Source organism: Myotis lucifugus, unplaced genomic scaffold (assembly GCF_000147115.1).
Source record: "Myotis lucifugus unplaced genomic scaffold, Myoluc2.0 scaffold_26, whole genome shotgun sequence".
NCBI lineage: Eukaryota > Metazoa > Chordata > Mammalia > Chiroptera > Vespertilionidae > Myotis > Myotis lucifugus.
In genome coordinates this window covers 2,224,481-2,286,814 of record NW_005871074.1, presented here as the reverse complement: position 1 = coordinate 2,286,814, position 62,334 = coordinate 2,224,481, and the positions used below count along the sequence as shown (strand labels likewise).

Genomic DNA, 62,334 nt, shown 5'->3' with positions numbered 1-62,334 from the left:
GCGGCGGCCGTGAGACCAGAGACGCGCGGCGGTGGCGACCAGACAACACCCAGAAGTGCGCGACGCAGTACTTTCGCCGGCCGCTCGCACTCGCGCGGGGGACGCGGGGGGCGCGGGGGGCGCGCGGGCCGGGGACTAGCGGGCCGACCCCTTCCTTCCCGGCTCGGTCCTCGGCAGATCGCCGCCCCCGGAGGCTCTCCCCGCAGCCCGTTTCCGGGGCGGGCGCGGTGCTCCTCGGGTGGCGGAAGCCCCGTGCCGAGGCTCCTCGCGGGAACCCCGCAATGTTCCTTCTTGGAGGAGGAGGAGGAGGGAGCCTCGACGCGTGGGAGGCATGGTGTGATGTCCCTGGGAGAGAATTTGCGATCTTCCAAGCGCACCCATGTCTCCTCCCAGCCTGTAATAAGGGAGCAGTCAGGCTGGTTTGCACTCGGCTCCTTGGGTTCCGACACCGAACCAGGGTTCTGCGGGACCCATCTCCTGAGACATGAGCAGCGGGACGCGGTGAAGGGCGGATTTAGTACCAACTCGACCTCTTGGGAGTCTGTGAGAATCGCTGTGTTGTTTTTTGTTTGTTTGTTTGGACTAACAGGGCTAGAAAAGAGAAAGCGGCAGAGGTACAAATACATTTATTTAAGTCATCGTAGAAACGTATTGACCATTTACTGTGTTGGGAGCAGGGCTAGGGGTTGAGGTCAGCAAAACTAGGCACGGTTTCTGCCCTCCAGGAGCTTAAAGTTTTGTGGGAGAGACAGACACAAAAAAGCGTGAAATTTCGACAATGATACGTGCCAGGAAGATGGGTCAATTGTCCTAGGAAAGCCTTTCGATTTAGATCAGTCAGTAGATTTCCCAGAGGAAGGGACAATGGAGGAAGGAACAGGTGTGTAACTAGGGAAGAGGGAAAAGCATTCATTCCGAGGGGGTTGTGTTGGTGGAGGTGACGAGCGTGGCCAGCAAACTGGGAGCTTGGAGCTTGGTCCGCTGGAGAAGAGAGAAAGAAGATCAGTGGGGTTGCCGGGAGTTGGGGTGGGCAGTATGGTTTAGTGGTTCTCAACCTTGGCTGCACATTAGAATCACCTGGGAATCTTTTTAAAATCCTGATTTCTGGGCCTCTCCGGAAATTCTGTTTCTTTGTTACTAATGTTGTGGCCTCACCCCATAACAAAGAAGCAGAATCTTCGGAGGATGAGGCCCAGAAATCAGGATTTTAAAAAGATTCCCAGGTGATTCTAATGTGCAGCCACGGCTGAGAACCACTGGTTTACAGCAAGGTCCTGGAGAAGGAGGCTCCGCCCCCTCAAAGCAGTGAGAATCTTTTTGAAGGTTTTTAAAAAGCTACAAGTGGAGGTGGGTGACCTAGCAAGATTTGAATTTAAATCTTTTCAGTCATCATGAGAAGGCTAACCCCTATTTTTGTAAAACTACTGTTTAAAATTCTCTGCTATTACATGATCCCGTATTCTGTGAGTCAACTCTGTTATTTTTAGGCGGCCCCTTACTGGGTAAATTAACTTTGCTTTCTAGCTGCTTGAACAATAGGGAAGATAAACTTGGCTGTCTGACCTTGTAGGCTAGTTATCTAACGTAAGGTCCGGAAAAACCCTTATTTGGGAGACAAAGGGGAGGGGGGAAAGATACAAATAGGGAAAGCTTCCTCCATGTTTTTGTTCTGAAATTTGGGAAACATCTCCCTCTGGGCCCGCTGGTGTAATAAACAGTGTATCTCCATTTCTCTGGGCGTTGCTTGGTTTTTCTCCGGTCTTCTGTAAGCATCATTTTTTCTGTAACAATCAGACCAAGATAAAGTGGCATATAAGACCTTGTTGAGTGTACGGTTAGAAGAGGTGTTTCCAACATGCTTTAAAATGAGAGCTACTGGGGACTAAAGTACCCTGCTTCCCTCCACTACTTTCCGGGTTGAATACTTTCAAAATAAAAAATTTAAAACAGGTCTCTTCTTGAGGCTCAATGCCCCAAATAAACCTAAAGGTGTCCCGTGGAGGAGAATTTTTTTTCTGTTCAAGTTAGCACAAAAAGTTCTGTCATCTTCTGCACCATGAAAAAAGAGTTTCCATTTAAGGGTGGTGGTAGCAAAACCACAAGGCACACTTGAACATACGTTGTGGAAATGGTACTGTTTAGACAATTTGTGAACCACTAGCTTTGTTTTCTAAACTGAAGCCGACATATGCTCACCAACCATCTTGAAAGGGGTAGGTAGAATTCCTAGAGAAGTAAATGACTCCATCCTAAATACTCAACCACTAACACCTTTTGTTTTGTTCCACAGTATTCCGTCCTTGAAAGCAGGGAAGGTTGAGAGAACATAGCAGAGAGACAGCTGATCAGTGGTGGGGTATTGGGAAGTGATAGGTTCTCATCTCATAGGCTCATGGCTTGGCTCATGGAGAAAGGTCACATTTTAGGAAGCCTTTTGGAGCTTCCAAAAGCCCTGGTGGCCGAGTTAAATGCTAGTTTCCCAGTTTCCTCTTGTGAATATAATGGGTTGGGCATTACAGACATTTATCCTTGATGACCTTTATGGGCAACTGGGATTGTTCTTTAGGTTAGGCAGTGGTTCTCAACCTTCCTAATGCAGTGACCCTTCAATACAGTTCCTCATGTTGTGGTGACCCCCAACCATAAAATTATTTTCGTTGCTACTTCATAACTGTAATTTTGCTACTGTTATGAATTGTAATGTAAATATCTGATATGCAGGATTTATTTTTAGTTACAAATTGAACAATTAAAGCATAGTGATTAATCACAAAAACAATATGCGTTTTATATGCGTTATATATGTGTTTTCTGATGGTCTTAGGCGACCCCTGTGAAAGGGTCGTTCGACTCCCAAAGGGGTCTCGACCCACAGGTTGAGAACCGCTGGGTTAGAGGGCTCTTTTGCTTCCATAGTTACTGAATCCTAAGAATTTGTGTTCCTTTGACTTTTGCATGAGATCCACAGAGACCCTAAGGACTATTTTTGGTCTACAGATGTTGTCTAGAGTTACTTGAGACTTTAAAAACAGTATGTTCAAATGTTGTATTTCAAAGACCACCTATAACAGAATTCTTTGGGATGTTTCCTAAACATGCAAACTTCTGGGTCCCGCTCCAGACATTCTGAATCAGAACTTTTGTGAACAGAGCCTAGAATCTGAAATTTTAACAAGCACCCCAAAGATTTCCTATGCAAACTAAAGCTTGAAAATAATTGTCTGAAAGGGCAGAATGTCAGGAGTTTTCTTCATCAGTTTGCCAAGTGAATCTTTTTTTTTTGCCAAGTGAATCTTAAACAGTAATGTTATATCCTTTAAATGTTCTCTACATATTATATAATAATCTTTCATAGTTGCAAAACTTTTCTTTCAGATGGCTTGTTGTCCTCCAAAGTTAATTCACAAAGATGGGGATGAGGGTGAGAGAGAGAGCTATTGTTTATTGAGCAGCTGCTATATGCCTGTTGTTTTAAATCTGATTTAATCCTACAATTTTGTTAATTTGGAACTTACTCTTTTTTAAGTTAAATATATTTGTATTGATTTTTAGAGAGAGAGGAAGGGAGAGGGAGAGAGAGATAGAAACATTGATGACAGAGAAATATTGATTGGCTGACTTCTGCATAGCCCCCACCAAGGGATTGAGCTTGCAACCTGGGCATGTGCCCTGACCAGGGATTGAACCAGCAACCTCTTGGTACACAGGACAATGCTCAGCCACTAAGCCATACCAGCTGGATGGAATTACTCTTACAGATCAAGTCAGAGAAACCCCAGAGAAGAGTTTAGTTGTAGTATTTTTTTTTTTAGTTTAAAAAAACCCTCTTTATTATGGAAAAATTTTAAATATATAAAAGGTAGTCTAAATAGTACAATGAATTTCCATGTTCCATTAGCTACCCTAAATAGTTAACACGTTGTTAATGTTGTTTTATCTATATTCCCCATCAACTTCTCATCTACGATATTATTTCGCCCATATTATTTTGAAGGAAATTCCAGATATAATTTTTAATTTTTAATAATTCAGTATTTCTAAAAGGATTCTTAAAAATAACATAGTCAAAGTACATATAGCCCACTTGAAAAATGATTCTTTAATATAATTATTCTAGATTCTTTAATATAATTGTATTCTTTAATATAACATTTGTGCACTTGAGGGGGGTCCCTCAGCCTGCCACTGCAGCTGTGCTCACCAGCTGTGAGCCTGGCTTTTGGCTGAGCTGTGTTCCCCCTGTTGGAGCACGCTGACCACCAGGGGGCAGCTCCTGCATTGAGTGTCTGCCCCCTGGTGGTCAGTGCACGGCTTAGCAACCAGTTGCTCCACCATTTGGTTGATTTGCATATTAGCCTTTTATTATATAGGATTGCCTAGTTTTGTGTCCCTATGCCACGTTAATATAAGATCCATGAGTACAGGGACCTTGGCTGTATCCTCCATGCCTAAAACAGTAGCTGACACATAGTAGGCATTCACTCTATATATGTTGAATGAATGAGAGAAACCTAGGCCTGTCAGACCTCAAAGATGTTGCCTCTGTACTCTTAGAACTGTTTTCTCTGTCCTGTTCTTTAGTTAGGTAATAGTTTCTCTTCCTGATAGTTTGTGAATTCTTACTGCCACCACGCACAACCGAATATATAAAGGCTCTGAACCGCTGAAAGCGGACTATAGTTCCATGCTACCTTTCGCTCGAATTCTCTCTGTAGCAAACAGTAATAGAATACGAATCATGAGCCAGGAGCTATGCTAGATGCTGAAGACCTAAAGTTGAATAAGGCACAATAACTTCCCTGGGGACGGTTATTGAGATTTTGGAAATACATAACTCGACTGCACACTTGGATTTTGCATTGCGAAGGTTTCACTCCGACCACTGCACCTAAGCGAGCTCCTTGGCCCCACCCACAGCGTTGCATCACCCGTTTGGCTCCGCCCCCAACGACGGGCCCTGCCCCTGTCACACTAAGGGGCGGGGCCAGCAGCGTTCACCCAGGCTCCCACGCGCGCAGCAGCGGCAGTGACGTGTGGCAGGCGCGGACCTTCGCAGCGGCTGGGGCTCTGGGGCAGACACCTTCCCTTCTCCGCGGCTGGAGTTCCCGGCGTCACTGAGCATCTGCGCGCGGATTTCCACAGTCTCGGTTCCGGTCCGCGAGTGCCTGGTAGCCGCGCACCACCTTCGCCCAGCGCCATGGCCGCGGCCGGTGGGCCCGGAGCGGACAGACGCAGCCCTCTTCTCGGCCTCCTTTTGCTTCTGATCGCAGGCCCTGCCCTGGGCTGGAACGACCCTAGTGAGTACTGTCTTCATCGCCCCTTGCTGCCTGCCATCTGGAGCCTGCTCTGGGAGGCCCCGCGGGCGACCATTTTCGTTCCCTTGAGCTTTTCTGCCGTAGTTCCTCATTTTCATCCCTTTCACTATTCATCGGTGCCTTTTCTCTTCCCAGACCTCCGCCGGGAGAGCGGGGACTGTTGGGGAGTTGGTGGGACGGAACGACTCTGTATTCTTAACGTCCCCTTCCTTCCTTCCCTGGACTCCTAGAAATTGTCCAGCGTCACTTCTCGGGCAACGGCCCACATCCGGGTGTCTGGCGGGGAAAGCTCGAGGCTCACCTGCGCTTCTGGCTTTGTTGTCATGACTACCGGATGTCGCTGGCTGTTGTCATGGCTGCCTGTTGCTAGGGCTGGCAGTTTCCTTGACACCGTCAGCGTCGGAGTCACACTTAAGGGACAGGGCAGCAAGCCTGTAGGTAGGTTAGCAGATCATATATTTGAGCTTAACTCGTGCTTCTTGTTGTGACCATTACAGTGAAGCACATGGCGTGACGCTAGCTCTTCTGTTTTTCACCATATTCTGGAATTGAAGAAGTATTTTCATCTTATAATTTTTGTGTGTGTGATGGAACATGATGTGATTTTTAGGGAAAAGGTTCTTTTATATTACTATGTTATTAGACTTCTCTAACGAATTTTTGTGGGACCAATAATATTACTTGTTATTAATATATGTACGTGTGTATGTATATCACATACATACAGATTTCCACTTAATAAATGATGTGCGCTGTTAAATTGGAATTAAAGTATGACGTTTAAACGTTTAAAATTCCATTTTTGCTCTACGGAGTAAAGATGTTAAGGCCTGGTGGGAAGTGTACCAATATTGCATTTGTGATTTGGTGATAGGAAATGCCTATGTTTTTTAACTTAAGCAGCAGATTTTCTACCCCCCTCCTACTTTCCATCTTTTTGCTCTGTTTTCTAGGAAATTTTCTTATCTTTAACTTTTAATAGTTCTATTGAGTTTTTCATCTCAGCTGCCCTGATTTGAATTTCCAAGAGCTCTTGTTTTGTTCTCTGAGTGTTCTTTTATAGTAACTTTGAGGATATCATAGCTTTAAAAATTTTTTAAAAAGTTTTCTTCTCTCAGTATAGTCTCTCTTAACTCCAAAGTGTTTTTGTGGTGGTTGTATTCCATGTTAGGGGCTTTCCTCATAATTTTTAGTAATTCTTGGCTGTCTGCTCTAAATCAAGGGTGCAAACCAAAAAGCTGATTGGAAGCTATTAGTGTATGATTACTGCTTTTGAACTTTGAACTTTACTGTGGGGTGACCTGGTGACTATAGGGATGCTTGGGTAGTTCTTCGTTTGGGAACTCCTGATGTTAGTATATTTAAATATTTCTTTTTTGGTTAGGTTACAAAGGGAATAGACTTTCAGTCACTCACTCAGAGGGCCAGGGAATGGTTGCTAGTGTTTTGTGAACCAGGTGGGGAGAGGTTCATGCTTTCAGCTTTCAGAGTCATGCAGTTACTGGAATCCCTTTTATGTTTTTGTACCTATGCCCTCTATTGTGCCCAACATCCCCTAGTACAGAGCTCTAGGGTTTTACCCTCTCCAGACATTTTCCTGGGTGGAGAAGGGGCAGTGGCAGCAGCACAGAGTTGGGGAGAGGTTCTGGGATGTAGCTTCTTTTCAGGAAGCTTTGACCTGCCAATTCCTGTTTTATTATTATTTTTATTTTTAGGGCTTCTATTATTTATACCAGATTGGTTTTCAGTTTTCTGCCTTCCTGGTCTGGCATTTGGCTTTTATGTCCGTCTACTCACCTACCATTATACCTCCTGTAGGCTTGCACCTTTCCAAATTCCTTTGCCATCTCCTTTTCTGTTTTACATGACGTCATTCGTTCACATCATCAAAACAATCAATTTATTATAGTTTTAGTGGAATTTGGGTGGTAGAAAATTCTGATAATTTGACATGTTGAATATAGGAAATTAGGTGCTAACAAAATGGTAGAGAGTGATGCCTGCCACATACAGCAATGAAAAGTGGGTTGCTCACATGAAGCCTCTTGACATCCACGGAGTTAATTATGGGGTACTGGAGCGCTGTCAGGAAACCCAGAGCCCCCACAACTGCTTGCTCGCCGAAGGACCCACACAGCACAGTCTGCTTGCCACACCTGCCTGGAGTTTCTGTTTTGGAAATAACAGCTGCAAGAGTGTTTGGAATCCTCTTAATTTTGCAAGGAGGCTGTCAGTTTGAGGGTAAAATGGATATTGAATGAACCAGTCCACAGTCATCTTCCATCATAATCCAAGGGTGATAAGTAGGAAGACTATTTTCCAATAACACTTTAAAATTCATTTATGTACATGAATACCAGACATAATTTCCTCGTCTTGATTTTTTATTCTTAACCCTTTGAGTGCCAACCAATATCCTAGGAACTATGCTAAAATTGCCAAGGCATTTTTGCTGATTTTACAGCAGTTTAGGAAAAAAATTATGAATCGCAAGTAAATGAAGTTACATATTCAAAAACTTAAGGAAACCTTTACTACATTTGTTTTCATCTTTGACATATATTGTTTGCGGATTGTATTATAAAATACTAGTAGAAAAAAAATTGCGATAGCGCTCCCGGCACTTTTGGCGAAAGACAGGAGGAGTGCGCGCGATCGCGCTCCCTGGCACTCTAGGGTTTAAGCTTCTTTGTCAATGTGATTTTTTTTTTTTTTTTTTTAAATTGTAGCTTGCGTTATTCTTTTTTTTTTTTAAATATATTTTATTGATTTTTTACAGAGAGGAAGGGAGAGAGATAGAGAGCTAGAAACATCGATGAGAGAGAAACATCGATCAGCTGCCTCCTGCACATCTCCCACTGGGGATGTGCCCACAACCCAGGTACATGCCCTTGACCGGAATCGAACCCGGGACCCCTCAGTCCGCAGGCCGACGCTCTATCCACTGAGCCAAACCGGTTTCGGCAGTCAATGTGATTTTTAATTTGTAAAACAGTTTAAATGTTTTGACTTTTAAAGTTGTGAAATATTTTAAATATTTAAACATGTACACAATGAACACCCATATATACCCACCACCCATTTTTATTGAATCTTCACATTTTATCATTTTGGCAGCAAATCTCCCACCCCCAAAGTAATAAAACATTAGGGATAGAGAGCTAGTTAAAGCCTCTTCTCTCCGTCTCTCCTCAGAGATACTCATCTGAATTTGGAGTTTAATTATTCTTGTTTGTGTTCCCATACTGTCATAGTATGTACATTATATACATTATTATGTAAACATTAACAGTATGTAGTACTGTTTTGCTTGTTTTCAAGGTTTATGTAATTCTGTCATACTAAACATTCTGCAACTTGCATTTTGCATAAATGTTGTTACTATTTCTAGTCTGATTCATGAGTTCCAGTTCACTCATTTTAACTACTGTAGAATATTTCCATGGTATGAATAAGGCAAAATTTTATTAAGCCATTCACCTGTTAGCATTTAAGTCTTTAATTGTGCTTCAGGAACATTGATGTATATTTTTTGCTATTTTAATTATCCGTTGATGTTGTTGTACCATAGTATATTTCAGCATATAAGCAGTTTAAAGGTGTGACCACCTGAATTTTGTGCAAGAAGCCTGAACGCTATTGGTATGGCTTTGGGAGAGTGTTTCCTCTTCTCTTTCTTAGTCATCCTCAAACAGCGAGAAAGACCCTTACTTTTCAGAGTATTTAATATGACAAGAGTTTTATTTAATTAACTGTCTAAGTTTTGCAAGGTATTTACTATATGGTTATCTGTGTTCTTACGATTTCAGACAGAATATTGTTGCGGGATATACAAGCTCTTACCCTCCACTATGATCGCTATACCACCTCCCGTAGGTTGAATCCGATTCCACAGCTGAGATGTATTGGAGGCACAGCTGGATGTGATACTTATACTCCAAAAGTTATACAGTGCCAGAACAAAGGCTGGGATGGTTACGATGTACAGGTAATATTCATTACATTGATGTCTGTCTAAATGGGATTTTTATTTAATAAAGTGTTTATCGGGACATTATTCAGTATTTTGGAGAAGCATATATAGAAAATCTCAGTTTAACCTAAAATATATAGACATAAATCAGTCATTTATTCTCTGGAAGAAAAATGCTCCAAAAGAAATAAACTGATTTTAAAGCCTGGAAATATTCAAGACGTTAGTAAATTTTCTTTCACATACTTGGGGGGAGTAGAGGATTTCTCCTGGGTGTCATTTTTATGTCATTTCCTCAGGAATACCAACCTGCCCTTAAGAAGTAAAGTTAAGATGATAAGGAATTGTAGGTTGTAAATGGGGTATATGTGTCCCTTTTGTGCTTCACACACTTGATTCTAAAGTTGTTTTAGAACTGAGGGTGGCTGCTCCTGCACAAAAGCATTTCCATGGGCTTCATTTGTTGTCTTTGGGACTGGCATTTTGTACTTAGGTTGGGCCATCTTTTTGAAGTTCCAAAATTTATTCTTTAGAAATTTATTGAATGAATTCAGTTTAAATCAATACTAATATATTTCTACTTTGTATTCTGCCTGCTTTCAAAAGAATTTAAGATAGTTGGTTATTTGCAAGAAACTTGTGTTGACAATTGCCACTTCCATCAGCATGATAATTATGCATGGTCTGTGAACCAGGGGGTCGCAGTTCAATTCTCAGTCAGGGCATGTTGCCTTGGTTGCGGGCTTGATCCCCAATGTGGGGCATGAGGGAGGTGGCTGATCAGTGATTCGCTCATCATTGATGTTTCTGTCTCTTTCTCCCTCTCCCTTCCTTTCTGAAATCAATGAAAATATATTGGGGGAGAAAAAACCCACAAGAACAAAACCCCCAAAAAAACCTAGTGGTCTGTGCAGTTCAGAGGGAGTTCATATTTACTAGGTAATACTTATTTCACAACATTTTTTCCTATTATTGCTAACTGAATCACAGAATTGTCAGGTTAGAGCAGAGTCCCACTTTCATTTTGCATTTACAGTCAATTGGATAAAAAGATACTAATGGAGAAGTCATTCATTAAACATATATGAAATTGATTAGAAAAAATTATGTTTAATGAATGACTTTTCCATCTTATAAATAAGATGGTGCCATAAGCCTCAAGACACTCTCTTCCTAGTAGAAGAGATAAGACAAGCACTCAAATTACATGTAGATGCCAACAAAGTGTTACAAAGTCATGTCATTTATAACATTGAAGGGATTGGGGAAGACTTAAAGAAGGTATGTGCTGCATTAGGAAGGAAGGGTAAGATTTTTTAGAGCTAAAGAGATAGAGAAGGGAATAGCATGAGCAAAGAAGTGCAGTGTAGGGGATATCTTACATTAACATAAGTATAGCAGCAGGAGAGAGCCTTTTTCAGTTCCAAAAATGTAAATATAATTAGAGCTATTTTTAATATACACTATTAAGAAAGTGACAATTAACATGAAATACCAATAGAGATTTTGCTTGTCTTATTTACCTAAATTAGCAAGTTTATAAATCTTCCTTCAAATAAAATTATTTAAAAAATAATGAAGCAACAATAAAGACAACAAAATAGAAAAATTGTATTATTCAAATTAAAAACTTTTGGTCTTCAAAGGAGACCATTAAGAAAGTGAAAAGACAACCTACACAATGGGAGAAAGCTTTTGCAAATATATCTGATAGGGGACTTATATCTAGAATATAGAAAGAATTATTACAACTCAATAAAGAAGACAACCAAATTTAAAAGTGGGCAAAACATCTGACTAGACATTAAAAAAATTTTTTATCTTTATTCTTGAAAGTCCCCCTTTCCCCCCATTGACCCTTTCTAGCCCACCCCCTGCCCCAGGCCTTCACCACACTACTGTCTGTGTCCATGGATTATGCATGTCCTATATAATAATCCTATATAATAAAAGGTAATATGCAAATTGACCCAGAATGACTGGTCACTATGATGCACACTGACCACCATGGGGCAGGTGCTCAATGCAGGAGCTGCCACTCAGCCAGAAGCCAGCTCATGGCTGGCCACTTCAGCGGTGGTGGTGAGAGCCTCTCCCACCTCCGTGGTGCTAAGGATGTCCAGCTAATGGCTTAGGTGCGCAGGGGGCGGTTCTGAGTTGTTAGTTGGACATCCCTTGAGGGCTTCCGGGCTGCCAGAGGGAAGTCTGACTGTCAGCTTAGGCCTGATTTCCTGGGGAGCGGGCCTAAGCCAGCAGGTGGACTTCCCCCAAGGGGTCCCAGACTGTGAGAGGGCACAGGCTGGCCTGAGGGACCCTGGCCTCCCAAGTGCACAAATTTTTGTGCACCGGGCCTCTAGTATGCATGTAAGTTCTTTGCTTAATCTCTTCCCACTCACCTACCAACCCATCCCTGCCTTCCTTCTGTGATTCCACAGTCTGTTCCATGCTTCTGTGTCTCTGAATCTATTTTGTTCATCAGTTTATTTTGTTTAGACTCCACATATGAGTGAGACCATGTGATACTAGTCTTTCTCTGACTGACTTATTTCGCTTAGCATAATACTCTCCAGGTCCTCCCGTGATATCTCAAAGAGTAAGAGATCCTTCTTTTTTACAGCTGCATAGTATTCCATGGTATAAATGTACCACATCTTTTTTATCTACTCATCTACTGAAGGGCACTTGGGCTATTTTCAGATCTTAGCTACTGTAAATAGGGCTGCTATGAACATAGGGGTGTATATATTCTTTCCGATTAGTATTTTGGGTTTTTTAGCATATATTCCTAGCAATGGGATCACTGGAAACAAGATATTTCTTCAAAGAAGATATGCAAATGACCAACAAGCTCATGAAAAAATGTTCAGCATCATTAGCTATCAGGGAAAAACAAGTCAAAACCACAATAAGCCCTGACTGGTTTGGCTCAGTGGATAGAGCGTCAGCCTGTGGACTGAAGGGTCCTAGGTTTGATTCCGGTCAAGGGCATGTACCTTGGTTGCAGGCACATCCCTGGTGGGAAGTGTGCAGGAGGCAGCTGATCAATGTTTCTCTCTCATCAATGTTTCTAACTCCCTATCTCCCTTTCTCTCTGTAAAAAATCAATAAAATGTATTAAAAAGAAACACAATAAGATGCCAGTTAATACCCAATAGATATCACATACCCAATAGGCTATCATATAAAAAATAGATAATAATAAATGTTGGTGAAGATGTGGAGAAACTCTCATACATTTCTGTTAGGAATGTAAAATGGTGCAGCCTATTTGGAGAATTGTCTGGCAGTTCCTCAAAAGGCTAAACGTATAGTTACCATATGCCCCAATCATTCCACTCTTAAGAATATACCCGAGAATTGAAAACATGTCCACACAAAAGCTTGTATATAAATATTTTTAGCAGCATCATTCATAATAGCCAAAAAATAGAAACAACTCAAATGTCCATTATTGATGAATGAATAAACATAATAGGGTATATCCATACAATGGAATATTATTTAGCCATAGAAAGGAATGAAATACTGATACTTGCTGCAACATGAACCTTGAAAAACATTATGCTAAGTGAAAGAAGTCAGTCACTGAAGACCACCTGTTGTATGGTTCCATTTATATGAAATGTCCAGAATAGGGAAATCCATAGAGACAGATTGGTGATTGCCTAGATCAGGGAGATTAGCAGGGGAAGTAGGGAGTGACTGCTAATAGATATGAGATTTCTTTTTGTGGTAATGAAAACATTCTAAAATTGATTGTGGTGATGGTTTTAGTATATTCAACTCTGTGAATACACTAAAAAACTATTGGAATGGATGATATATGGTATATGAATTATCTATATATGTAAAAGGCTGAGCGACCATCCTACCATCCTACTGGCTGGTAGGTATGACACGCACTGACCACCAGGGGGCAGACACTCAACGCAGGAGCTACAGAGCTGTGGTGACTTGGCAGCAGCGGTTCTCGGGTGATGCACCCTGGAACTGGAGAGGAGGGAGCCCGATCCCCGCAGGCCAGGCTGAGGGACCCCACCTGCCAGAGGGACCCTGCTCACTCCGCAGATGCCCTTTGAGCCCTGGCGCCGCCCCAGGTGCAGCTGGCTGGGAAGGGACCGAGGGAGGTTGGCTCCAGGGAGTATCCGGACCGTCTCTCACCCAGTCCTGCCGGCCACCTTCTAATTAATTTCCTTTCAATGTGCATGAATCCGTGCACTGGGCCTCTAGTATCTCAATAAAGCTATTATAAAAAAATTAAAGAGTGTACCTGAAGTTTGAGAGATCATTTGTCTTTCTCTTACAGAAAAACTTACAGATAGGCAATAGAACCAATCAGATCTATTTTAGCTTGTGTCTCTTTAAATGTTGTTAAAAAGAGGCATGTTACTTATTTAGCTCAAAATAAAGTTATAGAATTTAAATTAAACTTGGGCTATTTTTTAAGGTGGAAAATTTTGAGACTAATGTGGATTCTTTTTGCATTTTTTGAGATATTTTTTAAAAAAACGTAAGAGAATTACTTATAGGATGGGACTCTGGAACATTAGTGAATTGTTTTAAAAAAATTTGTGTCAAAAGTTTTCTCAGAAGGTTATATACTATCTCTAATACTGTATGTAACTACCATAGCTTCATATATGATGCTGATTTTTGAGCCTCATCATTTAAAACCTATTTTAAAAGCATCTTGAACAATAGTGGTAAAAAGTTCAAATTTAGAAAATTTGCTTCAAATTTGTAAATTAGGGAATACTTAATATGTACAAAATAAGTCCTTACATCTATATGTAAAGATGAAGGAATAATAATAAAATGAACACTTAGGTACCCACCACCTAACTTAAGAGGTAGAATATTAACATCACCAGCATCTTCAAGGCCTCTAGCTTGCCCTCCTCCCAACGCAGAAATATTTATTGTCCTGAACTTTATCATTTTTTGCTTCATTTTGCAGTTTTATGGCAGTTAGATAACCCAAATGATAATATATTAAGTGAAAAAAAAAACCTCTTGGTTCTAATAACTTATTTCTGCTTTTCTTCACAGTGGGAATGTAAGACTGATTTAGATGTTGCATACAAATTTGGAAAAACTGTGGTGAGCTGTGAAGGCTATGAATCCTCTGAAGACCAGTATGTACTAAGAGGCTCCTGTGGCTTGGAGTATGACTTAGATTACACGGAACTTGGCCTGAAGAAATTGAGAGAGTCTGGCAAAAACAATGGCTTTAACCCGTTCTCTGATTATTATAAAAGTAATTCCAGTGGCATCAGTGGACTGATTACCATCGTGGTGCTACTTGCTATTGCCTTTGGAGTTTATAAGTTGTTCCTTGGTGGTGGTCAAGATTCTCCTCCACCGTATTCTGAGTCTCCTCCGTATTCTCCCGGTTTTCAGGGATTCACCAACTCAGCAGGACCCCCTCCCCCGGGCTTTAAGCCAGGGTTCACAGGTATGTTTGCTGAGGCAATGGCACTAAGTAGGGTTCGTGTGAGGTATGAATCCTGTGCAGTTTGTGAAATAGAAAATGGTTGCCACAGGGAAACCAAGCAGATTTGTCTTTTCATTTTATTTTTTACTTTCAACTTCTTTTATCTTTTTTGTTCCGTTTCTCTATAAGGATATTTGTGATTATTATTTTAAGGATGCATGATTAAATTATAAATCATCTTAATCAGAAAAACTTGATCAGATTTGGTAATAAGCATTTACCTTTTTTTTTTAATCCTCACCGGAGGGTGTTTTTCCATTGATTTTTAGAGAGAGTGGAAGAGAGGTGGAAAGACAGAAATATCAATGTGAGAGAAACACATTGATTGGTTGCCTCCTGCACGTGCCCTAACCAGGACCTGGGCTAGAGAGGAGCCTGCTAGAGACGCACCCTTGATGGGAATAGAACCTGGGACCCTTCGGTCCGCAGGCTGATACTCTATCCACTGAGCCAAACCGGCTAGGGCTTTTTACCTTGAACTTTTGTCCCACACCATACGTAAAAATTTATTCAGGTATTATAGATCTCAATATAAAAGGTAAAACAATTAAGTTTCTAGATAAAAATGTAGGAAAAAAATATATACATATATATATATATATATATATATATATTATTTTTTTGTAGGAAAATATTTGTCATGATCTTGGGATAGGCAAAAATATCTTAGAACACAAAAAATACCATCCATGAAAGAAAAGATGGATAAATTAGACTATTTAAAATAAGAGTGCAAGCTACATACTTGGGGAAAATATTTATAGGACACATATCCAACAAAAGGTGCATATCTAGAATATATAAAGAACTACAAATCTAAGAAAAGATAGACAATTCACTTTTAACAATGGACAGGATTTGAACAGATGCTTTATAATAAAGAGGATATCCGGATATCCAGATATCCAATAAAAGTATGAAAAGGTGTTTAGCATTATTAATCTGGAGAATGCAGATTAAAAGCATAGTGAATTCATTATTAACCACCATAATGGCTAACATTATATGCTAAGTAGTCAACTGAGGGTAGTCAGCTAGAACTTGTTGGTAGGAGTTAGAATGGTAAAACACATTGGAAAACTCAGTATCTCCTAAATGTACACCTACTCTATGACCCAGTAGTTCCATTCCTTGATACATACTAAGAGAAATGCATGTATACATACACAAAATATCATGCACAAGAATGTTCATAGCAGTTTTATGCACAGTAGCCGAACACTGGAAATGAGATGTCCATTAATATTAGAATGAGACAAATTGTGCTTTCTTTCAATGGAATACCACATATTATTTTTTAAAAGCCCAAAACCTGATATATACAGTAATAGGATTGACTCTCATAGATGTGATTTACCAGACCAAAAGAGTACCTACCATATGATTCCATTTATCAAGAGTGCAAGTATGGCTAAAACTAAAGTTTGGTGAAAGAAGTCAGAGAAAGGCTTATCTCTGATGTGGGTGGGTGTCTATTGGGAATGGTCATGAGGTGGAAGCTTTCTGTGTGGTAGAAATGTTTTATTGATGTGAGTAGTGGTTACACACACAGGTACATATGTATAAATTTATTAAGTTTCACACGTTTGATTTGCATACTTTATGTATATTACACATTAGTTTAAAAAAAGTTCCTCTGAGCAGAAGAACTTTTGGTTCCTTTAAGACCTGACTTTCCAACTGATACAAATATCTGGCTGTCTCCACTTGGGTTCCTCCATTAGACACTCAAGCATAGCTGTCTCCTGGAGCTTTTAGAAATGTTCATGATGCAGAAGGGAAGTAACTCTGATAAGCGGGAGTCATTTTCTAATAGCTCATCTTAAGCAGGGCAAATGTGACCTTATAGGAAGACCCCTCATCCTAAAATAAATCATTAGTGATAAACCCATATTTTACTAAAACACTTTTTGAATTCAACTTGTTTATAAGTTGAGGCCTGAGTACTAGTAAAAAATAGTACTACAGAGGATGTGGCGAAGGCTTGGGGGGAGAGGGCGGAGGCTGAGTGGAGTGGGACATGGGGACATCTGTAACAGTGTCAACAATAAAAAATAGTACAGATGAAATAATTGAAATATCCCATTATCTTTGGTTCTATAGGCTATGTTTTGTTTAAATGAGGATACTTAATTAATAATTTTTATTTCTAGGAACGCCTGGTGCAACTTACGGTTTTGGCAGTGCTTTCACAGGACAACAAGGAAATGCAAATTCGGGACCAGGTTTCTGGACTGGCTTGGGAACTGGAGGAATATTAGGATATTTGTTTGGTAGCAATAGGTAGGCTTTGCATTTATCTCACTTGGTCTTTAATTCAAAATTTCTTTAGAGAGTTCTTTGTTTTGCTTATAGTTTGACTGGATTTGATAAGGAAAATAAATTATAATGAATTACCCTTATTAAATCAGGTTCTTTGGTGATGGGGAAAGGTATACTATATGTGCCGTGATCAATATTGTGTGTGTTATTTTCTTTCATTGTATTTCTTCTTCCTATGTCATTCTGATTAGATAACATGAGATAGGAAAAAGACTTTACTTGACATCTGAGAAAATAGGCAGGAAAGAAAAATATTTGGGGAACAGAATTCTGGTTTGGTAGGAGAATGATAGAAGTAAGGCTGGAAGAAACTTAGGGTCAGATTTTGGAATGTCTTCAATATTATTGGTAGTTTAAGTTTAGATTTTATTCAAGTTTGAATTCAGAAAGAAAGCTGTTTCTCCCTTTCATTTTCTTCTTCCATGGCAATGACCATAACAATATCAGAAATATGAAACAGTATTTAATTCATGTTAATCCTAATATACCAGAATATTGAAGAAAAAACACAATAAAGATTTTTATCTGATAGTGTAGGGATAGGAAGGTATTTAAAAATTAAAGGCACAAGAAAAATACTTGATACACTTTTATGTCTTTACAGGGCAACAACAACACCCTTTTCAGACTCATGGTACCGCCCATCTTATCCCTCATATTTCGGCACAGGAAATAGCCGTGCTTCCTCCCCGCATTGTGGAGACTCCGGTAACTATTCAGCATGTTCAAGTTCACAGACAAAAACCAGAACAGCATCAGGTAAGAGCAAAAATATGGAAGTTCAGAAGATGATTAACTATATATTTAGCACTCATGGTTTTATTTGGTATGCACACCAGAAATACTAATAGCACAATTAACTGAGATTAAAATATAATTCAAATTCATCCTTTTCTTGCACTTCTAAACATTCTTTAAAAATCAAACAAGGATTTGATTTAAATTTCTGCCACTAACCAAGGATTTAACTGAAACCTTCCTGGACATTGGTGTCCATATTTGCTTAATTCTGTGATATCTAGGGATCCTTTAAGTCAGTGGTTCTCAACCTTCTGGCTCTTTAAATAGTTTCTCATGTTGTGACCCAACCATAAAATTATTTTTTTGTTGCGACTTCATAACTGTAATGTTGCTACTGTTATGAATCATAATGTAAATATCTGATATGCAGGATGGTCTTAGGCGACCCCTGTGAAAGGGTCGTTCAACTGCCAAAGGGGTTACAACCCACAGGTTGAGAACCGCTGCTTTAAGTTCTAAAAGGGAATTTTCTAGGTAGAAATTTGAACTTTTAAAGTTTAGTAAAACTCAGTAAAAATTGAACCGTATTTTAAGTAATTGTCAAGATTTTGATTATAATGTTACAGTTACTAAGAGGACATTTTGCAAAATGCAAAGATTCTTAAAAACAACTATTTGGAGTAAACATTTGGCTAATTAGCAGAGAATGGGAGGTGGTAAGTAATGAGGCAATAATGGGATGCTGTGTATTGAGTGTCTTCTTCAGCAGGGGGAAGTTATAGAACAATGATTAATTCTTGAAATTGGTAGAATATATTTAAATAGGTTTTGAAATGTAACAGTGGAATTCTCCTAATGCTGCTGTGAATATAAATTAATACAATCACTTTGAAAAACTGTTTGGCATTACCTAATTGAACCCAAGACTCAGCAGTTTCATTCTCAGATATATAGTAACAGAAATGCATATGCTTGTATACCAAAAGATAAGTACAGGAATATTCATAGCATCCCTATTCATAATAGCCTCTTACTGGATTACCCATCAGCAATAAAATGGGCGAATAAATTGAGTTATTGATACTATGGACAACTGTGCAACAGTGAGAATGAATACATAGTTGTATCCAATAATGTGGATACATTTGCCAAATAGAAAGAAACTAGGCACAAAAGAATATATACGATAGGATTACAACATTCATATTTATAAATATACATGTTTAAAAACAAGCAAAACTAACCTATGGTGTTGGATGCTAACTGTAGCTAATAAAAGAGAAAATGCAAATTGACCATACCTCTGCTACACTCACAAGCCATGCCCACCAGCCAATCAGGAGCGAGTATGCAAATAAACCCAATCAAGATGGCGGCAGCCACGGAGCTGGAGTGAACAGGAGGCTTGGGTTGCTCCTGGCGATGGAGGAAGCCAAGCTTCCCGCCTGCCCTGGCTGTCTGTGTGCTCCGCTCAAGGCTACAAAGTTTCAATTATAGAAGATAAATAAATACCAGATACCTGCTTCTAGCTGCTGGGGCCTCCGCTCAAGGAGGGTCTGGGAGCCTGGGTTGCCTGGGGCTGTGGTCAGCCTGCAAACAGATATCAGCCCCTCACCCAGGCAGGCCAGTCACCCCATTGGGGACCCCCACCCTGAAGGGGGTCTGGTCTGCCGGCAAACAGCCATTAGCCCCTCACCCAGGCTGGCCAGGCACCCTAGCAGGGACCCCCACCCTGAAGGGAGTGTGGCCAGCTTGAAAACAGCCCTCAGCCCCTCACCCAGGCTGGGCACGCCCCTCCAGCTGGGACCCTCACCCCATGGGGGCGTGGCCAGCCTGGAAACTACCACAGGCCCCTCGCCAAGGCTGCCCCACACCCCAAGAGAACCTCCACCCTGATCCAGGACACCCTTCAGGGCAAACCAGCCGGCCTCCATCCGTGCCCCAGGCCTCTATCTATACTAATAAAAGGGTAATATGATAATTAGACTGGGAGACCTTCCAGGAGACCTTCTGGACGTTCTTCTGGACAAAGCTATGGTGGCGGGGCCGAGGTAGAGGCGGTTAGAGGCCAAGAGGGGAGGGCAGTAGTGGGTGATCAGGCTGGTGGGGGGCGAGGCCGTTGGGGGTAAGCAGACCAGCAGGGGGCCAGTTGGGGGCAAGCAGGCCATCAGTGGGGGTCAGTTGGAGGTGATCAGGACAGCGGGGAGGGGGGGGACAGTTGGGGATGAGCAGGCTGGCAGGCAGAGTGATTAGGGGCAATCAGACCAGCAGGCAGGCAGAGTGATTAGGGGCAATCAGACCGGCAGGCAGGCAGGTGAGCGGTTAGGAGCCAGCAGTCCCTGATTGCAAGAGGGATGTCCGACTGCCGGTTTAGGTCTGATCCCTGTAAACCGGCAGTAGGACATCCTTTGAGGGGGTCCCAGATTGGAGAGGGTGCAGACCGGGCTGAGGAACACCCCCTCCCCCGTGCATGAATTCTGTGCACCGGGCCACTAGTACCTTATAATTGGGAGGATATATAAAAATGTAACTACATAGGACATGACAAAAGAAAACTCATTCTCAGTGGAAACAAAAATTATAAAAACCATAAATATCAACTAATATGTATGGGATTTATATGAAGAAAATCGTAAAACGTTACCAAATAACTGAAAGGAAACCTGAAAAAAATCAAGAGACTTTTCAGGTGGGAACACTGTCATTTTGTAACCCTTTAGCACGTGTGCATGTGTGGCCATTGGAAAGTCCGAAACTCTCCCCACATTATTTTTATTTACCCCTGGAGTTGTGAGAGGTGGTAGGACATAGCTTGGGCTCCATTGGTTTTCCTGCTTTTCGGCTTAGACTTTGAGTATTGCCTGAACCACATTGGCCCCAACGTAGACTACATCTTTGGTTTACTGGACTAAAAGTTATTTGCTGCAAGCAACTTGAGTAGACTTGATGATGAATGGATGATGGGGAGGGCTGTTTTGGGGAGGAGCTGCACTTTGTTGTGCATAGCCCTGTTCCATCAGGGCTCACATTCTCTCCTTCTCGCATGTCTCTTTTATTCACTTGCTAACAATAAAATGTATCATGTTGTAATTTTATAAGCAATTCTAGTGCATTAAAAAAAATAATATAAATTTTACTCTTTTCATTTAGGATACGGCGGTACCAAAAGACGATAAGAAAGTAAAAAGTTGAAGTCAAACACTGGACGCAAAATTTCTGATTTTTCATCACTTTCTCTTAAAAAGTGCTACCAGCCAATAACTGGGAAAGGGAATATTAAAACATTCTGTGGTGTTTTGTCTTGTGTAGCTTTTTGTATTTTATCATTTAGTGAAACTAAAGTTGATAATGTGACAAAATACTTATGTAGAAAATTGTGTTAGTGTAACATGCAGATGTTTATTATAGTTTTTGAAAGTGATGATTACTGTAGAATGCTAAAAATGTATTGTTTAATTTCTAAAGACTGTGATGCCATGAGAAGCATTAAGAATGAAGGCTTTCTCGGCGTCATGTCTTCGGTGCCGACGGTTGTCAGTCCGCCGGTTCTATCCTCAAGCGCCGGGACACGGAAGAAAAAAAAAAAAAAAAAAATGAAGGCTTTATACCCGTGGTCGGCAAACTGCGGCTCACGAGCCACATGTGGCTCTTTGGCCCCTTGAGTGTGGCTTTTCCACAAAATACCACGTGTGGGCGCATGTACAGTGTGATTGAAACTTTGTGGCCCATGCGCAGAAGTTGGTTTTCGGCCTGGACGAGTCTATTTTGAAGAAGTACTGTTGATATTTGGCTCTGTTGACTAATGAGTTTGTCGATCACTGCTTTATACCAATAGACACTGAGTAATTAAAATTTCAATCTGGTTTTTGTTCATGGTTCATAACCTCATAGAAACAATAATATATTTGGTATTCAGTATTTGGTGTTTGCTCTTCTTCAAACATTTAAATCAAGCTTTGAACTACTATCCTAACTTGTGGGATTTGAACTATTGTAGTTACTTGTGGGAGTTGATCACTTTGAGCTCAGGAGCTTTGAATCCTTCCATGGTGGTGGGGTTTTGTTGAGAATTACCTTTGTTAGGAAAAGGTAGGAAACAAATAAGTATCTACTAGAAGTTTGTTGTGAATGATTGTGTGCTGATAAAGATTCTTGAAATCTCCTTATTCATTTCTCAAGAAGTAAAGTTCAAATGCTTTAACCAAGGTCTTTAATAGCCAGAGCATGCAATTCTGTGTGGAACCTCAAATATTGCTGTAGCAGTTTCAGTCTTACATTAAAGTGACAAAAATAAAAACAAGGGGTTTTATTCTTACTCTTTTTACCTGCTTTGGACACAAACTGATGTTACCTTTTTACCATTTCCCCCAAAAATGGTTCATGCAGAAGTTCTAGCCCCCTAAACAGTAATTTCCCATGGAAATCTAGCCTTAGTTACCAGTCATTTGGTGAATGTTCTCAAACAAGTAATTTGGAAATTGTGTGGAAGGAAGCCTGTGCTAAAAATTGCTTTACAAAAAAGAAAAAATTAAATCTCCTAGCTTCCAAAGGTTGCACAGTCTGTCTTAGTTAAGCTGTAACCTTAAAGTTTCACTTTTACTTTTTAGGAACCATTTAGAAACAAACTTTTATTTAGATTTTAAAATGTGATTTAGGGAGTAGTTGGGAGGGTACTGTGAATAGAGCTATCCTTTTTTCATCAGTAAAACTTGGTAGAAATTTTTATCTGTTACAGAGGAAACAATTTTTCCTCAGGTTGCAATAAATCCTTATCCTGTTTTTTTTTTTTTTTTAGTGGTGTAATAAAAGAAAATCCATTTTATTGCCTTTCCCCCCCTATTTGCTTATTGCTTACTTTTTTTGCTACAGGAATTGATAATCTTGCATTGAATAGGTTTTACTTGGAGAGCAAAGTGAAAAATTTCGTTAATTTAGAACTGCTGTAGATTGGGCTGATAATAGTGATCTGTGCGTTAAATTTGCTGTTCTCAAAACACTCTGCTCAGATTTCTATTTTTGAATACGTTATTGTAAATCACTGGGATCAAGGAAAATAATGAGTGAATATAGAGTTAACTAAATTGGTGGCTCGGACTCCTCTCAGGAATCCTAGAGTGTCCGTTGAGGCTCTTTCAGAGTCGGCCTGGAAGGAAGAGAAGGAAAGAAGCTGAGTGTGTAGGGCTTAAGATCCTCTCCTCCCCCCACCCCCATATGTTTACATTTCCTTGTTTATGGAAAAGATTCTGAGGTATTCCCTTCAAAATCTAAGATAGTTTGACTGGGTCCCATTAGGAGTTGATGGCCCTGGGAAGTCCTTCAGTTGGGAGCTCGGTGTGCCTGGGAGGGCATGAAAAGGAGGAAGTAGGGAGGTGAAAGGGAGCTAAGATAAACTTTACAGTTTTACAAGGATTCAGCAGATCTTTTTGGATGTTAGGGTGAGATTTTTTATTTTTTAGCCAGTTATGTTACTCTAGTTCTGGGTGTGCTTCCCTCTGCAGCTCCTTGATCTCTACCATTCTGACCCCTGTCCTCCAAGACTGGCTTAAGTTTCTTTAAAAATATATATACAGTGTATTGATTTCAGAGAGAAAGGGACAGTGAGAGAGAGATAGAAACATCAATGATGAGGTTCCACCTACTTTGTTTCAAGTTAACCCTCTCAAATTCAAACATCTGGAGTTCCCATCTCCTTCAGGGCAAGTTCCTGGATCTCTTTGAGTGACAGAGCAGCAAGCTTCTTGAAACCCACTCCATAGATGTGCTTATGGATGTTGATGGTATGTTCTCTGGTCATTACCTCGTGGATGGCACAAAGGCCCTACTTCTCTCTACTGTTATTTGCTAGAGCCATTATGCCAGGCCCAAACTGGGAAGGAAGTAGAGACATTACATTTACTATTATTATTTTAAAACGTATTTTTATTCATATCAGATGAAGGAAGAGGGAGAGAGAGAGAAACATCAATGATGAGAATCATTGACCGGCTGCCTTCTGCACACCCCCACTGAGTATTAAGACCACAGCACTGGTATGTGACGTTGACCTGAATCGAACCCCGGACCATTTAGTCCACAGGCTGGTGCTCTATCCACTGAGACAAATCAGCCAGGGCCAGATTTTACTTTTAATTTCAGTTTCTTCCTCAGCAAAAATGGGATTAAAGGGTGTTGAGAAATTCAATGGGATGATCACCAAGGAGCTAATCAGATTATACATTTAACCAAGGTTAATCCCTCCCAGCCTGCAGGAATGAGAGGAGATCCCACCAACCAGATTTCTGAACTTCCTCCTATCCCCACCCTGGCCCACATGTCCCGCCTCCAGGGAGGAACCTATGGGGAGTGAGGTCTTAAAGAGATTCACCCTCCTAGCGGTATATATAGGCCAGGCTCACATTACTAAGCATTTCACTGGTAGGAGACTGGCTTCAGAGACTCTTCTTGGAGGCGCGCTTCAGGGACTCACTCAAAGGAGCAGGCCCCAGCTACCAGGGTGAGCTTGGGTCATCGGCCGGCCGCCCTCGACTTCGCGGAGAGATACCCTTGGGGCCCGGCCCGGGCTGCCAGTCACTGCGCCACTGGTCCCTACCGAGGGTCCTGTGGGGCCGAAGCCACCATGGCGGCCGCATTGGACCTGGACCTGGAGACGGAGGAAAGCAGCGAGGGCGAGCCAGAGTTCAGCCTGCGGACGCGTGTCCCCTCGCCAACTTGAGGATGGCTGCCCTGGAGCCCATGTGGTACTGTGAGGAGGTGGAGCTGACCGAGACCAGTGTGAAGCCCGGCCCCGAGCGCCTGGGGCCCCACTGCTTTGAGCTGCTGCGTGTGCTGGGCACGGGGGGCTATGGCAAGGTGTTCCAGGTGCGAAAGGTGCAGGGCACCAACGTGGGCAAAATATATGCCATGAAGGTCCTGAGGAAGGACGAGCTTGTGCGCAGCGCCAAGGACGTGGCGCACACACAGGCTGAACGGCGCATTCTGGGGTCGGTGAAGCACCCCTTCATTGTGGAGCTGGCCTATGCCTTCCAGACCAGGGGCAAACTCTACCTGGTCCTCGAGTGCCTCAGTGGCGGCGATCTCTTCACACACTTGCAGCGAAAGGGCATCTTGCTGGAAGACACGGCCTGTTTCTACCTGGCAGAGATCACACTGGCCCTGGGCCACCTCCACTCCCAAGGCATCATCTACCGGGACCTCAAACCCAAGAACATCATGCTGGACAGCCAGGGCCACATCAAACTGACGGACTTCGGACTCGGCAAGGAGTCCATTCACCAGGGTGCTGTCACCCACACCTTCTGTGGCACCACTGAGTACATGGCCCCTGAGATTGTGGTGCGCCGCGGCCACAACCGGGCGGTGGACTGGTGGAGCCTGGGCGTCCTCATGTACGAGATGCTCACTGGCTCGCCACCCTTCACTGCAGAGAATCGGAAGAAAACCATGGACAAGATCATCAAAGGGAAGCTGAGGCTGCCCCTTTACCTCACCCCGGATGCCCGGGACCTCGTCAAAAAGTTTCTGAAGCGGAATCCCCGCCGAAGGATCGGGGGTGGCCCAGGGGACGCTGCCGACGTACAGAGGCACCCCTTTTTCCGGCACATTCATTGGGATGATCTCCTGGCCCGCCGCGTGGACCCCCCTTTCAGGCCCTGTCTGCAATCAGAAGAGGACGTGAGCCAGTTTGACACCCGCTTCACGCGGCAGGCACCAGTGGACAGTCCGGATGACACGGCCCTCAGTGAGAGCGCCAACCAGGCCTTCCTCGGCTTCACGTACGAGGCGCCCTCCGTCCTGGACAGCCTCAAGGAGGGTTTCTCCTTCTAGCGCAAGCTGCGCTCCCCCAGGCGCCTCACCAGCAGCCCCCTGAAGTTCTCACCCTTTGAGGGGTTCCGGCCCAGTCCTGGCCCAGCAGAGCCCATGGAGCCCCCTCTACGTCCTCTCCTGCCAGCACCCCTGGCACCACCGCCACCACCACCCTGGAGCAATGTCCCCCTCCCCATCCGACCCCCCCACTCAGGGAAAAGGAAGTCCAAGAGTGGCCATGGGCACCCTGGGCACTAGGAGGATGGGCAGGGATGAAGCCAGCTGCTGAGGATCCTCCCTGGAGGCCAAGAAGCACCCCAGGGGACACTGGGGTCCAGGAGTGAGTGTGTGTGAGAGGGTGTCTCTGTTGGGAGTGGCCATGCCCCTGAATCATGAGCGGGGGCTGTTTTCGGGGGAGGGCCTTCCGCCGCTGATCTGTGTGCTTGCAGAATAAACGATTAGATCATGGCAAAATAAATAAATAAAAAAAAATATATAAATAAAATGAAATTAAAAAAGAAAAAGAAATATAAATGACCAGAATCACTGATCTGCTGCCTCCTGCACGACCCCATGCTGGAACTGGGGATCGAGCCTGCAACCCAGGCATGTGCCCTTGACCAGATGGAACCCGGGACGCTTCAGTCCACAGGCTGATGCTCTCTGCACTGAGCCAAACCGGCTAGGGCAAGACCGGCTAAAATTTATCTATTGCTCTTCCATACACATGGTACACACTTTTACTATTGCACTCAGTATGTTGCACTGTAATTACTTTTCAGTATAGGTCTTTTTGTGTTTTAAAATATATTTTATTGATTTTTTACAGCGAGGAAGGGAGAGGGATAGAGAGTTAGAATCATCGATGAGAGAGAAACATTGATCAGCTGCCTTCTGCACACCCACTGAGTATTAAGCCCACAACCCTGATATGTGACCTTGTCCTGAATCGAACCCGGGACCCTTTAGTCCACATTCTGGTGCTCTATCCACTGAGACAAATCAGCCAGGGCCAGATTTTACTTTTAATTTCAGTTTCTTCCTCAGCAAAAATGGGATTAAAGGGTGTGGAGAAATCCAATGGGATGATTACCAAGGAGCTAATCCGATTATGCATTTAACCAAGGTTAATCCCTCCCAGCCTGCAGGAATGAGAGGAGATCCCACCAACCAGATTTCTGAACTTCCTCCTATCCCCACCCTGGCCCACATGTCCCGCCTCCAGAGAGGAACCTATGGGGAGTGAGGTCTTAAAGAGATTCACCCTCCTAGTGGTATATATAGGCCAGGCTCACATTACTAAGCATTTCACTGGTAGGAGACTGGCTTCAGAGACTCTTGTTGGAGGCGCGCTTCAGGGACTCACTCAAAGGAGCAGGCCCCAGCTACCAGGGTGAGCTTGGGTCATCGGCTGGCCGCCCTCGACTTCGTGGAGAGATACCCTTGAGGCCCGGCCTGGGCTGCCAGTCACTGAGCCGCTGGTCCGCACCGAGGGTCCCGCGGGGCCGGCGCCGCCATGGCGGCCGCATTGGACCTGGACCTGGAGACGGAGGAAAGCAGCGAGGGCGAGCCAGAGTTGTCCCCTCGCCAACTTGAGGATGGCTGCCCTGGAGCCCATGTGGCACTGTGAGGAGGTGGAGCTGACCCAGACCAGTGTGAAGCCCGGCCCCAAGCGCCTGGGGCCCCACTGCTTTGAGCTGCTGCGTGTGCTGGGCACGGGGGGCTATGGCAAGGTGTTCCAGGTGCGAAAGGTGCAGGGCACCAACGTGGGCAAAATATATGCCATGAAGGTCCTGAGGAAGGACGAGCTTGTGCACAACGCCAAGGACGTGGCGCACACACAGGCTGAACGGCGCATTCTGGGGTCGGTGAAGCACCCCTTCATTGTGGAGCTGGCCTATGCCTTCCAGACCAGGGGCAAACTCTACCTGGTCCTCGAGTGCCTCAGTGGCGGCGATCTCTTCACACACTTGCAGCGAAAGGGCATCTTGCTGGAAGACACGGCCTGTTTCTACCTGGCAGAGATCACACTGGCCCTGGGCCACCTCCACTCCCAAGGCATCGTCTACCGGGACCTCAAACCCGAGAACATCATGCTGGACAGCCAGGGCCACATCAAACTGACGGACTTCGGATTCTGCAAGGAGTCCATTCACCAGGGTGCTGTCACCCACACCTTCTGTGGCACCACTGAGTACATGGCCCCTGAGATTGTGGTGCGGCGCGGCCACAACCGGGCGGTGGACTGGTGGAGCCTGGGCGTCCTCATGTACGAGATGCTCACTGGCTCGCCACCCTTCACTGCAGAGAATCGGAAGAAAACCATGGACAAGATCATCAAAGGGAAGCTGAGGCTGCCCCTTTACCTCACCCCGGATGCCCGGGACCTCGTCAAAAAGTTTCTGAAGCGGAATCCCCGCCGAAGGATCGGGGGTGGCCCAGGGGACGCTGCCGACGTACAGAGGCACCCCTTTTTCCGGCACATTCATTGGGATGATCTCCTGGCCCGCCGCGTGGACCCCCCTTTCAGGCCCTGTCTGCAATCAGAAGAGGACGTGAGCCAGTTTGCCACCTGCTTCACGCGGCTGGCACCAGTGGACAGTCCGGATGACACGGCCCTCAGTGAGAGCGCCAACCAGGCCTTCCTGGGCTTCACGTACGTGGCGCCCTCCGTCCTGGACAGCCTCAAGGAGGGCTTCTCCTTCTAGCCCGAGCTGCGCTCCCCCAGGCGCCTCAACAGCAGCTCCCGGACCCCCATCAGCCGCCTGAAGTTCTCACCCTTTGAGGGAACCGGCCCAGTCCCGGCCCACCAGAGCCCATGGAGCCCCCTCTATGTCCTCTCCTGCCAGCACCGCCACCACCACCCTCGAGCACTGTCCCCCTCCCCATCCGACCCCCCTCAAGGAAAAAGAAGTCCAAGAGGGGCCAGGGGCACCCTGGGCACTAGGAGGATGGGCAGGAATGAAGCCAGCTGCCGAGGCTCCTCCCTGCAGGCAAGAAGCACCCCAGGGGACATTGGGGTCCAGGAGTGAGTGTGTGTGAGAGCGTGTCTCTGTTGGGAGTGGCCATGCCCCTGAATCATGAGCGGGGGCTGGCTGCGGGGGAGGGCCTCCCGCCGCTGATCTGTGTGCTTGCAGAATAAAGGATCAGTTCATGGCAAAATAATAATAATAATAATAATAATAAATAAATAAATAAAATAAAAATTTTAAAAAAGGAAACATCAATGATGAGAATCACTGATTCCCTGCCTCCTGCCTGCCCCATACTGAAACTGGGGATTGAGCCTGCAACCCAGGCATGTGCCCTTGACTAGATGGAACCTGGGTGGCTTCAGTCCACAGGCTGATGCTCTCTCCACTGAGCCAAACCGGCTAGGGCAAGACCGGCTTCAATTTATGTAATGCTCTTCCATACACATGGTACACACTTTTACTATTGTACTCAGGATGTTGCACTGTAATTACTTTTCAGTATAGGTCTTTTTGTTTTTTTAAATATATTTTATTGATTTTTTACAGAGAGGAAGGGAGAGGGATAGAGAGTTAGAATCATCGATGAGAAACATTGGAAAGACTTACTGAACATTTAGTTCTCAAACTAAAATGCTATCACTTGGGGAAGTTTAGGAGTAGGGACCTCTGTGGCCTGTGTGTGAATAGGGACTGAAAGGAAGAATGAAAAGAACATATCAAGACCAGTTTTCAGAATGTGGCAGCAAATATGGTAGCTGAAATCTGGTCTTGTGGTGAGTGGGTCATATTTTCAGATTGCTGTCCAGAAGGCATTTAAGAAATATGTTCAGCTACTCTGGACAAAGTCCATGGGTTCTCGAGTAAGTGGGGGTAAAATGTGAGGTCCTTGGAGAGGCAGAATGCCTCCAGCTAATCTAAAGTATTGGGGTTCTGGTCCTGTTTAATTACAAAAAAATAAGAGATGCACCCGTATTTGTTCCGCAAGTTGGTTAATTATAATGGTTATGCCAATACAAAGCTCAGTGGATTTATTACTTCCTTGATGTGGATGAACATTTTATCATTACAGTCTTTTTGGAAGTTACATCTCTCTACTGCTTCGTATTGAGTTCTGAAGATTATGTAAAACTAAAACAGAAACAAAAAAACCACTCTGTGTATAGCCAGGAAGTTTGTCAACATCCTGCATTTATTTAGTTGATTAAACAACAACAAAAATTCCAAAAATATAAATTCAGGAGTTCCCAGTTATACTCATTAAACTTCATCATGTACTTGGGCTGGTTTGGCTCAGTGGATAGAGCATCGGATTGTGGACTGAAGGGTTCCGGGTTTGATTCTGGTCAAGGGCACATTCCCAGGTTGCTGGCTTGATCCCCAGTATGGGGCATCCAGGAGTCAGCCGGTCAATGATTCTCTGTCATCATTGATGTTTCTGTCTCTCTCCTTCTCCCCTCCTCTCTGAAATCAATAAAAATAATTTAAAAAAAGAACAAAAATTGCAACAAACAAGTACCTATCAAAACAACAACAACAGAAAAAACTTCATTATGTTTCTTTTTTGGATGACAAGAAAAGATTTGAGTTGTTGATATCACTACAAATACTACTAAGTCTTATACATATAATAGTCATGGTAGGTTAGTCAAAGGGTTTCAGGATTCTTGCCTTCTTGAACATTATGGCTAACTTTGAAGAGCAATGCCAGATTTTATTTTCCCCGATATAGAATTTCTCATGATATATACTAATAAAAATTGTTATGACGTATTCTGTCATGGCACAAAGAGAATCCAAAATTTCAAAATATATATTTCTCTGCAATATTGGTTGCCACTTTCTAGCCTTTTCTAAATTAATTTCATTTTTCATCACTAGAGGGGGGTATTGCTTCACTAGTCAGAGTTAATGGGCAGCAAAATCTTTCTACTTTTAATACTTAATGGGTTATTTATGCTGTTATAGACCTACTAGATAGATTATTTTCTTCCAGACTGTTACTAGAATATAAGGTTTGCCTATATTACAGTTGTTATTCCCACACGATGTTTCTGACATACTATAAGAACCAATGCGGTCTGCTGTCATTGTTCTCACATTTTCAGTCATAGAGGACTTAATTCTTTTCTATACATAAAGATATATACAGATTCTGATGACTTCTCATCTTTTCCACTATTGACATATAGGTTCAAGCCACTATACTATCATCTGTCACTTTAGTGAGGTCTACTCTTTTTTTTTTAATTAAATCTTTATTGTTCAGATTATTACATTTGTTCCTCTTTTTCCCCCCATAACTCCCCTCCGCCCATTTCCCGCCCCACCCTCCGCCCTCACTCCCCACCCACTGTCCTCATCCATAGGTGCACGATTTTTGTCCAGTCTCTTCCCGCATCTCCCACGCCCCTTTCTCCCCCAAGAATAGTCAGTCCATTCCCTTTCTATGTCCCTGATTCATTATAATCACCAGTTCATTCTGTACATCAGATTATTTATTCACTTGATTCTTAGATTCACTTGTTGATAGATGCATATTTGTTGTTCATAATTTGTATCTTTACCTTTTTCTTCTTCTTCCTCTTCTTAAAGGATACCTTTCAGCATTTCTTATAATACTGATTTGGTGGTGATGAACTCCTTTAGCTTTTCCTTATCTGTGAAGCTCTTTATCTGACCTTCAATTCTGAATGATAGCTTTGCTGGATAAAGTAATCTTGGTTGTAGGTTCTTGGTATTCAGCACTTTGAATATTTCTTGCCACTCCCTTCTGGCTTGCAAAATTTCTGTTGAGAAATCAGCTGACAGTCATATGGGTATTCCCTTGTAGGTAACTGAGTTTCTTTCTCTTGCTGCTTTTAAGATTCTCTCTTTGTCTTTTGCTCTTGGCATTTTAATTATGATGTGTCTTGGTGTGGTCCTCTTTGGATTCCTTTTGTTTGGGGTTCTCTGCGCTTCCTGAACCTGTAAGTCTATTTCTTTCACCAGGTAGGGGAAGTTTTCTGTCATTATTTCTTCAAATAGGTTTTCAATATCTTGCTCTCTCTCATCTTCTGGCACCCCTATAATTCTGATGTTGGTACGCTTGAAGCTGTCCCAGAGGCTCCTTACACTATCTTCGTATTTTCGGATTCTTTTTTCATTTTGCTTTTCCGGTTGGGTGTTTTTTGCTTCTTCGCATTTCAAATCTTTGACTTGATTCTTGCGCTCCTCTGGTCAGCTGTTGGGTGTCTGTATAATATTCTTTATTTCAGTCAGTGTATGCTTAATTTCTAGTTGGTTCTTTATCACAACATCGAGAGTCTCATTAGATTTCTTGTAGATCTCATTAAGTTTATTGGCAGTTTCTAGAAAATTATTGAAAGACCTTAAAAGTGTGGTTTTGAGCTCCATATCCTCCAATTCTGACATCTGTGCCCTGTTTCTTTGTCTCCGCATTTTTTATGCTCTCTTGGTGCACCCCCTAGTGGTCTTTGTGTGCAGTCTTGTTGTAGTTAAGCCTTGATTGTTGTAGGTAATACTAGGGGAGATTTGACTTCCAGGCCAACTGGCTGTGCGAATCAGCTGTGTCTGCAGTGGGAGAACTACTGTCCTCTAGGGAGGTGCTAATCTAGCCTTTGCCTGAGGATATCCGGCAAATGCCTCTGTGCAGGGCTTGGGCGGGGCGGGTCCCAGGGGATCTGCAGGACAGGCGGAGCGAGCAGTTATGGCTGCTCTTGGTCCGTTACCAGGGGCTCTGCCTCTCAGAGTCCCAGCAACCGCTGCAAACCTCGGAGAGAAAGCTGCCTTCGAGTTCTGACCGAAGCCAGACAGTCCCGCTTCTCCCGTTTGAGTCTGGGTTCCTAGAGACTCGCCTGGATCTGGAGCTCAGAGTCTGAGACTCCCTCCCGATTGAAACAGACAACCGCACCCTCAGCCACCAGCCCGCTCCGCATGCAACCTCCGTACCTCAGTATTTTACTTCAGCACTGTGCCTCCTCTGAGTCTCGGTATGCTTTTCTCTTTCCTTCTAGTTGTAGAACTTCCACTCAGCCAGCCTTTCTGTGGTTCTGGATGATGTTCGTTCCGTCTTTTAGTTGTATTTTTGAAGTGGTTGTTCGAGGCAGCAAACGCCTATGCCGCCATCTTAGTTTTTCCTCTACTCTTTTTTTTTAATATATATTTTTTAATTGATTTTTTACAGAGAGGAAGGGAGAGAGATAGATAGAAACATTGATGAGAGAGAAACATCGATCAGCTGCCTCCTGCACATCTCCTACTGCGGATGTGCCCGCAACCCAGGTACATGCCCTTGACCGGAATCAAACTTGGGACCTTTCAGTCTGCAGGCCGATGCTCTATCCACTGAGCTAAACCAGTTTCGGCGTGATGTCTACTCTTGAGGTCTACTCATTAGTCAGGATAGGCCAGGTTATTCTTATAACAAACAGTCCCCCAAATTTCACCAGCTTAATCAACACATAGCTCACACCAAATGTTTTACACATTGGCAGGGGCTCTGGCTCATCACAGTTTACTCAGAGATTCTGGTTGATTGAAGCTTCCTTTGGCATGTTCTGCCATTACTACAGCAGAGGGAAGGGTGTGTGGGAAATCATGCACTGCTCTTCATGTCCTGAAATGACACATCATTTCTGCTCTTCATTGGGTATTCCTAATTTTAATATGGTAGGGAAGTACAATCCTAGCATGACCCTGGGAATGGGAAACTAAATATATTTGGTGACCAACAGTAATGAAACTAAACTACTCTCTTTTTAAAATTTCCAACTCCCCATTTTTGCCTTAGTATGTTGCATCTTCCTTACTCTTGAATATTTTCCCCATAGCACTTATTATCTTCTAATATATATAATTTACTTTACTATTATCTTCTCTTTAATATTATTATTATATTCTCTGGAATATAAGCCCCACAAGGGTAGGGATTTTTGTCTATATTGTTCTATTTTTTTTAAATATATTTTATTGATTTTTTACAGAGAGGAAGGGAGAGAGATAGAGAGTTAGAAACATCGATGAGAGAGAAACATCGACCAGCTGCCTCCTGCACATCTCCCACTGGGGATGTGCCCGCAACCCAGGTACATGCCCTTGACCGGAATCGAACCTGGGACCTTTCAGTCCACAGGCCGACGCTCTATCCACTGAGCCAAACCGCTTTCGGCTATATTGTTCTATACTATATCCACATTGCTCAGAGCAGTGTCTATCTTAGAGTAGGCATTCTATAAGTACATACTGAATGGATAAATAAGCCACTAATCATATACCAGTTTGGTTCTCCTCATACAAAATCCCACCATATACTCTGGCTAACAAGAGAGGAGCGATGATATAAATTAAATTACCTTATATGGTTATTCAAAATCATTATAGTTAGGAAAGCCTTTGAAAGTAGGATGTCTTACTGGAAGGATGAATTTTTTTGAAACTGGGAGCTCCTAAAACATTATAATAATGAATAGATTGATAATAGTGATTATTATATTACCTTTACAGTTGGATTCACAAATATAGTGGTACACAAATATTTACTTATTTATTTTTTATTGTTGGCAGTATTACAGATGTTTCCCATTTTCTCCTCTTTACTCCCCTCTCCCCAGCCCCTACCCTAGGTCTTCACCACCCTACACCCTGTTGTTCTTGTCCATAGGCTATGCATATAAGTATATAAGTTCTTTGGTTTATTTCTCCTCATCCCCCTACCTTCACATGGAGGTATGTCAGTCTGTTCCATGTCTCTATGCTTTGTCACTTATTATGAATGAATGAATGAATGAATAAATAAATATGTGATTTAGAAAAAAGTCATATAGATGATTTAGAGAAGAAGGGAGAGGGAGAGAGAGATCAATACATCAAAGATGAGAGAATCATTGATCATCTGCCTCCTATATGCCCTACCCTGGGATCAAGCCCACAACCTGGGCATATGCCCTGACTGGGAATCATACCATGACCTCCTGATTCATGGGTTGACGCTCAACCACTGAGGTAGGCCGGCTGGGCTTTGTCACTTATTTTAAATATATGTTGTTATGGTTCCTGCGGAGGCAGATGGATCCCTAGCCAAAGTTAGGCTTGGATGTGGAGACTGATGATGCCTCACATACATAAGAGGGTATAAAAAGGTTTATTACTTACATAATCGAGATCTCTCAGGGGAGGAGAGCAGATCTCTCAGACAGGTTTGAAATAGGTTTCAATCATGATTAGAGAGTGGGGCTGGGTGGGAGCTCCTGCCAGTGCCAGAGAAGGGAGCACTCAGACTTTCTCATAGCTTGTCCAGGTGTGGAACTTGAGGGGAATGGGTGAGGTTTACAAGCTGTTCCTTCTCCTTGACCACCTTTGAACTGAAACTTCAGCTCTTCCTGTGTCTCAAGCCTGCCAGTGTTGGGACTGGAACTATACCATCAAGTATAGTTTCCAGCTTGCTAACTCACTCTGCAGATCTTGGGACTTGCCAGCCTCCATTCCAACACTACCTCCCAGAAATCATGTGAAACTTGAAAAAGAACTTTGTTTTATCTCCTGGCTTTCCTCTCCCGCTTCACCCGTAAGCTTGGGCATAGAAGGGAAAATAGTCAAGGAATGAAGAGTTTTGATGGTTACCTTGATTTCAAAGAATTAATGGAAACCTTTCTTCCTTAGGGGGAAATAATACAGGGTGTGTGTGTGTGTGTGTGTGTGTGTGTGTGTGTGTGTGTGTGTTCAGGTTAAGGGTCCGTTGGAATAAGTGTTAGACTCTTAAATGGCCAGATTTCCTCAAATTAATGTATATGTCTTTAAGAGGCAAGTGTGGCTTGGTAGGAGCATCGTCCCATACACTAGAAGGTTATGGGTTCAATTCCTGATCAGGGCACATACTAGGTTGTGGGTTTGATCCCCAGCATGGGAGGCAACTGATCTCTCTCTCTCTCACATTGATGTTTCTCTCTCTCTCTCTCTCTCTCTCTCCTCTTCTCTCTCTCAAATCAATTTAAACCATTTATTTAAAACAACAATAAAAACTCTGAGGGCCTGGGCATTAAATTGAACTGTATGAAATGTCCATGACTATAGGTTAAAAAAAATCATCAAATGTTGGCAATTTCATAAGGTTCAATCTAATACTTTAGAGTATGAATCCTATTTTGAAATTGTCAGAGGAAGAAACATCAGAAGGATGAAGTTTTGATAATAGAAACACAGATGAGGACTCAGTCATGGGACAAACAGGAACGTCCCCAGCTGTTGAGATCGTGCCCAGTTGAATTCCCCATTGCCCGGGCATTTAACTTTATTGTACTTTGGTTACTCAATTTTAACTTTTCCTAATTTAGATACAGTTTTACCAGTAAGTTGCAGAAAAGTTATATATTTTAGTGTATTGAACTGGCCTATGTATTTGAAATAAAAAGTCCCATTTTGGAAGTGATCATTAAGAATAGAGCCAGCCAGCTTCTTAGTTGGCTGGGGCGCCTCATTAGTGAGCTCCCAAAGTGACCTGCTGAGTGATTAGGAGAGAACTGAGAGTGGATTTACACACTTCCAGATCGGGTCTTCTTGTTAACACTGGGTAGCTGATTAATAACTGTGGAGGAAATAAAGGTCCTGCTGGTGGCCTGCAGGGAGCAATACATAATTAGAAGAAATGTCCTTAGCCAAACAGAGAGCTGATGCTTGAAGGCAGGTGAATACCTTCTGATACTAGGACTTGGAATTTAGCCGAATTCCTGCCACTTTCTTCTGTAATTTGACTTGCGATTCACTGACAAGAAAAGCGAGTCTGGGGATGTAACCCCTCCCACACTCGAGCCTCTCGAATGCCACCTGACGCCTTTTGAATCCACTCCTCTTTTAGAGATCAGCCATTAGGTAACCTTTCTAACTCAGTGTTCATGATAATGGTACATTAGAAAATAGTAACAATTAAGTTGGCTCTGGGAGAGCATGAAATACAGGGCCTGTCAAGATGTAGTTATTACATTCTGTAACCATATCATCTCCTTAAGACTTTGGCTCATCTAGTGCCTTGGCTGAATGTTGACTCGAATGAAAAGGGGGGTGTTACAGGTGTTACCCTCATCTCTAAGCCAATCACAACTTTTATTAAAAGACTCTATTTTATTCTTAAAAATATATTTTCACTTATTTCAGAGAGGAAGGGAGAGGGAGAGAGAGAAACATTAATGATGAGAGAGAATCATTGATTGGCTGGCTCCCCCACACCCCCTTCTGGGGATTGCACTGCAACTCTGCTGTCACCTTGATCTTGGACTTCCAACCTCCTGAAGTGTGAGAAAATAAAATTTCTGTCTTTAAACTACAGATTCTGTGGTATTTTGTTATGGCACCCTGAGCAGAGTAATACAGAGGAGATGGTTAAACTCAAGAAGAGGCTCAAAACCAGCATGCATGAATACGCTCCAAAAGTTTATTCTGTCCTTACACCAAGTTATTTATTTATTTTTAAGTATATTTTTATTGATTTAGAGAGGAAGGGAGAGAGAGATAGAAACAATGATGAGAGAGACTCATTGATCGACTGCCTCCTGCTCGCCCCCTACTGGGGATTGAGCACACAACCCGGGACCCTTCAGTCCGCAGGCTGATGCTCTATCCACTGAGCCAAACCAGCCAGGGCGCCACTCCACTTCAGATGAATAATCCTGGAAGAGGAAGAGGAAGGGTCTAATTACCTTAACTTTGATCACATGCCCATTCCCAAGCCTGGTACAACATTCCATCACCACTGAAGACAAAGGAGTTGACGAGAGGGTGTGCGATTGAAGACAGAGGGCCCAAGTCACCACCTGATACTGTGGGTCACTAGCAGTGGAGACACACTGACAGTTTTTATAGTTTTAATCTCTAAGAACTGTTCCTTGTTGAGGTCTTCAGGTCAAATCTAGTCTCCAGAAATCTCTTAAAAATTTTAGCTGTCAAAAGAGGCTAAAGAACAAGGTTCTTCACGTATGGTAAATTATTTGTCAGCTTTGGTATGTATGGAAGTACCCCCTTATTCATGGTTTTGCTTTCTGGAGTTTCAGTTACCTGTGGTCAACTGCAGTCTGAAACTATTAAATGGGAAATGCCAGAATTAAACAATTCATAAGTTTTAAATTGCATGCAGTTCTGAGTAGCATGATGAATTCTTGCAAGGTCCTGTTCCATCCACCCAGGATGTGACTCATCCCTTTGTCCAGCGTCTCCACGCTGCAGATGCTCCTGGCCCGTTAGTCACTTAGCAGTCTCCTTGGTTATTAGATCGGCTGTCACTGAATCACAGTGCTTGTGTTCAAGTCAGCCTTATTTTACTTAATAATGGCCCTAACGTGCAACAGTAGTGATGCTGGCAATTCTGGTATGCCAAAGAGAAGCCAGAAAGTGTGTCCTTTAAGTGAAAAGGTGAGTACACTACAGAAAGATATTGAGAGAGAGACCACATTCACATAACTTATTATATAGCATATTGTTATAGTTGTTCTATTTTATTATTAGTTATTGTTGTTATCTCATACTGTTCCTAATTTATAAATTAAACCTCATGATGTAGGTATATGCTGGAAGCCGATCCACCCTGGCTACTTGAGGCAGTCCCTGCAGGGATGTTTCAAGGGACCTTGTAATGGAGATGAGAAATGCCCTAGCCTTTGGAATGGAATGGATGGGATTAAGATCAAATAGGATAAATGCAGATGTAAGAGAACAATAGGGGAAGGAACTTGGCTAGGAGAAGAGAGGTTGTTTCCCCAGGTGAGGATTTTTATCAGTAAACCCTTTAACTGAGAGTCAGAGGGGTGGTTGGTCGCTTTGATCTTTGCTTGGAGTGACCTCCTTCAGTTACTTCCTTGTAGCTTAGTGGAACAATAGAGTAACCTTGGAATGGAGTTGGGAAGCCCCCCGGCCTTTTGTATAGAATGGATAGAACTGGGACCAAATAGTATATATACAGATGTTAGATGACAATAAAGAGAGGTACCTGGCTAGGAAGAACCTGGCTATGATGATCACCTGAACACTGCCTCCGTGTCATTCCTTCTCCGCCGACTACGTCCACACCTTTGGGAACCCCTGGACCCGCTGGGGCCGGACCCCAGCAGGTATAGGGAAAAAATAGTGTATAATAGGGTTGTGTTCTATCTGTGGTTTTAGGCACCCACTGGAGGTCTTGGAACGTATCTCCCACAGATAAGAGGGGACTACTGTAGACAGTTAGTGCTCAACCAATCCAGAGTCTCACTGCTATTTACTTATTTAATCCTCACCTGAGGATATATTTTTATTGGTTTTTAGAGAGAGAGGAAGGGAATGGGGCGGGGGGAGAGAGAGGGAGAGAGAAACATTGATCACTTGCCTCCCACACACATTCTGACCTGGGATGGAATCTGCAACCAGGGTATGTGCCCTGATCAGGAATCAAACCCACGACCTTCGGTTGTACAATCCTTTCGTAAATTTACTGGTTAGGTGGACTTCATTTTCTGTGAACTGTTTGTTCCTTTCAGTAGGGATCATGCTTCATCTATCACCGCTCAAAGTATTTTCTCTACATTTTGGTAACTGTCCACATTCAAAATCCTGCTTCTCTACATCTTGGTGACTGTCCACATTCAGAATCCTGCTTTCACAAGAGTGATGGCAGGAAACTTGCATCACCAGGCTCTCTGCGGGAGCCCAGATTCTTTCAATCAGATGGACCCGTCTAAGACTTAATTTAGAAGTGAGCAATATCAGAAGTGCTATATCAGATCTCATTCTCAGCACTGAAACACAACATGCATTTACTTCTCTTTCATATGGAAGTCTGATGGAGGAGTTCTTGATGGAGTAGCCTTCCGTGTGGTCTCTTAGGGACTTAGGCAGTGGAAAAGGTGAGAGAGGACCATTTATAGGAGGCATTTACAGGCTCTTCCTGGAAGAGTACACTTCCCTTCTATCTACATTCTATTGGCCAGAATTCAGGCACATGTCAAACCTAACAGTAACAGAAATATCTAGTCGTGAATTTTGGTAAATGCATAGCAATTCTGCTACATGGTGGAATTGATCTTTTGGCTAGCATGGTGACAGATGGCTGGTACTTTGGAGAAAGCAATGGTGGAGCTTTTTAATGTTCAGTGTCAAGAGGCATAAGGACTGCCCTAGCCGGTTTGGCTCAGTGGATAGAGCATTGGCCTGAGGACTGAAAGGTCCCAGGTTCGATTCCGGTCAAGGGCACGTGCCTGGGTTGCGGTCTTAATCCTCAGTAGGGGGCGTGCAGGAGGCAGCCAATCAATGATTCTCTATCATCATTGATGTTTCTACCTCTCTCTCCCTCTCCCTTCCTCTCTGAAATCAATAAGAATATATTTAAAAAAAGAGGCATAAGGACTAGGCAATATGGCAAAGCTAGTCCACTGGAAGCCCCCACAATATAGGTGGGTATTATTCCTGCCCATGCAGCTTCAGTGCCTGGCATTCTACTCCTCCTAGTAATTCTGTTAGCTATTTAATATCCTTCAGCAAGTTCACTTTCTGCTTAGACTAGCATTAGTGGATTTCATGGATTGTAAGAATTCTGAGTGTCTTAGTTTCTTTTGTCTATTTGTATTTACCTTTGAGATTGGGCCTCAGAAAGTATCTCTACTGAAATAAGTAATGGTGTTTATTCCTCTGTAAGCCCTACATGTGTTAGAACAAATCAATGCCCACATGTGTACAAAGGCATGCCTACAGAGGATCCATTCTGCAAGTTTCAGGCCCAAAGACTCCTCTTCCTAAACTAAATCAGATCAAGGTAAATATTCATAATTCATATGCAGGTGAGGTAGGACAGTCTAATCTTTAACTGAAGAGAAGTTTATTTGGAATCTCACTATTGTTACTAATGATAAGTTGTGGTATCAAGAACGCAGTCCTAAGGTTGGTTGGGAGTCCTTCAGGCCAGTCAGTGAAGTTGTGACAAATAAAAGTCTGTGTGATCTTGGCGATGAACCAGGTAGAGGATCAAGATTGACTAAGAAATATGATTGATCCTGCAGAGATCCCTGGGTTAAGGGAGAGGCAAGAGTTAAATGTTTTAAGGTGAAGTACAAATCCCCTGATAATTGAGACTCTTCAAAAACAAGTTTCTCTACTTTTTGGTTCATATTGGACTTAAATTATATCCAAGAGTGACCAATATAATAATGCCATTATCTAATTCTTTCAGCTTAGCAAGTCACTTCAATTTGCTGGGTCTTTATCTTATCATAAGTAAAAATAAAAGGTCTCTTCCGGATGAGCCAACGAATTGCTATGCAGTGAACATAACCACTTCTGGGATTTGATATCATGAGCAGATTTTCACTGATTCTTCTTATTATTCTTGGTTGCTTTCAATATTTTCCACCAGATGGCTCTAGTCTCTCGATGTAAACCCCTGCCCACAGCCTCCTTTTGAGCCAGGCTTGTTTTGTGGGTTATTCTCCGCTGCATACTCAACTTCTTCTCCAAATCTTTAAACAAACCGCTTTGTGTGTTTGAAAGCATATCCTTTCTGTTTTCCATAGCATATAATTCTCTTTCCTTAAGCCATAGATCAAGACTCAAATAATAACCCAATAATTTATTATTATTATTATTTTTTTTTAATATATTTTATTGATTTTTTTACAGAGAGGAAGGGAGAGAGATAGAGAGTTAGAAACATTGATGAGAGAGAAACATCGACCAGCTGCCTCCTGCACATCTCCCACTGGGGATGTGCCCGCAACCCAGGTACATGCCCTTGACCGGAATCGAACCTGGGACCTTTCAGTCCGCAGGCCGACGCTCTATCCACTGAGCCAAACCGGTTTCGGCTATTATTATTTTTTTGATGATACCAAGTTATTCTCTACTATTATCCCTATAGTGGGTTGTGGCCAGGCCTAGTGCCCCACACCTGAAGCTGGCCCATTGGTGCTGTTAGAAATAGAGTGTAGATGTATGTACTTGTGCAGCAGGAGTTTTCTTTTTTTTTTTTTTTTAATATATTTTATTGATTTTTTACAGAGAGAAAGGAAGAGAGATAGAGAGTCAGAAACATCGATGAGAGAGAAACATCGATCAGCTGCCTCCTGCACATCTCCCACTGGGGATGTGCCCGCAACCCAGGTACATGCCCCTGACCGGAATCGAACCTGGGACCCTTCAGTCCGCAGGCCGACGCTCTATCCACTGAGCCAAACCGGTTTCGGCAGCAGGAGTTTTCTTATATGGTTTAGGAATTCCTTTGAAAGTCAATGAACTCAGATTCTGGGCTCTTCTATCTTGATAGATTCACTATTTTACTTGACTTGATGAAACCAATAAATTCTGGGGGCTTTACTATGCGGAATTAGGAAGGCACCAAAGAATATCCAACTTATCCATATCTTTATTCTTGTGTATATTCTTTTCACTGCTCATTGGCTAGTTGGGTAGCAAACAGAAGTGAAAGCAACCTTAAGCCAAGTTCAAATCATCATTCTGAAAATTGTTTTTTTTTAAAAATATATTTTATTGATTTTTTACAGAGAGGAAGGGAGAGAGATAGAGAGTTAGAAACATCGATGAGAGAGAAACATCGATCAGCTGCCTCCTGCACATCTCCTACTGGGGATGTGCCCGAAACCCAGGCACATGCCCTTGACCGGAATCGAACCTGGGACCTTTCAGTCCGCAGGCCGACGCTCCATCCACCGAGCCAAACCGGTTTCGGCATTCTGAAAATTGTTGAATTAAATTCTTTAAAACAATCCTGATATTATAGATATATCTGTGTATATATGTAATAAGTGATTAAAAAATTAACTTGAGTTATATGTAATAAGTGATTAAAAAATTAACTTGAGTTTTCTTCTGCTGTGGACTCAACTTGAAAGAATGAAAGACACTTTCCCATTTTCAAAAAGTAAAAAACAGAAAGACACTTTCCCATTTTCCATCCTTGAGTCATGCTGTTTTTGAAGATGTAGATCCATTAGAAGTGGAGTTTGTTGACAGAAGAACATTGGACAGTATAAGAAAAAGGGGAGGTTGGAGACCTGCCATATTGAGTTGTTTATTCAAAAGATATTTGTCATTGATGTGTGCCCGGCACTTTTCTAGGCATTGGCTATATATCAGCAAATAAGGTTGGAAAGGATTCTGCTCTCATGCAATGTATGTTCTTCTGGAGAACATAGAAAACCAACATATTCAATAAGCCATTGGGTTAGGATGGTGATCAGAGCTATGAGGAAGATATGACAGGGCTGAGACAGAGTGCCAGGAGGTGCTATTTGAACCGAGGGCTCGGAATAGGGTTGTGAGTGCCATAAAGTGGTTATTGAGAGACTCTCCTTCATGGTTGAACTTGGCACGGCGGAAGAAATAAAACTGCCTGTCATTGAATACACATAACCTCCATTGGAAGTAATAATCAGGATCCTTCTTTTTTTTGGATCATATATGCTCCATCATATAAACTGATGGTTCTTGTGCTCTTATGAATGAGAACGTATCTTCTGAAATGACAGACACTAGACTTTTCATCACCTTTGGAAAGTTGGGTCTTATTAGATTTAGTTTGACTAAAATAATAAAAAAAAGCAAGCATTTCTTATATCCCCACTGTCATGAAGCTGCAAAATCCAGCTACACATATATTACCTATAGTCCCCCCAACCTCCACTCCTATTTTACCTATTAGAACACAGGTGCCTTGAGCTCAGGCACTTGACCTCATACACAGAAAGTTCTGGTGATTTGAAATCTAACATTCAGTAGCCATTTCAACAACAACAAAATTTGTTTGAACCACAGACTGATGTGAATGCAGGGAGACCTGTGTGAAAATAGGCTTGAGACAAATAAGTGGTTAGGCCTGGAGGGGCCCCCAATCCTCCTTTGGGCTGTTGCCATTGCTCAGGATGATGATTTTCCTCCTCGGGGCCTCCATGAACTGGCCTCTCCCTGTACTTCGTGCCTCTGGGACCTGTGGGAGCTGCAGGCATTGCCTACATAGAGGCAGAGGCTTCTGTGACTCAGAAAACCAGGCCCCCTAGTTCTTGTGGGGTGAGTGGCAGATCTTGGATCATTATGCCTAAGGGTCTGGATGCCGCCCCAGGAAGCAAGCTCCGGTGAGGCGCTGGCTCAGGAAAGGCCACAAAGTGCCAAGAAACCTGCAAGGAAAGTGTCGTTGCATCTGCTGCGAGCAAGCGCACTGAGCGCACCGTGCATCTGCCTGCCACCTGCTTCTGCGCGCTCCGCAGACAGGCGGGGGTGGCGCCCGAGGAAGCAAATGCAAAGGGAGCTTATAGGCGACCACGTCGCCAGGAGGAGCCTGTCCTCTGGGCTGTGTTCTCTCTCTTTCTCACAAACATCTTGGCTTCAAGGAAAGGTATCAAAATAGTGGAGTCTGTGCGGGTACGTTGACAGTATGCCAGGTTTTTGAGTGGGCAGGTGTTGTTCGCTGTCGGAGCTAGTTGCTAAGGTTTGAACCCAAACCAGGAAAAGGGTGGGAGTGGAGCAGGACAGGGTGGGGGAGAGAGAGCAGGTGCAGGGGGAGGAGGTGAGTCAGCCGGAAAGGGCCTCCTTCTTCCTCCCTGCCCACACCTCTGGCACCGGAACCCTGAGGCCAGCCCCACCTCCCAGGCCTGCGCCTGCCAGCCCTCCAATGCCCAGACCTCCTCTGGGTTCCCTTAGGCTTCCGACAAGATCTTCTGGGAGCTCTGCCAGACCTCCGAGGTGTAGATGGAGGGCTCCCCAAGCCCCCTCTTTTGTGTGAGCGCCTCCTTCCCTACAGCCTGTATAAAGGAAACCTTAAACCAAAGCCTACCCGGCTCCCCTGCTGGGAGCGGGGCCTTTCCTCTGCCCGTTAGCGCTGGGCTCTGTGTACACAGACAGTGACCCCAAACACCCAATTTAATCAACAGCAACAAAGTTTAGTAATTCCTCAAAAGAAAAGGTAGGTATGTTTTGGTGTTTTTTTTTGCCTAATGTTCACAGAGCCACACAATGGGCTTTTGTTCATTTGTTTCTTCAGATTTAAGTCAGAGAATGTCTATGAGAATTTCCAGACAGGGCAGCACTTCTCTAGTGTTCGATTCTCCTTTTTGAAATCGAGTAATTAGTTTTGCTAAGAGTGGTGAGTGGTACAATAATGGAACTGGCTGGTATAGAAAACAGACAGTTTTGACTATTTTCAGTTGGAATTGGTTGTTGCATGAAAACCCCAAATAATCAGTGAAAACCCCAAGTAATCTATGATACCTATTGTGCTATATCTTTGTGCTATGTCATTGGCCTCCTAGCATCAAAATCATCTACAGTGTGCATTGTGGGAGCCATTCACCTTTGCAGGACCACATATTTCAGTGACTTATGACTTCTCTCACAAAGGATGGGTGTGGAGGGGAATTCATTGTGGTTCAGCACAAGCCAAGGGAAGCCCACCCACATGGCAACCAGAGCACTAGGACTGCTATGGAAGCTCCGTTAAAAGGGCCGCACTGTGGGGAAGGTCCAGGGAGAGGCAGAGTGTAGGACTCCTTCAAGCTTTCTCTTCCACCTCCAATTTTTCTATTAAACCCCTAGTTCTTGTTTGATATTAGTTGAAACCATGAAAATTACATGAGACTATTTTATGTTATATATAATATATAGATTTTCCATATTTTCTTATATAAATAGAAATAATATATAAGAGATGTTATATCTTCATATAATATTAATTGTATTATTAATAAGATATCATTATATATTATAGCAGTAATTGCTAACTTTAGATCACCTATTATATAATTATTAATTGTATAATATGAGTATATATAATTATATAGTAATATAATTAAATTATATCTCTATGTTATGTATGTAAATTTATCTATAAATCTGTTTTTTTTTCTCTCTCTCCCCCACTTCCCCCAAGGATTTTTAAGTCCTTTGCTACCATGGCCAGGGGCAGAAATGTTTTTTACTGATATAAATAGGAAAATGTAGGTTAGAGAAACAAGAAGACTTCTTTGAAGATTATAGCAGGTTAATGGGAGAAGCAGGATCAAGGTCTTGTGTGTGGTCCACAGTTGTTTGAGACCCTAGGAACACTCCCCCAGTCTCCTGCCATGGCAGCCTCAGTCAAGCTGGGCTTGCTCCTCGGTTCTCAGATTGGCATCCTTTGTTTGTGTGCCTGAGATGAGCCCTGCCTTGCGAGGCCACTGGATGCAGCTTCGGGGACATAAGGATGCCTAAGGTAGAGCTTAAGATGAACCGGGTATCAGCAACCAAGGCACTTGGAGAGGTTTTATGGGTGCCAATGAGGAAATGATGTTTGCTTTTGCCATCTGCTTAAATTCCCTTCTCTATTTCCATCCCTCTCCCTTTCTTGGAAGCCCAAGACCTGCCTTCTCAGGTTCCCAGGACCCTCCTGCTGTCCTCTTGCTGTTTACCCCTCCTGTCCTGCTGCCATGGCAGGGGTCATCCAAGAGACATATTTTTTCAGTTCTTGGTTGACATTAGCCATTACACTTAAGATATACATTGGACCCAAACCTCTAACCATCTGTCTGGGCACCGATGTTACTAAAATCAAAACATACTGCTATACATGTATTCCCTGTCCTCCCTTCCCGATTTCATCTGGATAATGGTAAGGTCAAGGAGAGGAAGGCACTAACTGAATTTTCTCCCAATATCTGCTCTCCCCCTTTTCTGTGGCAACAGAACTCCCGATTTTTAGCCCAGAGTATAACCAAGAGTAAACCCTGAACTTCCCATCTCCCTTCACATCTGGGCATAGTTTTGTGACGAAGTTCTTGCCGAAGGGATGTAAACGGAAATACTGTGTAGCAGATCTTGGGAACCTTTCTTCATCCTGCTGCCTGGAAGGAAGATGCTGCCATCTTGGACCATGAGGTCAACGCTCCGCCTGGTGGAGCAACGAGATAGCTGGTCCTGTGTTTCAGGTCGCTGTGGAGCAACCTGTGACATTTGGGTTGCTTGCCTGGATTTGTTGAAACCACTGTTAACTTAAAAAGAATTGTTTATTTCCTTGTTGATCACGCCAAGCTAACTTCTATCTAATAGCAGCTTGTGTAGACTGCTTCTAAGCCAGGCCAGTTCCACAGGACCCTGGCAGAATGATCTGTCACCATTTCCCAGACTATGGTTCCTTCCAGGCTGATGCTGATGTGTAGAAGTAGAGGGTGTGAATATGTGATCACACGGTTTATTCCCTGGTAGACCAGTGGGAGGAGCAACAAGTCTATAGCCCCCAGAAGTCCCAATATCCAAATCTGAGTCTACATGTTCATTCTTTGCTCGAAGCACAAATTCCCCCAAATTCCTCTTTTCCTCCAAGGTGGAGCCAATTCGTCTGCATTCTTCTGAGTTGTGAAGTCACAGATGCATCATTCCACAGTTCTGCTTTTTATCTTTTCCTTTCCCCACCCTCCACCTGGCTGTTATGCTCAGTTTCTTCTAAACTTACGAATTTAACCCAATTTATTTCTTTTTTTTTTTAAATATATTTTATTGATTTTTTACAGAGAGGAAGGGAGAGAGATAGAGAGTTAGAAACGTCGATGAGAGAGAAACATCGACCAGCTGCCTCCTGCACATCCCCTACTGGGGATGTGCCCGCAACCCAGGTACATGCCCTTGACCGGAATCGAACCTGGGACCTTTCAGTCCGCAGGCCGACGCTCTATCCACTGAGCCAAACCGGTTTCGGCAACCCAATTTATTTCTACTGGACACCTTGATGCCTTTTTCTCCTCCTACGAAAAGATTCCCCGCTAAAACCCCTCTGATTCACTGCCGGAAACCAATTCCAGCATGACAGCAGGGCTGAATCTGGGAATGGCTGAAGGCATTTCCCCAAACCTGAAAAGGGTTGATTGCTTGGCTGCCAGACAGCTAACGGGCATCTTAATCTACATGTTATTGCCTCCTACTGGCCAAACACCTGAACAGCTGTAGGCTAATTCCCTCATTCTGACAATGGACTCTGTACAAAGCCCTGACCCTTTGAAGTGTATATCTCTGCCTCGCCTCAGGACAAGTTGTGTTAATAAAAAGCATGTGGTCCTGAGACGAGGAGAACTTAGAACTTAGATCTTAGTTTCCTTTAAGCTAAGCTCCTCTGACCCCCAAATGCCTTTCAAAATTATGCTTTGTCTCTGGACTCCTATTTAATCTACGCACAGCCTTCTCCAGATTCCTGAACCCTTCTTGATGCTGGAACAAGAACCCCAGCAGAAAAGATCCAGGTCCTTGTGTGAGATTGGAGTGTGGATGCAGAAGAAGAAAAGACCTCAAGGAGAGGAAGCCATAGAACTCTGAACGCTGGTTCTGTTGTGGAACAGTGGATTTTATTCCAGCAGAAGGAAAGAAAGACCTATTTTCCCTTAAGTCTAACTCACGTGGAATTTTACACCACGAAGTTAAAGGGAACGTGGGCTCAGATACTCAACCCACTCTGCAGCGATCGCCGCATATTGCATCTGTCACGACTGTAATGTTTTCCTTAGCAGGTGGGATGCATATTCTTACATGCTGAACTATTCATGTTTCCTCAGGGGTTTTATTTTGTACTATAATATATATGTTCATCTTTGTGAAGGTTTTTCATTTACTTTGATTGTGAATAATCATCCTCCCCTTATCTTTCTGCTCTTAAATTGATTGACATACAAGTTTTAGCCAGGGAAACATCTATGAGAACATTAATACCTTTTACTAATATTTATTTCTTTGTCCCTGAACCATAGCCTGCCTGCTTCAAGGGCATACCTTACCTTTCTTTGTTCTGCCTTTGAATGGTTTGGCTGTTTCTGAAACATTCCCTGGGCTGGATATCATGTGTCTAGAGATACCAGGAATATTGTGTCATTGGGTATAGATTATATGGCCATGAGCATGACTTGTGATTTCAAATCTCTCCTATTACCATTTCAGTGGCTTAAACCAAGCATTTAGGGACAAACCCAAACCTGTCTGAAATTTTTCTCATTGTCAGAAATCGTGCACTGGTGTTACTATGCTCTCTAAAAGGCCATTAGGAAGTGGCCTTTTAGACATTCACCTTGTTTTGTCTACCGCTTTGAAAACACCCTGGGAAATGCTGAGACCACAGGAACTTCTGAGCGGTAAGTAGGACTGAGCCCAAATCTGCTGGACCCCAGTGTTTTTAATCTCCAAGGTCAATTGTCATAAAAAATTCTCAACCACAGGAACTTTATAGCAAAATAAAAACAAACAGTAACAATTTCATCCACATGAAGCTCTTCAAATTTACCTCTGGTCTATATACACACACCAGTGATTATGTTAAGAAGGGTGAATATATAAGTTTGCATTCTGATATTTTTCTTAAGATTCCTATTCCAATTTATTTGTGTCAACATTATACTTATAATTAATATAATGGGATTTTATTGATAGGCCATGTTGTCTTAGTAATTATTTTCTTATTGTACATTTACTGTGTTTTGTTTCCAATGAATAGGGTTCTTGGGCTTTAAGAACAAAAGCCTTAAAATGATCATTTGGCCTCAAGGTACAAGCTGAGAATTATTAGCTTAGTCTTGTCTGGAGAAAGGGCTATAGACCTGAAAATTTTATTCCAAGCTGGATATTTGTTAATAAGCAGTAAAATATTAGTTAAAAAGTTAAAAACAAAAAACAAAAGTCTATCACTCATTCTGTACTTTAACGTAACTGTTTTCATTGTTTTATATTCCAATCTAGTATTACTACATATCCATACAATATACACGTTTTACAATCTGGAATTATACTGTACAGGCAACTTATAAACTGCTCTTTTCATTTTGCTTCAAACCACATATAGAGGTCTTAAAGTCAATACTTTTAGTGTAACATAATAGTGAAAAGTGATTGCAAATAAAGTTGTGGTCTACATTCCTGCCTATATAATTTAAAAAATTCAGTTGTATTATTTCCTGGAATAAAGATCCAAAGATAATATATTTCATGATATTTAAACATGTTGTGTTGCTTTCCAATATACAGTGCTGCCAGCAAAGTATGAACTTACCAGTTTTTCTACATTTTGACAGTATTGGATGTTGCCATCAAAACAGTTTGTGGGGTTAGCATAGTAGACGTAGATGATAACCGCTCAGTGTTTAACCATGGAAACCGCTGTCGTTGGAGCGTGAATTAAATGTACCAAGTTTCCCTTGAAAAAGTTTCCCTTTTATTCGCTCTGAATAATCTGTCAAGAGAACAGGTAGCTTTTCTTTGTGAGACCTAGATCGTTAATGGTAACGCAATAAAAAACTAAAATACTATGGCACGAATATCCACCATCTGGTAATGAATATCTTCATATTGTTTTTATTCAGTTTGTAGGGTTGTGGAAGCGTTAAGGCCTCCGATTGCACACTAGAGGGTGCTCGTGGCTACCGAATAGCTCTGCCCTGCCTGCCCATTCATTTTCCTTGGCATTGTCTCAGGGAACCTGGCCGAGGCCCCAACCCACGTGGCCCCATACAATTGGCTTCATTTGCTCTCTGGCACGACAGTCGCGGCAACCTAAATGCAAAGGGATGTTAATCCTTGGGAGACTTGTGTGCCTTTTACTTTCCTCCTTGGGTGCTCTCAAGAACAAAGATTTCAAAAGAGTTTTCAGTGGAGGATATCCTGATGCTCAGACAAAACCCCCAGGTGGGGTTCACTCAAACCAAACCTCTGCGGAGGGATCTGCGCTGGGAGTGGGGTGGGGGGCAATGAGGGGATAAGGACACATATGTAATACCTTAATCGATAAAGAAAAAAAAAGCAAAAAAAAAAGCAAACAGCAGGGATTGCTAGAGCAGTGGTTCTCAACCTTCCTAGTGCCGCGACCCTTTAATACAGTTCCTCATGTTGTGGTGACCCCCAACCATAAAATTATTTTTGTTGCTACTTCATAACTCTAATGTTGCTACTGTTATGAATCGCAATGTAAATATCTGATATGCAGGATGTCTTTTCATTGTTACAAATTGAACATAATTAAAGCATAGTGATTAATCACAAAAACAATATGTAATTATATATGTGTTTTCCGATGGTCTTGGGCGACCCCTGTGAAAGGGTCATTCGACCCCCAAAGGGGTCGCGACCCACAGGTTGAGAACCGCTGCTCTAGAGCATGGGAGCTGACCACACCTTGGCTTTCAGAGATTTTAATTGTGACAGTGGATTGAGATGGGGATTGCGCAGGAGGGGACTGTGCGGGAGGGGACCAAAGGAAGGCCAAGAAGGCAAGGAAGGAACAGATACATGGGCTCCTGGGAGGGATGGCGAATGAGGTAAAAGGAAATAGCCTTGAGCAGCTGGAGTCAGACTGATCATCCGACAGCAAGAGATGAAGTTGCGGTCCTTATTTTTCGTCTCTAAAAAAATAATTAAAACAACAGTTTGTCCTGAATCTTGGTGGCCTCTTTCTCTGAGGAGTTCAGAAACCGGATGTCATTAGCCTGGAGGGCAGCTCAGAGAGGCTAACTCCTCTAGTGCCACGTGGCCTCCTGGTCAGGAAGTCAGGTCCCCACAAGGCCAGGGCAGGGAGGCAGGAGGAAGCAGGGCCACCTTTCCCTCTGATGGAGCACTTGACCGTGATTGTGTGGGGTCTTCCTGGCTTGTCATCTGCGGGCTGGGGAGAGGCTCCATAGCACCACTTTCCCATAAATTCACGCCTTCTCCAGAGCCTTCCTCTTTCAGTGTTCTGTCTCAATTTCTCTTGGATTTGTCTTCAAACTCAGGTTTCCTCTACATTAGAAACAAACAAGACCCCTCAAATCATTCTTCCCTCCACCTGCCATACCCTGGAGCAAACTTCCTCTCTTTATCTTTCTTTCCAACATCAAGAAAGGTGGATATTTATACCAGTAAGAGATTTGAAATAACCCTGACTATCCTACCTATTTACATACATTTTGATGTAGGCAAAAATTGGAATATTACTCAAAAATTAAAATCAGCATCTGACAACTAATTACATAGGAAAATTCTATAAATATAATTTAAATGAAACAATCAGGAATAAAACTGCATATAAGGTATGTCTCCAGCTTACAAATACAAATTTCCCTAATGTATGCATGGAAAAATGTTCGGAGGGTGCTATCCCAAGATGTTAATAGTGTTTAGAATTTGCTTTTTACAATAAGTTGGTATCAATTTTTATAATCAGAAAAAGGGTATGTTGTTATTTGTTTTACCTTTTCCACGTCCTCTGACTGATTGCCTCTTTAACCCTTGGGTTCCACCTTTCTTGAAATTGTACTTCCCAGGGTTGCAAAGATCACCTGCTTATTTGATGTAGTGTTTTTTGTTGCTTGTTTATTTGTTTTTAACTTCAACCTCATGGAAATCACTTCTACCTGCCTCAGCATCTAGACCTTTTCTGCTGGGTGCTACCAGGACCTCAATCTCAAAATGTCCAAAATGGAATAAATATTCTTTACAGTAGGTCCTCGGGTTACGTCGGAGACCCGTTCCTACAGCGCAACATAACGCGATTTTCGCCATAAGTTGGAACCCACCTACATAAGCACCTATGTCACTCACATGGAGCACATACACAGCAGTAATGAAGTGAAACAGTAAAAGTAATTTAAAAGAAAGATAACAATTCCTGACTTTTACTTGTGGTAAATAAATAATAAAAAGCATAAAGCACATATGTACATACGTCGAAATGACGGAAATTTTTTTAAATAAATAAATGGGAGATGGTCACGGAACCACGAAATGACATATGTCTAGTCTGATGTAACCTGAGAACTACCTGTATTTACTTGTCTCAGTCCCTCCCCACTCCCCTTCCCCAACCTAAAGCTCTGTCTCATTTAAAAATTTCTGATGATGATATTACCTTGCTCCCATGGACCTGGGCTTGAAATAGCAGGTCCAATCTGATTCCATCCTCTTCCTGGTTCCCTTCCCTCTTCCCCTCAATTGCTGAGTTCTTAAAATTCTACTCTATGATATATCTTTCTTTCATCAAATCCTTTTTTTTTTTTGGTTCTCATTGTGCCTTGTCTAGTTCAGGTGCTTCCTGTCTGATACCTGGTCACTTTGTCAATATCCTAATAGTCTGCTTTGTCTTTAGTCTCTGCTCCTCACCAATCAGTTCACGGACAGAGGTCCACAGCCCAGCTCTGAGCAGGTCTCTCATCTGCCCAGAAGTCTCCATGAGCTCCTCATGGTCTTTCAAACCCCAAACAGATTTCCTTAGGCTTCCTTAGGCCTAACTATTCCTTTCATTTTGTTTCCTACTTTCCCAGTTTAAATCCTGTGCTTCAGTCAGCCAGACTATATACCTTTTCCCAACCCCACTCCACCAAAAGCTTGCTTTCTCCTGCCAGTCAGAGAATCATGGATTCAGAAGGGACCAGGTTTACCATGTGCAACTCCTTCCTTCGATCATTCTTTTCTTGTCCTCTTTTGAAAAAAAGTCCTGTTGTTCATGACCCCTTAAGATGATTTTGGTGTTCTGAGTTGAACAGGCTGGGAAGGGGATTGAAGATGAGGAGTTGATGCTGGAAAGTGAGGCTATTTGCAGCTACTTGTTTGCATAGCTGCTGAAGTTTCCCTTGGAGGAGGGTTTGTGACTCTGATTTCCACTGTGGCCCAAGGATATAAACACATCTGATAGACTGAGGTGACTCAGACAAGAAGAATGGGGACCCCAAGAGAAACTCACCATGAGGATAGGAAGAGATGAGCTGCAAGTAACCCTCACTATCAGGTGTAGAGGCATAGAGAGCTTAGAGTTAAAGATGGATAGGGAGCCCCTCCTGACCTAGCCAGACGAGGGTGGGTGGGTGGAGATGGCTGTGGTGGAAATTTCCTTTGCAATTAGAGCTGAAACTATTAGTTATAGAGTCTGGCTTTTTGGGCTAAGTATAAATCTCCATTCTCCTGCCAAAAAGTGAGAAGAAATCTAGAGTGAATTGTGGATAATTATAAACCTCCTGGAGATGGTGGGAAATATCTAGGGTAAGGAATCCGAGGAATAGGTTGGACTTCTCGTGAGGCAAACACATGGAGATGAGGACCATCAAGATCTGGAGAAATATGTGTAAAGTGCTCCTCATTTGCACTCGCAGGCCGGTGAAGCCAGTCACACAGCTATGGCCTTCCCTCATTCGGTTGTAAGCTCTGGGAGCTCAGGGCTCTGCCTGTCTTTTCACTGTAGTAAACCCAGTGCCTGATTCATAGTAGGCACTTTATCAAAATATGATGAATGAATGAGTAAATAAGAAGTCTGATCTTTGTTCAATAGAAAGTATGATCTCCTTTATTTTAGAATCGATATTTCTATTAATGTAGCCCAAGAACACATTGATGTTTGTGGGTGCCATGTTACATTTGTGGCTGACCCTGATCTTGCTGTGGACCAGTGGACCTCAAATTGGGGTGTATTTCTGAATCACTAGTGACATTTTAAAAGCATACAGGTGTCTGGGCCTACTGAGTCAGAATCTCCCGAACCAAGGGTTGGGGTACAGGCTTGTATTTCCATTGGGCTTCTCTGGTTAAACCTCTGCTGTGGCCTGAAGCACCCACATAGTTTTCAGAAGCATTGCTGCTGCATCATGTTCCCTTCCCATGTTTTTGTAGTTAGATTTTTAGACTCCTGCTAAATTTTATCTTGTCAGTTTTGGCTCATTGCTTATGGCTCATCAACATCTTTTTGATCATGATTCTGCCGTGCACTGTATCAGCTATTTCCCCAGATTTGTGTCACATGCAAATTAGATAAACTCCACTTCTTTCTCTTCATGTGAGTCATTGAAAAAAAAGGTTGAACATAAAAGGATAAGGGTTGGATTCATCGATTAACACCCAGAAATAAAATAAGCTTAACTTTTTTAAATAACATTTTTTTTCTCTTCATAAATGTACTTCAGAGGAAAAGAATATGGGAGCACAGTGAGGGAATTTGATTTGTATTTCCAGTCCTGTCAACATATATTTCTGTGACCTTCGGCAAATCACTTATTCTTCCTGAGTTTAACATTATGCGGAAAACTATGGGGAGGTGAGATTAGTGCTCTGAGCTGAGCCAAGTCCTTTCCTTCTGTGTTTTCTCTCTGGACCTGCCCCCAGTTCCATTCATTTCTTCTTGAACCTCAGCCTGGCATGGCCATGCCATCACCATGCCTGGCCTCTCAAGAATTATTTTCCTGCTCTCAAACCTAGTGTAGACAGATCACCTGTCCCATTAGACCAGCCTGGATAAAGTAGAAATTTTTCAAAAGGACTTTTCTGATGGATAAAAACAAATAACCCTAAGGAAATAGCAAGGAAACTGTATAGACAGAGAAATGGGGGATATTACTCACTCATCCAGGATTTGTTGGGTTTCTACGATGCATCAATCACTGTTCTGGGTCCTGGGGATACAGCCATGAAACAAAGTATTTTTCCTGATGAAGCTCACATTCTGTAGTGGGGGAGACAGATAAGAAACACATAATCAGATACACTAGTTGGTGAAAATGTTTCACAGAAAAATGAAGTCTGGTAAAGGGCATAGGGAGCGTGGGTGGGTGGCTGCTATTTCATGTAGCATGAAAGAAAGGCTCTCTAATAAGCTGGCATGTAAGCAGAGACTGGAGGACATGGAGTCCTGGAGGCGGGGGGAGGGGGGGTGCAAATGTTTTGAGGAGAGTACTTGCCCGTGAGGTCTAGGAACAGCAAGGAGGCATGGGAAGGGCAAGATTAACATGGTGACAGATGAGATGGAAACGTCATCAGATGGGTCAGATTATAGTCCATGGTAGAGACTTTGTATTTTACTCTGAAGGAAATGAGAAGCTGTTGGAGAGTCTTTGAATAGAGAAGCAACATGATCTGACTTAAGTTTTTAAAGGATTGTTCTGGCTTCTGTTCAATGAGTAGACTTTATTGGGGCAAATGTGGAAGGATCCGGGTGGGGGTGAGGAGGTGGTGAAAGTGTACAATGAGAATGTCAGGGAGCTTGGGAGTTGAGCCACAGGATGGGCTGGTGGGCTTGGATGTAGGGAGAGAGAGAGAGAGAGAGAGAGAGAGAGAGAGAGAGAGAGGAAGAGAGAGAGAGACTCCATTATTTTCATTCACCTGAGCAACTAGGTTGCCATTTGCTGAGATTGGGAGGCATGGGGGTGGTGAACATGAATCTGATTTTGGACATGTTAAATTTCAGATGATTTTTCAACATCTGAATGAGTCAGGGGTTGGTTTGAAAACCAGTAGCCTTCATGGCTATGTCAAGGAGGCTTGTTATCACGAAAAGTGGTGCTTTAAAACTAAACTTACATGTCTTCATGACTTGAGGTTCTGAAATCCATCCTTGGCCCTGCATATTCCATCTGTCCCTTTCATTTCACATAAACATCCTAATTTGCTAAGGATATTTGCTAAGGCTGATTTCACTTTGAAGAAAATGGACTTCTTTCAGCTGTGATTTTCATGAACTAGTCTCTATCAAGCATTCCAGCATAGACTGGGCCAATCTGACAGCTGATAGAAGACTTTTGGACTTTTTCCTAATCCAAAACTGGAGTCTTTGCCTGCCTGCTAAGCTCTTATATTTTCTTAGTGGGTCACTGCTGTTGCTACCTCATTTGCAAAGTGGAGATGACTAAAATACTGTGGGCCTGGGTGTCTTTCCAGAAGTAACCACTTCCCCAGGTTCCCTGTGGTGATTCAGAAAAGTGTTCCCCCCTTCTCCGCACCCTCTACCATTACCCACGAGAATCTGAACACTTGCAGGTTCCCAATAGAAAACTACCTTAAGCAGAGACAAAGTTTGGATAACAGAAGATTCATCCTGTTCACATTTCTTTCTATAAATTAAGGCATGGGTTATCATTAAAATGAATAACATCCCAAGATTCTGAGTATCAAGGGTTATGTAATAACACAAACAGTTAAAAAAGAAAAGAAAAATAAAAGCAAAGAGTATGAAACATTATTGCTTGCCTTGATTCTAAGGAGGATTATATGGTTACAACTATATTTATTTTATTTATTTACTGTTTTAAATCCTCACCTGAGGATATTTTTTCCATTGATTTCTAAAGAGAGTAGAAGGGAGGGAGTGGAGGCAGGGAAGAGAGAGAAATATCGATGTAAGAGAGACACCATTGGTTGCCTCCTGCACATACCCCTACTGGGGCTGGGGAACCCGCAACCAAGGTACATGTCCTTGACTGGGAATTGAACCCTCGGCCCCTCAGTCCACAGGCTGACACCCTAACCACTGAGCAACTGGCCAGGACTATAAAATACTTATTCTGGATGATGCTCAGACATAAGCTAATCTGCTAAACCATTTCTCTGTCTCTGGTCAAGTTGGAATCCATAGCATTTTGCCTCCACTGTTTTTCGATTTTATTTCTTTTATTTTCTGTGTTGGTATATTGCTTAAGGAAGAGCTTGCTAATAAGGAAGGAAATATAAAGGCAGTAAATCAATCACAACAGGGAGTTTCAAAAAGTGTTCACAGCAAATTATCAATGAAATCTGTAGATCCTCAGATTAAACAGGTTAGAGTGGAGCTGCTTTGCCTCTGCACCCTCCCCATCCCGTTCTCTCTCTATAGAGTTTTTGCAATAGCTCTTGGCACTTCGCTCACAGACCTTCAGAGAGGAAGCTCTGTGTTCTCTAGTTGATTATAAAAGGCAAAGAAACTTCTGGATAATCCCGGAGGTGTGTTTCTTCATCTAGAGGGGTTTTCTTCATGGTTGAGCCTATAATTGAGAAATTGAGAGCCAGGTACAGGAGAACTTGGGCTAACATTATTATTGGTTGAATATTTGTAGACTCCAAACCATGCTTTGCTTGTACTAATTTGAGAGCTAGAGTTTGAGATTCTGTTCACTTTGTGATGGTGAAGAAGGCAGAGTAAGGGTGGCTAAGCAACAGAAGGAAGTAGAGGGAATGCGTGCCCTGTACCCATGTCCTTTGCAGAAGGCCTTGACTTTTTCTTCCTCTAATTCCCCAGTTTCCTATTTGTGCTCCCACTCTCCTTGGACTCATCATTCTAGTTTTTTTTACTCTGAGAACACACACTCCTCCTTGATGTTGGTTTGAGCTTCAGTAGGCACAGTGGCCTGGCAGGGACAGCTTCACCTCTGAGTGGTGAGAAGCATGATGGACCATGACTCACTCTAAGAGTTTCCATCATCTGTGCCAGCCAGTCAGCCCACCCATTATCTGTGGTTTGTCTCATTCTTCCTCAGCCTATTAGCTCATCTCTCTTTGCCGAGTTGACTTCGGTTTTCTTCCTTTGTTCCAGCCCCTGGGACTGTCTGCCGCATTACCTTCTTATGTGCTCATTGTCCATTTGCAGACACTATTAACATGCCATTTACACTCTCCTGGATCACTAATAAAAATGTTAAATGAGTCAGAACCTGACACTGCTTTTGCCATCTGTAGCCTCTTGACATTTGTCACTACCATTAGCATGTGGCCTTTGAAGGCAGAAGAAATAAGACCCTATGTTCATAGCAGTCAGAACTCGACCCCTTCAAACTTGACTTTCAGCATTTGCAGGGATAAACATCCCCATTAACCATAATCGGTAGCTGCATTCACCCACAGTGTTGGCCTAGGTAGCAATGAAGGTGATGAGCAGGGTGGCAAGTAGGGAGCAAAGGGGTGAGGGGCTCTGAGCTCATGTTTTCTGGGCCCTTGAAGTCTGCAGACACATACTGGTGACATGTTGTCACTGGACTCAGGTTGGGGGAGGGAGTGTTGACACAGGGTCAACACTCAGCTGGGTCATTTGGGAAGCAAAGCGGATTCTTTTTGGTTTGAATTATTGGCTGCCTTGTCTACTGTGATAAAATTGACACTTTAGCATATACACAATCCAGAGATTTATAGAATGTCAAGCCCTGGCTGGGTAGCTCTGTTTGTTAGAGTGTTGTTCCAATACACCAAGGTTTCGGGTTTGATCCCTGGTCAGGGCACATGCAAGAATCAACCATGAATGTGTAAGTAAGTGGAATAAGAAAGCAATGTTTTTTTCTCTCTCTTTCCCTTCCTCTCTCTATAAAATCAATCAATACAAATAATCAGTTTTTTTTCCCCTTGGCTGAATTATTAAATGCTAATTTATACATCTTTATTTTCCAATGTTGTGGTTTGACTTTTTTCTTTTTAGAAATTATTCTGGTTATTTAAAAAATGTATTTTGGAATTTTAATTTACAACATTTTTTCATTCATTGCCTTGATTTTATTTCATAATAGAAAATCCTATTTTTCTTTTTTTTCTGGAAAATTGAACTTATTCTGTGTGCGTTTATCTCTGGACTGTATGTAACACATTGGTAGAACACAATCTTATACATTTTCATGTACCTTCCATTTTTGTGTGGGTTATTTTTTTTTCTATAGAGGTTTGAGTAATCCTTCCAAAGTCCATGCTGTGATTATTTCTCAAGAGAATTGAAATTTCCTAGTTTGATTTCTACTCTTTTAATATTCTCTAGGATGGACTGGGCTGCTTTTGTTTTTGACCAGAGAAGGGAATGAGACATGAACATATATGACATAAATGTAAGGGGCAAAGTAATAAGTGACATCATGCTGGGGCCAATGGCCATGGTAGGGATCCAGTCTCTGCCAGAGGACACAGACAAACTCACAGAAGGTACTGCAGTGAGGAGGAGAAGCCTGAGAAACTCTGAAATCAAGGATCCACTTATTTGGAACGCCAGAACTGAGAAGGTCTGCCCTGGGAATCTGAAAGCAGGAAAAGAGAGTTTTAGAATCAGCAGCCATACGTATCATTTCTTGGAGCAGTTTCCTGGAAAAGGCAGTAACAAGCAAGAAGAGGGTGAAACATGAGCCTTTATGAACTTTCAACCATTTATTTAACTGATTGATTGAGCCAAAGGCTGAATTAAAGGCTTTACTTACTTTAATAATAGTAATTATGATTATCTTAATAAGTCTCAATAATCCTCCCATCAACCAAGTCAGCTTAGAGAGGTTAAGTAATGAAAGCTTTCCAAGGTCACACAGCTTATAAATGGAAGACCTGGAACACCATCCTATCTGATCACAAAGTCTGAGCCCCTAGTCATTGCTCTAAATGATAGAGACCCAGATGTGAAGCAAACAGCGCCTGTCCTCAAGGATCTCATGATTGAATAGGAAGGAGGTGATTCTTATAAGGAAATTTAAAAAATACTGTGGTAGGCGCTATGATAAAAGCATGCATGGGGATCATGGGGTACAAAGAAGGACCTGATTTGTAATAGGGGTATTGAGTCAAAATAGAAGGAAGTGGCAATGAGCTGGGTCTTGTATGATGATCCAGAAAATCCCCTCAGACCAATGTTCTACACTTTTCTTTGGTGCATGAATCATCAGCAATCCTGGATTCAATTGAACTTTCAGGACAGTGCTTTTATCCAACAAGTATTTATTGAAACCAAGCAGGAATACAAACAAAATATAAGACTTGGTCTCAGCTCTGCAGTAGATAAGGAGAGAGAATGAGGGGTGCAAACATGCAGTGCTCAGCGATTCAGAGCCAGGGGACATGGGAGGGGGTGGGTGTCTCATCGAAACCTTCCTGGAGAAAGCAGCTGCTAGGGTCCTGGAGCAAGAGGGCGGTGGGATTGGTGGGAGTAGCATGAGCAAAGGCTGGGAGTTGTGACTGAGATGCTGTATTGGAGGGTGGGGCGAAGCTGGTCTAAAGCAGAGGGTTATATTGTTAATAGGGGGATATAGATGTGAACAAGAGGGCTGGAGCCTGCTTCTAGAAGTTCTTTCCTAATGTCAGGCTGAGGTTGTTACCCCTTCTAACACTATAGTGCCCTCTAGCTCCCTTGACACTGAAGAACTCCCTGCCCATGCCACTTCCCTTCTCTGCCCCCTCACTCAGCCTGAGATTGACTGGCCTCCTACACCCCTCCCATTGCGGTGGGGACAAACTCCCCAGACTGCTTTGTCACTGTCTTCTTAGCTAATGACATGTGGCTTCAACTTCTGCTGGAGCTGGTACTTTTAAGGTCATAAATCTCTTTGGATTAAGGACTGACTTTGAAGGGTCCCCTGACCTTACCTCTCTCACAGTTCCCCTGCCTCAGATACTGCCTTGGGCACCGGTGTGCTCCCACCGCTCCCCTTCCCGCTCCCCCCACCCTCCGCACCCCCCTACCCCCGACAGTTCATCTCTGACTATAAACATGTGAAATTGAAAATTGCTGATGGTGGTCTCTCTTGGCACCTCTATTAAAATAGAGGGTAGGTAGGTTTTCCTACTGGAAGGAATTGCTCCCTCTCCCTCTCCCTCTCCTCTCCCTCTCCCTCTCCCTCTCCCTCTCCCTCTCCCTCTCCCTCTCCCTCTCCCTCTTTCTCTCTCTCTCTCTCTCTCTCTCCCTCTCCCTCTCCCTCTCCCTCTCCCTCTCCCTTTCTCTCCCTCTCCCTCTCTCTCCCTCTCTCTCTCTTGGAGCCAAACCTGGGACCCTTGAGTCCACAGGCCGACGCTCTAGCCACTGAGCCAAACCAGTCTGCGCTCTTCTCCTCTCTCTCTTTTTTTTTTTTTTTTAGGGGATAAGGCAGAGGGTTTGGAAGCCATACCAAAAGGAGCTATAAAGAACTCTACTTCTCTACTTGGACACAGACTAGTCCAAGGAAGACCCCACAGACTTGAAATAGTGTACAAGTTGGGGAATTATGATGTGTTCCAACCATAAAGTGAAAGAAAGGATGGAAGGAGATGAGGTTGGAGAAAGGGGTCCCAGGCTGTCCTCACCTGGAAGTCATTACAAAGCCTCTCTTTCCCACACTCCCTCTTCACTCTCTCTCTCCCTTTCACCAAGTTCACCTATTTGCTTTAAAATAACCCCTCAAATGAAAATTGAAAACAATTCAGGCCTTAGTCAGGATTTTCACCTTTATCCTGACAACAATAGGAAACCATTTGGCAGACGTAATTAAATGAGTGGTCAGAGCAGGTTTTCTTTTTAAGTTTATTCTCGTTGCTGCATTGAGAATGGTCTGAGAAGGAATGGACAAGAAAGATTTGGACAGAGCAGTCAGGTGGTGATAGGTAAGAGAGATCATGGTGAACTGAAGTGGTGGTAGCAATAAGATAGAAGGAGTATTGGACAGGTGTGGAAAGTATATCTAAGGTAGAATTGATAGGGCTTGCTGATGGGTTGAATGATCTTTTACCCTCTCTGCATCCACCCCCTTGGGCATTTAACTTTGAAGTGTCCTCTGCCTCTGTCTCTGGACTTGACCATGTGCCTGGCTTTGGGTAATAGGATGAAGCAGAAGTACAAGTATGGTGCTTCTAAGTCTACAACTCGAGAGGCCTTGCTCTTTCCTGTGTTTCTGTCATCTCCATGAGGACATTCCTGAGGTAGCCTACTGGCATGGAACAGATACATGGCAGAGACTTGAAGTGCCCAGTCAGCCCAGTTGAGACTCGTCTAGATCAGTGGTCGGCAAACTCATTAGTCAACAGAGCCAAATATCAACAGTACAACGATTGAAATTTCTTTTGAGAGCCAAATTTTTTAAACTTAAACTATATAGGTAGGCACATTGTTATTAACTTAATTGGGGTACTCCTAAGGCTTAGGAAGAGCCACACTCAAGGGGCCAAAGAGCCGATGTGGCTTGAGAGCTGCAGTTTGCCGACCACGGCCCTAGGGCAATGCCAATGTGCATAAGCTGTTTCCATTCCTTGGTTTCACAGCCCAAACTGGTCTTGTTCTGGGTCCAG

At 42.9% G+C, this 62,334-nt stretch overlaps 1 protein-coding gene and 3 pseudogenes across 1 annotated transcript; all 4 read left to right on the top strand.

Annotated features, from left to right (window-relative positions):
• The first annotated feature begins 5,061 nt into the window (after window positions 1-5,061).
• SARAF (store-operated calcium entry associated regulatory factor) lies at window positions 5,062-22,142 on the top strand. Its single transcript, XM_014453597.2, has 6 exons — window positions 5,062-5,297; window positions 9,125-9,303; window positions 14,338-14,743; window positions 16,936-17,065; window positions 17,709-17,863; window positions 20,996-22,142. Exons 1-6 carry the CDS (start codon window positions 5,198-5,200, stop codon window positions 21,019-21,021), a joined length of 996 nt encoding a protein of 331 aa, XP_014309083.1. The 5' UTR covers window positions 5,062-5,197; the 3' UTR covers window positions 21,022-22,142.
• LOC111825443 lies at window positions 21,288-21,417 on the top strand (annotated as a pseudogene).
• Window positions 22,143-24,452: 2,310 nt separating the features above from the next.
• On the top strand, window positions 24,453-25,933 carry LOC102429068 (annotated as a pseudogene).
• A 635-nt stretch (window positions 25,934-26,568) lies between these two features.
• Window positions 26,569-28,800, top strand: LOC102428765 (annotated as a pseudogene).
• Window positions 28,801-62,334: the final 33,534 nt, after the last annotated feature.

Coding starts and splice junctions, on each gene's coding strand:
- SARAF (XM_014453597.2), top strand. CDS start 5,198: ATGGCCGCGGCCGGTGGGCCCGGAGCGGACAGACGCAGCCCTCTTCTC. Junction 14,744..16,935: donor CTTTAAGCCAGGGTTCACAG/GTATGTTTGCTG, acceptor TTTTATTTCTAG/GAACGCCTGGTGCAACTTAC. Junction 17,864..20,995: donor AAAAACCAGAACAGCATCAG/GTAAGAGCAAAA, acceptor CTTTTCATTTAG/GATACGGCGGTACCAAAAGA.